The 68,385-nt window shown below is 38.1% G+C and overlaps 1 protein-coding gene and 1 pseudogene across 10 annotated transcripts; both read right to left on the reverse strand.

Moving 5' to 3' along the window:
* Positions 1 to 31,012: 31,012 nt before the first annotated feature.
* Positions 31,013 to 54,180, reverse strand: Mndal (myeloid nuclear differentiation antigen like). Of its 10 annotated transcripts, none has more exons than XM_011238733.3 (10): positions 53,949 to 54,170; positions 53,723 to 53,788; positions 49,374 to 49,686; positions 48,149 to 48,270; positions 46,650 to 46,817; positions 45,176 to 45,343; positions 39,197 to 39,355; positions 36,259 to 36,681; positions 33,974 to 34,162; positions 31,013 to 31,308 (listed from the first exon to the last, which is right to left on the reverse strand). In XM_011238733.3, exons 3-10 carry the CDS (start codon positions 49,633 to 49,635, stop codon positions 31,183 to 31,185), a joined length of 1,617 nt encoding a protein of 538 aa, XP_011237035.1. In that variant the 5' UTR covers positions 49,636 to 49,686; positions 53,723 to 53,788; positions 53,949 to 54,170; the 3' UTR covers positions 31,013 to 31,182. The 10 variants fall into 10 exon arrangements, with proteins under 10 accessions (XP_011237035.1, XP_011237034.1, XP_030110498.1 ...); NM_001170853.1 differs by having other exon boundaries at positions 31,018 to 31,308; positions 49,374 to 49,658; positions 53,949 to 53,985; XM_011238732.2 differs by having other exon boundaries at positions 49,374 to 49,658; positions 53,723 to 54,001.
* Positions 58,026 to 59,933, reverse strand: Gm21031 (predicted gene, 21031; annotated as a pseudogene).

Genomic DNA, 68,385 nt, shown 5'->3' on the forward strand with positions numbered 1-68,385 from the left:
TCCTGTGTAGCAAGCCTCAAGTCCTAACTGAAAACAGTTCCCACCCTAACCCCAAGGTCTTTGCCAATCAGAATTGCTTGGATTAGAAATTCTTCATCTGGCTAATAACAGGCAAAAAGGAGGATCCTGGAACTGGAAAATATGCAGAAAGGCAGTTTATTGATCAGCTGTCTCTACAGTAATCTGCACTTTTATTTCACCTCCCTTTATTCTTTTTCATCTTTATTTTGTTCCTCTAGTTGCCCCATCTCTCTTTCTTTCTTTGGAAATTAAGATCTCATTAATTGGTTTGGAATTTGCAATGTAGTCTATTCCAGGGGCCCATCTGCTTCAACCACCACAGTTTAAGAATTATACTTGTGTATTAGCACTTTCAAGCAGTGCATTCACAAATTAAACAAATTACACGTAGCACTTTGTAATGCTGTCCCTTTAAAATGTCATGTTTATTATTTTTACACTAGAGAAATTAAATCATGTGTTATTTTTATAGAAAAACAGACCAATAAGAAGGTGTGTACGTGAAAATACATAAGTAGGTATAAGATATGAAAATCTTTAAATGATTGAATGTCTTACTAAAGCTATTGTTTAGAAGAAATTGTTAGACGTCTCTACCTTAAAATCATTGGATTGATCCAGTGGAATTGAGCCATTTTCTTCTTGATTTGGGGGGCTTGAAAAGGCAGTGGAGGCATCCTCTTTTAACCCAGACTTGATGACCTTGAAAGAGACAATAAGAAAGTCAACAAGATCTAAGCAATTGAGATAAAACATTATTTATATTTCTTCAATCACCTACTCTTGCCTATTCTCTTCAAAGGCTGAATATGATGTTTTTCCTTCTCAAAGCCTTTTGATCGTCTCTGCTTCATCTCCTTCATTCTATTGCCTTATTTTGAGCCATCCTACCTGTCTATATGGTCCTTGAAGAGCTAGTTCTTCTCAATCAATTTGAGTTTATTTGAATAGGTTAGCTACTTCCCAGATATGATGAAGGGCATTATAGCTCAAAAGAAAAAAGGAATGATTTATCTTGTTTGAAATATAGTTTGGAATAGAAAAAATAAACAGAGCAAAACTACATGAAGATTTGGTTTTCTATTGGGCTGGGTTATTAGGAAAAGTTCTAACTTATAGATTCTTACATTGATGGATCTTGAAAATAGACCAACCAATGGGTATGCCCATGTGTCAAAATGCAGCAGCATTTGTATTTGGACTGCTTTATCCTTCCAAAAAGGATAGGTATACCTTCCATTAAAGCCACCTCTTATATTTTAACGTAGTTATTTCACAAAAGTCTCTTGATATGTCTGTCATAAACTTTGCTGACACTGACTTCCTTTTTATTTTAAGTGTCCTACATCTGTGTTCCATGTAGCTTTCAATTTAACTTGACCTCTCCATTTGTTTATCTTAGCTATTGCTCCAAAATCTTGAGATTCATAACTACCTTCCCTGATCTGTGTATTCGTCTTGTCTAAGAATCTGCATGCAGTACCAGGAAGCCTAGGTGGATCTCAGTTCCACTACTCATTTTCTTTGTCAGTGGCTATTCCTGAGCATTTGTAGCTACATCTATTAAATGGAAATAATTTCTACCTCTCTATTGCTGGTTAATGTCCCAGATCATAGTAAATATTTGGTGTGTGTTCTCTACTAGTATAAATGTAACATTTATCATACATTTTTTTTTAGATATAGTCCAAGTACAAGAATTGTTGGGTATTCTTAAATTTAAAAGTACACATAAAATTATTTTCTGCTTCAGATCTATTTGTATAGATCTCAAAGTCAAAGATTTATAGATATTGACTAAACTTCCTATAGGCAGTTGAAAAATTAACATCAACCTGAGCATTTTATCACCCCTGTAGATCATCTTCTTCTTTCCCAGTGTTAGTATAAGCATCATTTATCCAGTTTCATAATGTTATCTCTGAACTGCTTTGGATGTTCTTTGCATGTATTTTCCTCTCACACAACCTTTACCAAGCTAATATAAAACCATAGGGGTCTTTATTCTTAAACATTAGTCACCTCCATTGATCAAAGCCCCATTTATCTTTCCTCTGCTTAGTACAATTATGAAATAGCTTCTGTGATATCTTAGTAAGTTAGCTGCCTGATTTTTAAAGTCATAGCCTTTGCAAGTTTTAGTGGTATACATCTCTGATGATTTTCAACTGCCAAAGATTTCATAAGCAGCTTATAAAGTTCCTCAATATTTAATGTAAATATATAATACATAGCATATAATAGCTGGTAGTTGTATCTAATTAACATATCTGCCTCCAAATAAAGTTTCTCTGCAACACAATTTTTCAAGACAGCTACAAAATGATTTTAACTATTGTGTCAAGGTGTTTAAGCATTCATCCTCATAAAAACCTTCTTTTTAAAAATTGAATATTTTCTTTATTTACAATTCAAATGTTATCCATGTTCCTGGTTTCCCTCAGAAAACCCCTCCCCTTCTCCCCTCCGTACTCCCCCTGCTCACCAACCCACTCACTCCAGTTTCCTGGCCCTGGCATTCCCCCACACTGGGGCATAGAGCCTTCACAGGACCAAAGGCCACTCCTCTCATTGATGACCGACTAGGCCATCCTCTGCTAAATATGCAGCTGGAGCCATGAGTCCCACCATGTGTACTCTTTGGTTGGTGGTTTAGTCCCTGAGAGCTCTGGGGTACTGGTTGGTTCATATTGTTGCTCCTCCTATGGGGCTGCAAACCCCTTCAGCTCCTTAGGTCTTTTCACTAGCTCCTTCATTGGGGACCCTATGCTCATGTATATTCTACAATGAATGATCCATTTCCTTATTTCTGACAACGCTGCATTTATCTGACCTTTTAAAACAGTCAAACAGTAGTTTGACCCCATGTTCTCAGAGGTTTTTGCCTTCTATATGTATTGGAATTAATAGTGTTGATCCATACTTTGGTATATTTTAAATCATTTCTATTTGTTTGATCTCTGTCTCTGTCTCTCTCTCTTGTCTCTCAGTTTCTATCTCTCTGTGTCTCTGTCTCTGTCTCTCTGTCTCTGTCACTGTCTCTCTCTGTCTCTGTCTGTCTCTGTCTCTGTCTCTGTCTCTGTCTCTCTCTCTCTCTCTCTCTCTCTCACTCTGTCTCGTATCTTCACCTGGTTAAGAAAATAGAAACTTCTGCTTTCTCATAATGTGCTAGATACTGTGATAATTCATAAATATATAGGCATTACTTCTCTTAAGCTCCAGCTTTAAAGTTGGACTTTCCCCAGGTTCAGTCAACTCCTAATGATTAAAGCTGGCAATTCAAAACACATCTGACTTACTCAACATCTTTACTCTTAATCACATGGAAATCTATTTCCATGCCATTCTAGCTTCTTCATATATCTTGTTATTTAGCATATATTAAAAGGTTTTGGATTATTTCTTCAACACCCATTTATAAAAACCTTCCCCATTAGAAATGAGTATAAGGGCATCATCTGAATTAGTTCCTCCAGGTATAGAATTGTCTACGTGACATGTTGAAAACTTGATGTTCAGACTCTTAAAGCAAAAGTCAGTTTCCTCTTTGGCAAACCCATTTGCTGTCTACTTCCTACCTTGATGAAACTGTCCTCTTTACACACTAACTTCCATTTCTTCTCTTTTCTCCTCAGATAAAGACAGAAGAGTTGGAGTTTATCTCCTTCATTACAGTTGATCTTGTGCCATTTTTTGTTCCCCACAACTTGTATACTTCCTGAAGCATCTTTTATTTCGTAGATTGTGTTCTCTTTGTTTTCTTTTTTCTGGAAAAGTAAAATTAACATTCATTTTTCTGAAAGTTTTCTCATCTACAGTCATTATTATTCATCCAAAGAGATCATTTATAAGAAAAAATCATAAGAGAATATGAAACATGTTATTGACATGGGCAAACAGGGATCTATATTGAAGTCTTCCCAAGGGATATTTATTACTCTTGTCAACATCTAGTGTGTTCAGGTCCCAAGGATAGAGCAGCATTAAGGAGGACAGAGCTTATACACAGTTAAGTCAGACAACAAACAGTTTATTCAAAGTTTGAACTTCTTTTAAAGGCAAAGCAGAAGAAAGATTTTCCCATAGTTTCCAGTTTCCCACCAGATGCTGTTTTCCTAGCAATACCTTATCTTGGTTCAAAGTGACCCAAACCTCCTTGTAGCCTGAGACATCTGCCTTCAGTTCACCTCTGAGATGTGATGTCTAAGTAAATTATAAACAAAGTTACTTTTCCATGAAAGAAGAAACAAGAAGGCCATTTCCTCAGGACTGCTGCTTACTAGGCAGAACATCAGGATTCCCTCCTTGAGAAAGTATGCCTCCTCACTCAGTCTGCTGAGAGTGACAAAGATCCCAGGTTTCCTCACAGCTAGCAAGCTAGGAGCAGTCTCTTCATGCCATTTCTCTACAACTATAATGATTTGCTTTCTAGATTTGGGGATTTCTTACTGGAAGTGCTAGGACAAGAAATGTTCTTCCTCTTTCCACTGCTTCTTATTCCTCAACAGCCTGGATTCCCAGTAAATTACCTGATATCACAGAATCAGAACATTGGACAGGCATCTTTCTATCTTCTGCATGTAAAGGGATGAATGGATATTTGTTCCTTATATTCATTCATTCATCCATTCATTCATTCATTCATTCATTCATTCATTCAATGGGTTACAGGGAATCTTCAGATGTTAAGATTCCAGTAATTCACTCAGATCCTCTTCCTACCTTTCTACAGTATTACATCCAAGTAAGACAATGTCCCCAATGTACACCTTATTGAACATTACTTAAGGTATTGCTCATGAACTTTCCAACTGTGTTCATATGCATAGTCCGTAAAGGGTGTTCTATCAAGCAATGGAGTTTTAAAAGAGCAGCTTTAAAAATGGACAGACTAAAGAACCATGAAGCTGCCACATTTATAAACCACGTGTTGAGCTCAAAGAGGTTGTCCATTTTTTTATCTGAATTCTAACCCTATATTTGGTCACTAATGCATCAATGAGATGTCTATATATACTAGTAAATCTAGAAACCTAGTGAATCTAGAATAGTAGGTTAGATTATCTTCAAAATGTCCTTTCATATAATATTTGAGTTGGTAAACTAGTCAGAAATATTAAGTTAATTGTAAAAGATAGAATAGTCAACACTAAATGATTAAACCTACTATATGCAGAGATAGTTTATTAATTCTATTGAATGGTTTTAAGTTTAAGAGGATGACATCTACTCTATTTATGATTCCAAAACAAAGTCATAATAAATATTCACCCATGTTCAGGTAATCTTTTGCAACAAAGCCTAGAGAAATAAATGAATGCATGTTCTATAGTTGCAGTAGAGCTTAAAATAGAGTGTTAGCATGGCACCAACCTGTATCCTTCAACATTCTTGCTCATTGCACCTGAAAGTAGGTATTTGTAACTAGTAAAATAACATATCTTGGTAAAACATTTTTAGAGGTCTCTCTCAGAGATACCTTAGGAAATAGACTGTTAAAAGATGACCCACTGTTATTACGTAATCTATTTAATGATTTCAAATTTTATCCCCATCCAAGGTTGAATGTTTTGTTGCAATATTGTCATTAAGTAGTAAATGGAAAAATTAACATATTTAATTCCTGGTGTTGGTGGAGAAAAGTTGAAAAACAAGTTTTCACACATTACCTCGTGCAACACAAACAATCCAGAAATCAGTTTTCCGACAGTATTTTCTTGAATGGCACTGATTTGGGGAGTTTCACGTACATTTTTGGTAAGAGAGTTGGGGATTTCAATCTTTTCATCAGGAGTAACCTTGAACACAGAGGAATCTTTATCGATTATTAGGAACTCATTATTTTTTATATAATTGGAGATGAGGAGGAATTTATTTTTTGTGAACTTCTCTTTTAAGTCGATGTTGAAAACTTTCATATGGTAAAGGTTGTCCAGAGTAGCCCCCGTAGCATGAAACATTTTCTCTTTTCCAGTTTTGATGATTCATATTCAAATGTGTCTGTTGCATTGAGCACCATCGCTAACAGGGCATCCTTTTTGCGAGAAGAACTTCTGCCAGTGCTTTGGCTTTGGGTCTCTGAGTTTTGGCTCTGGATTAAACAAATACAAGGATATAAATACTTAAGTTAAGCATCAAATACAAATTAACCTTCACATAAGACAAATCTCATTTTCAACATAGTTCCTAACATTTTTTATGAATTTGTAAAACTAAAGGTAAGCTATACAGGAATTATTTAGTTGGCCAAAATGCCAACAAATTAAAGAAATGGGCTCTACCCAGTGATGCTTAAACAAACTCAATGAAAAGCAGTTATCTTTCTCTCTCTCTCTCTCTCTCTCTCTCTCTCTCTCTCTCTCTCTCTCACACACACACACACACACACACACATACACACACATTGAGCATAAGCACAGCACAACCTTTTGAGGGCAATTTTATGAAGTACTTAATTAAAATTATAATTACTTCAAACATAATCTTTACTCTTATGGACAAAGAATATAAAAGTTGAAAATTAAATGCTGTTGAAAATTGAGAATAATTATCATATACCATAAAGGTGTTAAAGGTCTTTTGTTACCACTGGACTCTCTGGGGGTTATTCTGAGGGTACAAATCATAATATAGCTCCATAAGAGATAACATTCTTCTATAATTAAATGATGAAAAAAATCTACTAGCTGGTTTACAGTCCCTTTTTAAAAACATGCTCGGGGAGGCGGCCTCAGCCTCAGCAGCAGCAGTCGCCATCTTGGTTCCGGGACTCAGCAGAACTTAGGAAATTAGTCTGAACAGGTTAGAGGGTGCGCCAGAGAACCGGACAGCTTCTGGGACGGGCAGAAGCACAGAGCCGCTGAGGCAGCAGCCTGGGCGGGCTGCAGACAACCGGCCACCATCCGGACCAGAGGACAGGTGTCCGCCTGGCTTGGGAGGCGGCCTCAGCCTCAGCAGCAGCGGTAGCCATCTTGGTTCCGGGACTCAGCAGAACTTAGGAAATTAGTCTGAACAGGTTAGAGGGTGCGCCAGAGAACCGGACAGCTTCTGGGACGGGCAGAAGCACAGAGCCGCTGAGGCAGCACTCTTGGCGGGCCGCAGACAGCCAGCCACCGTCCGGACCAGAGGACAGGTGTCCGCCTGGCTCGGGAGACGGCCTCAGCCTCAGGAGCAGCGGTCACCATCTTGGCTCCAGGACTCCCTGGAACTTAGGATTTTAGTCTGCACAGGTGAGAGTCTGCACCACAGAAGCTGACAGCTTCTGGGAACTGCCAAAGCAACACAGCTTCTGAGAGAGGCCCTGTTTTGGGCCTTCTTCTTCGACCAGGAGGAGGTCCAAAAACAAGATATCTGCGCACCTTCCCTGTAAGAGAGCTTGCCAGCAGAGAGTGCTCTGAGCACTGAAACTCAGAGGAGAGAATCTGTCTCCCAGGTCTGCTGAGAGACGGTAACAGAATCACCAGAATCACCAGAAGAACAATCTCTAAACAGAGTCAACTATAACTACTAACTCCAGAGATTACCAGATGGCGAAAGGTAAACGTAGGAATCCTACTAACAGGAACCAAGACCACTCACCATCATCAGAACCCAGCACTACCACTTCGCCCAGTCCAGGGCACCCCAGCACACCCGAAAACCTAGACCTAGATTTAAAAGCATATCTCATGATGATGGTAGAGGACATCAAGAAGGACTTTAATAAATCACTTAAAGAAATACAGGAGAACACTGCTAAAGAGTTACAAGTCCTTAAAGAAAAACAGGAAAACACAATCAAACAGGTAGAAGTCCTTACAGAAAAAGAGGAAAAAACATACAAACAGGTGGTGGAAATGAACAAAACCATACTAGACCTAAAAAGGGAAGTAGAAACAATAAAGAAAACTCAAAGTGAGGCAACACTGGAGATAGAAACCTAAGAAAGAAATCTGGAACCATAGATTTGAGCATCAGCAACAGAATACAAGAGATGGAAGAGAGAATCTCAGGTGCAGAAGATTCCATAGAGAACATCAGCACAACAATCAAAGAAAATGGAAAATGCAAAAAGATCCTAACTCAAAATATCCAGGAAATCCAGGACACAATGAGAAGACCAAACCTACGGATAATAGGAATGGATGAGAATGAAGATTTTCAACTCAAAGGACCAGCAAACATCTTCAACAAAATTATTGAAGAAAACTTCCCAAATATAAAGAAAGAGATACCTATGAACATACAAGAAGCCTACAGAACTCCAACTAGACTGTACCAGAAAAGAAATTCCTCCTGACACATAATAATCAGAACAACAAATGCACTAAATAAAGATAGAATACTAAAAGCGGTAAGGGAAAAAGGTCAAGTAACATACAAAGGCAAGCCTATCAGAATTACACCAGATTTTTCACCAGAGACTATGAAAGCCAGAAGAGCCTGGACAGATGTTATACAGACACTAAGAGAACACAAATTCCAGCCCAGGCTACTATACCCAGCCAAACTCTCAATTAACATAGATGGAGAAACCAAAGTATTCCAGGACAAAACCAAATTCACACATTATCTCTCCACGAATCCAGCCCTTCAAAGGTTAATAACAGAAAAAAATCCAATACAAGAACGGGAACAATGCCCAAGAAAAAACAAGAAGGTAATCCCTCAACAAACCTAAAAGAAGACATCCACAAGAACAGAATGCCAACTTTAACAACAAAAATAACAGGAAGCAACAATTACTTTTCCTTAATATCTTTTAACATCAATGGTCTCAACTCCCCAATAAAAAGACATAGACTAACAAACTGGCTACACAAACAAGACCCAACATTTTGCTGTTTACAGGAGACACATCTCAGAGAAAAAGATAGACACTACCTCAGAATAAAAGGCTGGAAAACAATTTTCCAAGCAAATGGTATGAAGAAACAAGCTGGAGTAGCCATCCTAATATCTGATAAGATTGACTTCCAACCCAAAGTCATCAAAAAAGACAAGGAGGGGCACTTTGTTCTCATCAAAGGTAAAATCCTCCAAGAGGAACTCTCAATTCTGAATATCTATGCGCCAAATACAAGGGCAGCCACATTCATTAAAGAAACTTTAGTAAAGCTCAAAGCACACATTGCACCTCACACAATAATAGTGGGAGACTTCAACACACCACTTTCACCAATGGACAGATCATGGAAACAGAAACTAAACAGGGACACACTGAAACTAACAGAAGTTATGAAACAAATGGATCTGACAGATATCTACAGAACATTTTATCCTAAAACAAAAGGATATACCTTCTTCTCAGCACCTCATGGTACCTTCTCCAAAATTGACCACATAATAGGTCACAAAACAGGCCTCAACAGATTCAAAAATATTGAAATTGTCCCATGTATCCTATCAGATCACCATGCACTAAGGCTGATCTTCAATAACAAAAAAAATAACAGACAGCCAACACTCACGTGGAAACTGAACAACACTCTTCTCAATGATACCTTGGTCAAGGAAGGAATAAAGAAAGAAATTAAAGACTTTTTAGAGTTTAATGAAAATGAAGCCACAACGTACCCAAACCTTTGGGACACAATGAAAGCATTTCTAAGAGGGAAACTCATAGCTCTGAGTGCCTCCATGAAGAAACGGGAGAGAGCACATACTAGCAGCTTGACAACACATCTAAAAGCTCTAGAAAAAAAGAAAGCAAATTCACCCAAGAGGAGTAGACGGCAGGAAATAATCAAACTCAGGGGTGAAATCAACCAAGTGGAAACAAGAAGAATTCAAAGAATTAACCAAACGAGGAGTTGGTTCTTTGAGAAAATCAACAAGATAGATAAACCCTTAGCTAGACTCACTAGAGGGCACAGAGACAAAATCCTAATTAACAAAATCAGAACTGAAAATGGAGACATAACAACAGATCCTGAAGAAATCCAAAACACCATCAGATCCTTCTACAAAAGGCTATACTCAACAAAACTGGAAAACCTGGACGAAATGGACAAATTTCTGGACAGATACCAGGTACCAAAGTTGAATCAGGATCAAGTTGACCTTCTAAACAGTCCCATATCCCCTAAAGAAATAGAAGCAGTTATAAATAGTCTCCCAGCCAAAAAAAGCCCAGGACCAGACGGGTTTAGTGCAGAGTTCTATCAGACCTTCAAAGAAGATCTAATTCCAGTTCTGCACAAACTATTCCACAAAATAGAAGTAGAGGGAACTCTACCCAACTCATTCTATGAAGCCACAATTACTCTGATACCTAAACCACAGAAAGATCCAACAAAGATAGAGAACTTCAGACCAATTTCTCTTATGAATATTGATGCAAAAATCCTCAATAAAATTCTCGCTAACCGAATCCAAGAACACATTAAAGCAATCATCCATCCTGACCAAGTAGGTTTTATTCCAGGAATGCAGGGATGGTTTAATATACGAAAATCCATCAATGTAATCCACTATATAAACAAACTCAAAGACAAAAACCACATGATCATCTCGTTGGATGCAGAAAAAGCATTTGACAAGATCCAACACCCATTCATGATAAAAGTTCTGGAAAGATCAGGAATTCAAGGCCCATACCTAAACATGATAAAAGCAATCTACAGCAAACCAGTAGCCAACATCAAAGTAAATGGAGAGAAGCTGGAAGCAATCCCACTAAAATCAGGGACTAGACAAGGCTGCCCACTTTCTCCCTACCTTTTCAACATAGTACTTGAAGTATTAGCCAGAGCAATTCGACAACAAAAGGAGATCAAGGGGATACAAATTGGAAAGGAGGAAGTCAAAATATCACTTTTTGCAGATGATATGATAGTATATATAAGTGACCCTAAAAATTCCACCAGAGAACTCCTAAACCTGATAAACAGCTTCGGTGAAGTAGCTGGATATAAAATTAACTCAAACAAGTCAATGGCCTTTCTCTACACAAAGAATAAACAGGCTGAGAAAGAAATTAGGGAAACAACACCCTTCTCAATAGTCACAAATAATATAAAATATCTCGGCGTGACTCTAACTAAGGAAGTGAAAGATCTGTATGATAAAAACTTCAAGTCTCTGAAGAAAGAAATTAAAGAAGATCTCAGAAGATGGAAAGATCTCCCATGCTCATGGATTGGCAGGATCAACATTGTAAAAATGGCTATCTTGCCAAAAGCAATCTACAGATTCAATGCAATCCCCATCAAAATTCCAACTCAATTCTTCAACGAATTAGAAGGAGCAATTTGCAAATTCATCTGGAATAACAAAAAACCTAGGATAGCAAAAACTCTTCTCAAGGATAAAAGAACCTCTGGTGGAATCACCATGCCTGACCTAAAGCTTTACTACAGAGCAATTGTGGTAAAAACTGCATGGTACTGGTATAGAGACAGACAAGTAGACCAATGGAATAGAATTGAAGACCCAGAAATGAACCCACACACCTATGGTCACTTGATCTTCGACATGGGAGCTAAAACCATCCAGTGGAAAAAAGACAGCATTTTCAACGAATGGTTCTGGCACAACTGGTTGTTATCATGTAGAAGAATGCGAATCGATCCATACTTATCTCCTTGTACTAAGGTCAAATCTAAATGGATCAAAGAACTTCACATAAAACCAGAGACACTGAAACTTATAGAGGAGAAAGTGGGGAAAAGCCTTGAAGATATGGGCACAGGGGAAAAATTCCTGAACAGAACAGCAATGGCTTGTGCTGTAAGATCGAGAATTGACAAATGGGACCTAATGAAACTCCAAAGTTTCTGCAAGGCAAAAGACACCGGCAATAAGACAAAGAGACCACCAACAGATTGGGAAAGGATCTTTACCTATCCTAAATCAGATAGGGGACTAATATCCAACATATATAAAGAACTCAAGAAGGTGGACTTCAGAAAATCAAACAACCCCATTAAAAAATGGGGCTCAGAACTGAACAAAGAATTCTCACCTGAGGAATACCGAATGGCAGAGAAGCACCTGAAAAAATGTTCAACATTTTTAATCATCAGGGAAATGCAAATCAAAACAACCCTGAGATTCCACCTCACACCAGTCAGAATGTCTAAGATCAAAAATTCAGGTGACAGCAGATGCTGGCGAGGATGTGGAGAAAGAGGAACACTCCTCCATTGTTGGTGGGATTGCAGGCTTGTACAACCACTCTGGAAATCAGTCTGGCGGTTCCTCAGAAAATTGGACATAGTACTACCGGAGGATCCAGCAATACCTCTCCTGGGCATATATCCAGTAGATGCCCCAACTGGTAAGAAGGACACATGCTCCACTATGTTCATAGCAGCCTTATTTATAATAGCCAGAAGCTGGAAAGAACCCAGATGCCCCTCAACAGAGGAATGGATACAGAAAATGTGGTACATTTACACAATGGAGTACTACTCAGCTATTAAAAAGAATGAATTTATGAAATTCCTAGCCAAATGGATGGACCTGGAGGGCATCATCCTGAGTGAGGTAACACATTCACAAAGGAACTCACACAATATGTACTCACTGATAAGTGGATATTAGCCCAAAACCTAGGATACCCAAGATATAAGATACAATTTCCTAAACACATGAAACTCAAGAAAAATGAAGACTGAAGTGTGGACACTATGCCCCTCCTTAGAAATGGGAACAAAACACCCTTGGAAGGAGTTACAGAGACAAAGTTTGGAGCTGAGATGAAAGGATGGACCATGTAGAGACTGCCTTATCCAGGGATCCACCTCATAATCAGCATCCAAACGCTGACACCATTGCATACACTAGCAAGATTTTATCGAAAGGACCCAGATGTAGCTGTCTCTTGTGAGACTATGCCGGGGTCTAGCAAACACAGAAGTGGATGCCCACAGTCAGCTAATGGATGGATCACAGGGCTCCCAATGGAGGAGCTAGAGAAAGTACCCAAGGAGCTAAAGGGATCTGCAACCCTATAGGTGGATCAACATTATGAACTAACCAGTACCCCGGAGCTCTTGACTCTAGCTGCATATGTATCAAAAGATGGCCTAGTCGGCCATCACTGGAAAGAGAGGCCCATTGGACACACAAACTTTATATGCCCCAGAACAGGGGAACGCCAGGGCCAAAAAGGGGGAGTGGGCGGGTAGGGGAGTGGGGGTGGGTGGGTATGGGGGACTTTTGGTATAGCATTGGAAATGTAAATGAGCTAAATACCTAATAAAAAATGGAAAAAAAAAACATGCTCAAGTAGTGTCTTTGGTAGAGTCAGGTCCTTAAAGATGGATAGTGAGTTTTCCTCAAAAGCAGTGATTTGTAAAACTTGAGAGATATTGATAGGATCTGATCTCTTTTCTGTTTAGTGTTCTGAGCTTAATGGATTTCAATGAAGTATTTTAATGGAGAGAAGATTGCCTAACTACAAGACAATATGTAAAGTAAGGAAAAACTATGAACTTCATAGATTTTGAATATATGGAGATAGTTTTGTGTCTCCACAGACTCAAAAGGATGGGAATAGTCTGATCTAACATACCACACACAGTCATCACATATAAGTGATTTGTGTTAAACAGGATCTAACTTTTTGATCAGTGCAGCCAAATTATATTACATAAAAAAACAAAAAACAATAGAGTCATTGGTGGTGACTATATATAAGTAAACAAGTAGCAATGTCTAGATTCAAATGAAAAGAAATGTATTGAATATGTATAAAATAAACTAGGGGCTCTCATGAAGACTACAAAATGAGTCTTAATGCACACACTTCAAGGATATTCATAGAGGGAGAAATTGAGTTTGTGGTAGTGTATAATCAATCAACCTTTAATCAATTATGTAATAAAGAAAGACAAATATGGACATAGCCCTTAAACATTTTATGAATTTTAACTTAGGAACTTGGAAAGTTCCGAGGCCCCATCCACCTCGATTCTGTGCTGTTTTAACATGTGCTGCTACAGTCTCTGAGTTTATATGTGCATTAGTCTTGTTTATCTGAAAGAAACTGTCTCTTTGGAGTCATACACCATCTCTGGCTCTTATACTATTTCATCCTTGTCTTCCATGTAGATCCATGATTTGGTGACAGATTTGGTAAAGACATCTTATAGATGTCAGAATGGTGAGTCCTTGTGTTAATTCCCACCTACTGCAACAGAAATTATACTGTCAATCACATAAAAGGTACAGACTAGTCAGTGTAGTGAGATACCTGTGAGCCAGCAGCAGTTTATATCATGCGTAAAACAGAGTTAGGACTCATTTCAGTATCTGTTTAGGTTAAAGTTTTTAAAAAATATCATAACTCTGTTTAAGTAAAGTGTACTATTCATGTACAAGAAATGTATACATCAGAAATACTAATTTTTGTCTTTAATACTCTTATAAATTTATAAGACATAAATCTTCAAATATTCTAAATTTTATTTTAAAAGTAAAGGTAAGCAGGTATATAAACAGTTTCTTATAACTGTAATATTGATTATTTCTAGTTGCTCTTTGTATTGATGATCATTCAAGGTACCAGTCTTCTAAATGCAAAGCCTCTTAGAAATTTTCTTACAAAGCTGACGTCATCCAAAGCAAAATAAATATTAAATCAGTTACACTCTCATGATCTTATGAATGTTTCTAATTATATAGCTACCATTACTCTTGACTACAAATAAGTAGGTGTGCCTAAGACCCTCATGTTCTAAATTCCACTCTGATATGCTATATGTAGAGTTCTGATGTCATGGTATAATACAACAAAAGGTACCAATGCAGTGAGTGTTTCAAAATATACAGCTGGTGAATGAAGGAACACATTAAAGAAATAAATTAGTGGAAAGCTAGAGACACTCTTTCAAGATTATGTCCATTGTGATTATATTCTGAAGATCTCATAAAGAATACATCAAATTATTATAGTTGATGAGGAATGGCTGGGAGACTAGTGAATTCCTTGCAGGGATCTGAGTTCACTTACAGGTCCTGGAGAGGCCTGAGGTTGATCCTCCACAAGGTTGGACATTGCCTGGGACAGATGTCTGTTTCTGTAGATACAGACTTTTTGATTGAGTTCTGCTGTGTAAAAAAAAAAAAAATTTCCTTTAGTTCTTTTCACAGATCTTTGCTCTCTAATATTTCGCTGAAATGACAGCATATTTTCAGATAACTTTACCATCTACATTCTGTATACCCTAACAAAGATCACAAGCATCAGTGTGTAAATATTTTTTAAATAATTTGCTCTCATATCGTCTTTGTGCCCTACTGCAAGTTCTTGCTAGGTTCCTTTTCCTTCTCAAGATTATCCCCACTTTTGCTTTCTAATCACATGTATTCACCCACTCCTACCCTTTCTACCCTCTTTTATGACTTCTTCCATCCAATTCATGATCTCTTTTCCACCTTCATGGCTTACTCACAACTGTGGATTCATGTTCTTTACCCCACACACATAATACACTGCTCTGTAACTACATTAGTTCAGAGAGTAAGTGCTCTTCTGGGATGGAATGTGTGTTATAATTGTATTGGACATTTACTACAGATAGCTTTTTCAATTACAAATTCTAGTTGTTTTTGTCTTTGCATTTAACATTCTCTCTGATTTAGATAATATTTTTAATAGCTGAGTAGTATCCCATTGTATATACTCAGTTATTAAAACAAGGACATCCTGACTTTTGCAGGCAAATGGATGGAACTAGAAAATATCATCCCAAGTGAGGTAACTCAGATACAAAAGGACATACATGGTATGTCCTCACTAATAAGTGGATATTAGACAAAACAAAAACAAAAACAAAAAAAAAACCCATACAGAACACACAAGATACAGTCCACAGAATTCAAAAAGTTCAACAAGCTGAAATGTTCAAGTGAGGACAATTCAGTCTCACTTGGGACAGAGAAGGAAGCGATCATAAGTGGGGAGGGAGGGAGGGACTTGAGAGGGAAAGTGGATGAGGGGAGGACCTGATCTGGTATTGGGTGAGGAAAAGGACTGAAGCCCTGAGGGCCTGCAGAAAAAATGTAAACAGGCATCCTCAAGAAATAGGAGATTGGGGGGACCTCCCAGAGTACACAAGAGATATAGGAGGTGAGAGACTCCCAGGATACACAGGGAGGGACCTTTGATGAAATGCCCAAAGTAGGGAGAGGGAACATATAGAGCCCAGCTCCAGCAGGAAGACAGGACATCAAGTGAGGGATGGGATTGCCATCCCTCAGTCACACCTCTGACCCATAATTGTCTCTATCTGAAAGAATTACAGAGATGGAAATGGAGAGGAGCCTGTGGAAAAGAAGGTCCAGTGACAGGCCCAATGTGGTATCCAGGTCAAGGGGAGGTCCCAAGACCTGACACTGTTACTTAGGCTATGGAGCACTCACAAAAAGGGATCTATCATGACTGCCCTCCGAAAGACCCAACAAGCCACTGAAAGAGTCAGATGCAGATATTTGCATCCACCCAACCAACAGACAGAAGCATCTGATCCCTGTTGTTGAAATAGGGAAGGCTGAAAGAAGCTGAGGAGAAGGGCAATCCTATAGGAGGACCAGCAGTCTTAATTAATCTGGATCTCCTAGATCTTTCAAACACTGGACCACCAAACAGATAGCATACACCAGCTGATATGAGGCCCCCAACACACATACAGTAGAGGACTTCCAGGTCTATGTTCATTCAGAGATGATGCACCTAACCCTCAAGAGACTGGAGGCCCTAGGGAGTTTAGAGGTCAGGTGGGGTGAAGGATGGGGGCATCCATGTGGAGACAGGGTGTGGTGGGGAGGAGGTATGGGATGTGGAACAGTCAGAGGATGGATGGGGAGGGGAAGCAATTGGGATATGAAGTGTAAAAAATGAATTACAAATAAAATTAAATTTAAAAGGATATTAATTTTCAAATTGTCAATATGATCTGAAATCCTCTCTTCTATGTCTTTTAATCTGTTGAAAGAGCCTACATCTGAGATGTTTGACTTCTGAAGATTTTTTTCATTTCCAGTTTTATTTAAGTTTGGGTTTTCATATCTTTGATAAATTATGCTTTCCTCTTTGAATTGCTTTTATTATGTCATCCAATTCTATGTCAAGGCCTATATAAATTTTTTTCATATCTTCAATCATACTAAAAATTGTTACTTCTTTTTTCTGGGCCTGTTCAGATTGCTGTGTGCAGAAAGAGTCATAGTCTTCTAGTTGTCCTTACCCGTATTTTTGTGCTGCAATCTATATACCTGGAGTTACAACATTTGAAGAGTTTGTGGATTATCTCTCTAATGTATGGAAAAGTGGAATGCAAGCTGACAAAGGAGAAAGGCAATTAATACTCCTTGCCAGCTGTAAGCCTATGAGTAACAACAATGGCCATCAGAGAAAGATATCCCCAATGGGGAATAGTGGCCCTTGTATTTTAGAGGTAGCTAACAACTGTTCTATTGTACCTAAGAAACCCTCAATTGGAAGAAATTTATGCATAGTACTGAAAACCTAGACAACTACTGACTCATGAGGTCATGCTCCTGAAAGGAAAGGAGATCGACTAATTTGATTTCCTAAACTAGTGTAATTGCCAGCTTCATTCCGTTCTAAATACTCATCCTTATTCCTAGAGATAAAAGTGACTTTCATCCTTTTACTATGGCAGCACATGAAAATATCACATAAATCCACAACTGAGAAAATTCAATAGGACAACTCACCATGTGCCCGTTTGTAATTGATAAATTTATAGTACAAACCCTGCACCCAAGGCTCAGGAACATAAAGAAAGTGGTAGAAGAGAGAATGTGAAAGCCAGATGGCCAGGTTATTTCTTGCAAAAGAGTGTCTTCTATATGGCAGACAGTTGCATACATGAAAACTGGATAATATGGCTGCCATAATAAGACATTCATAATGACAACAGTAGTTCACATGACAACCTAGTTGGTGGAAATCTCAAATATCTTGTCTCCAGATGAAGAGCTCCAGGAATTAATAGTTATTAAGAAATGTAGAATCAATCTTTAGGTGTTGAGCCAAGCCCCCTGCCAGGTTATATCAAATCCCAAGTGGTCATCCCTAATCATAGATACATACAAACAACACACACACACACACACACAGACACACACACACACACACACACACACACACACACAGACACACACATACACACATTAAAATTTAAAGAAGTCATGAATTGTAGAGGGAATGAGGGGGACACAGAATAGTTAAGGGGTAGAAATAATGGAAATGCAGAACTCATATATATCATCCTCAAAAAAGTATAAAGTACATTGCATTAAAGTTTTAATGTATTAATTAAATTATTTGTTTACTCCGAAATTTAAAGTCCTGATCACAGCAAAAGAAAAAGAAAATATTTTGACATTATTCAGGGACAAATGAGAGAGGACATAGCGATAATTAATATATACATGTAAGAAACACATATCATAAAGTGAAGTGAGATGAACAGAAGCATGAAAAATGTTATCAGCTTGTTCATTAATGACCCAGCCAGTCAAATAACAACTACTGTCAATTTTTATTTAAGACAGTTTTAACAAAATGTAGCCTCCCCCATCCTTGAGCAGGCTGGCTCAGATCTGTTCTGCCATTGTGAAAGAGACCACCTAGGGTTGAGTCTTCCTAACTAGATAGGTCTGCCACTGCACTCTTCTCCAAGACACATCTACCCTCTACCAGCTGAGAGGCTGAACTTGTCTTCCTGAGACATTCCTGAGATAAGCTAACAGCCTGGTGACCAAGTGCTATCAGCCTGGCACACCAAGTGCTGACAAGCTGGCTACAAAGCATCAAGAGCCTGGTGTGGTTGGGGATGGGCCTTCCCCCTTTATAAGTTCAGACTCTTGAGTAAACTTTGGGCCTTGATCAGTATATTGTCTTGGTCTCATTATTTAGCCCACCATTTTCTCCCATACAGCTCTAACCTCCCACTCAGGAACCCGGTTCATGTGGCTGTGGGTGGCTACAACAAAAGATCCCTTAGTCTGTGGAAAAAACAAAAACAAGCTACTTTGTACAATACCTAAAGGAAATAAATGTGTGTGTGAGTGTTCAATTACTTAAGAGTAAAAACTATTATTAAATAACACAAAATAACATGTTTTCATATTATAGCATATTTAGTAATGAATGTTTCGAATAGTAGTGTTGCATCATATTTTCTTAGAGCTTTTTGTCCTTCATGGCTCTATAAACAATATTATGGACTATGCTTCATTCATATTCACAGGCACTTCCTCATGTACAAATATAGAATACGTTCCATATGCATGTGTGAGCACACATATCTCTGATTTTGAAAAATAAACCACAGACTCCTCACATTATGGTACATTTAAGTATATTTAGAAATTTTGTAAACCTAACTAATAAATTTAGTAAGATTGATCTAATAGGAGTAGAATTCTCAAATCAAACTTTAAATTATGAAGTTCAACTATACTGAAGTCTTATACTGGGCTTTTTATCTATAGCCTTTAAAATACTCTAAAAAATGAATTTCTGATTAAATCTTCCTTTTGTCTCTTCCATTTTAACATCACAAAATGTAAATAAGCAAGAACTATCAAAGCAATAAATTTAAAAAATGTTGTAACACCTCATGGTGGGTCAAACACTGATTGATTATGAGATGTAGAAGAGAGTGAAGGGGAACATAAACTATCCACATAAAATCATTTAGACAGCATGTGTTAATGAATCTGAGAAATTATCTCCAGCACATGTTCATCACTGCACATGCTATTTGACATGGAAGTAATACAAATAACACGGTTTTAAACCCACCATGCTATTCTCTCAATATCATTTCACGAGAGCTCCTGTCTCTTCCTTTTCTTTCAGCCAGTCACTCGGCACAACCACCAGGTTTCCTATACACTCTTCAAACAGAATGATCAGGCTTCTATTTTTCTAACTGTTTAGAATTATATAGAGAATGTTTATTTTTACAATCTGCAAGAGTCAAAATTAATTTCTCTTTGCTCAGGACTCAACAATAGAGTAATACAATAAAAAGCCTATCATTTTGAGTGAAGAGTTCACTGCAGTGAGAACTACTGGAACGAGCCCTGCTCTTCTACTCTACATAGAAGAGCCAACACTGATCCTGGCATTCTTGTGGCTTTCACAGAGCCACCTGCTCTCTATAGAACAGGGGCAGGACTCACCAAGCCGGGAACTTCTTCAGTGACTCCTGTTCCGGGTCCTATATCTCCAACAAGGCAGAGTGTGTCTGCTTTGAGAAGGAAGATAAATGAAGGTGTTATCAGATGCACAGCAAATTAAGAATTTATAAAATTGGTAAGCAAATGACACTGGTTAAATACTCTTCTCGGTATGAGCTCAGAGTATCTCTGAGTGATCTCCTTGAGTTGGCAGTGACTAATCCGTGAGAACTATCCCCCTATCATTCACAGCTGTTTTGTCTTATTAGCCAGGAAAATAGTCACAAGGACGCTTAGCGATACTCAGTAGTTATTCTGAGAAATCATGACAGGTACAAGTTCAGACATGGACATCTTATTACCTAACAGACTTATAGGTAGATGACTAGAAGTCTAAATTCCATTAAAGTTACATAACATCTCATTGAAGCAAGGCAAGTCACTCATCCCCACCTCCCTCTCATGTTACACATAGTGAATTCCAGTGCATACAGAGTTACACAGTGAGATCCTGTCTCAAGAAAACAAAACCAAAACAAAGAAAACAAAACAAAGAAAACCAAACAAAATCCAAGAAAAAGGGAAAACCAAATAACACAAGGAAAAGGAAAAGGAGTAATCAACAAACTTTCTAGAGAAAGGATACAGTTTTATGGTCTTTGAGTCTGGAAAAGATTTCTCAGATATAACAGCAAAAATAAATAAATAAACAAACAATTAAATAAGCGAATTGCTTTGAAAATGTTTAAAGGAGCCTGTAACAAGCTATACAAGTTTGCATTCCCAGAGCAACGAATAACTGTTTCGCTCTCCACACCCTCCTAGAATGAGCTATCTCTTGTCTTAATGAAATTACTCATTTGGACAGGTACAGGTGAAATAAAGAAATGGAGTTGATTCTCATTTCCTGATGGCTAAGGACTTTGAATATTTAAGTGCTTCTCTGCCTTTTGAAATTCCTCTTTTTAGCATTCTTTGTCAGATCTTCAGCCCACTTTTTTTTTCCCATGATAGTTGGCAAAAATATTTTCCTCCTTTTCTCCTCATTAATTTGTTTATTTATTCACGACATCCTGATCGCTGCCACCCTCCGTAATTTCCTCCTTTTTTTTTTTTTATTGGATATATTCTTTCGGCCTCCCCTCCAGAAAACCCCATTCCATTCCCTCACTCTGCCTCTATGAGGGTGCGTCCCCATCCACACACTCACTCCTACCTGGCATTCACTTACACTGAGGCATCAAACCCCCACAGGATCAAGCACCGCTCCTCCCATTGATGTCCAACAAGGCCATCCTCTGCCACATACACTGCAAGAGCCATGAGTCGTTCTATGTGTACTGTTTGGTGGGTGGTCCAGTCCCCGCGAGCTTCAGCATCTGGATAGTTGACACTGTTGCTCCCCCCACCCATGGGGCTGTGGGCCCCCTCAGCTCCTTCATTCCCTTCTCCAACTCATCCCCTGGAGACCCTGTGCTCAGTCCAATGGTTGGCTGAGAGCATCTGGGCATCTGTCTCTGTATTTGTCAGGCTCTGCTAGAGCATTTCAGAATACACCATATCAGGCTCCTGTCAGCAAGAACTTCCCAGCATCCTAAATAGTGTCTAGGTTTGGTGACTGTATGTGGGTTGGATCCAGAGGTGGGACAGTCTCTGGATAGTCTTTCCTTAAGTCTCTGCTCCACACTTTGTCACCATATTTCCACCTGAGTATTTTGTTCACCATTCTAAGAGGGACCAAAGCATCCACACTTTGGTCTTCCTTCTTCTTGAGCTTCATGTGGTCTGTGAATATTATCTTGGGTATTCCAAGGTTTGGGGCTAATATCCACTTATCAGTGAGTGCATGCCGTGTGTGTTCTTTTGTGCTTGTGTTACTTCACTCAGGATGATAATTTCAAGTTCCATCCATTTGTCTAAGAATTTCACAATTTATATTTTAATAGCTGAGTAGTACTCCATTGTGTAAATGAACCACATTTTCTGTATCCATTCCTCTGTTGAGGGACAACTGTGTTTTTTCCAGCCTCTGGTTATTATAAATATGACTGCCATGAACATAGTGGAGCATGTGTCATTATTTTTTTTTAAACAAAGAGCTTTCTGCTTTTTATAGGAGTTTTTTTTATTAGATTTATTTATTTATTTCATATATGTGGGCACATTGTCTCTGTCTTCAGACACACCAGAAGAAGGCATCAGATCCCCATTACAGATGGTTGTGAACCACCATGTGATAGATGAGACTTGAACTAAAGATCTCTGGAAGAGCAGTCAGTGCTCTTAAACACTGAGCCATCTCTGCAACCCTTATTACATGTTGGAGCATCTTCTGGGTCCATACCCAGTAGAGGTATAGCTGGCTCCTCAGGTCCAATTTTTTGGGGAACCACCTGATTGATTTCCAGAGCTTGCAATCCCACCAGCAATGGATGGGTGTTCCTCTTTCTCCACATTCTCAGCAGCATCTGTTGTCATCTGAATTTTTGAACTTAGACATTCTAATTGGTGAGAGGTGGAATCTCAGGGTCGTTTTGATTTGCATTCCCCTGATGAATTTGCATTTCACTCATGAATTAAATAAATGACACATAGCAATTTATAAGGATGTCCCATTAAAGAAACGTGTTTATTAATTATACAACAGTGAAATTAAAGCAAGTGTTAATTTCATAGAAAACCAGAATAATAAGTAATCTTGCAAATGAGAATATAAAATCAGAAATTAAGTATGAAAACTATTAAATGATTGGATGTACTACTAAAGCTGTCATTTCAAAGTGATAGTTTGGCGTCTCTACATTAAAAGCATTGAATTCATCTTTTGGGTAGTCACTTTCTTCTTCATATTTTGTGCTTGAATGGGCAATGGTTCTTTTTTTCCTTGGCCTTGGTGACCTTGAAAGAAACAGGGAGGAATTCAATAAGATCCAAGCAATTGAGATAAAGCACTGCTTACATTTCTCCAGTCACCCATCCTTGCCTATTCCACTCAAGAGCCATATATGACCTATTGCCTTCTCAAAGGCTGCCGATCATCTCTGCTTCATCTCCTTAATTGTATTGCCTTATTTTGAGCCACCTCTTTCTGTCTATACGGTCCTTGAAGAGATGGATATTCTTGATCAACTTGAGTTTACTTGGGTAGATTAACTAATTCCCAGATATGGTGAGGTGTATTATAACAAAAAAATTTAAAAGAATTGATTTATTTTCTTTGAAACATTGTTTAGAATACAAAAAGATCCACAAAACAACTAAAAGCAAACAAACTAAGAAACTGGAACACCAACAACAAAACATGGCTGGAGAGATGGCTCAGTGGTTATGAGTACTGACTGCTCTTCCAGAGGTCCTGAGATCAATTCTCAGCAACCACATGGTGGTCACAACCATCTGTAATGGGATCTGATGCCCTTTTCTGGTATATCTGAAGACAGTAACAGTGAACTAATATACATTAAATAAATAGATAAATAAATAAATACATAAATAAAACTTTAAAGAAAACAAACAACAAGCAAAACAAACAAACAAATACCTAAGCAAAACTACATGAAGCCTTGGTTCTCTACTGCACTAAGTTATTAGGTTGATTGGAAACTCAGGGATTCTTGCATTGAAGGATCTTGAAAAAAGAACAATTAACATGTATGTACCTGTGTCAAAATGCAGCAGCACTTGTATTTGGACTGCTGTATCCGGGGTATACATCCTGCTAAAGCCATCTCATATTTTAACTAGTTATTTTACAAGAGTCCCTTGATAATTATGAATGTCATGAACTATGTTGACACTGACTCTCTTCCTCTTTTAAATGTTCTACATCTGTGTTTCATGTCGCTTCCAATTTATCTTGACCTCTCCATTTTTTTATCTTAATTTGTATTATACTTTACCTCAATTTATTGCTCCACAATCATGTGATCTATAACCTCCATCACTGATCTGTGTATTCATCTTGTCTAACAATCTGCATACAGTGACAGGAAGCCCAGGTGGATCTCAGTTCCACTACTCACTGTCTTTGTCAGTGACTATTCCTGCACATTTGTAGCTACATCTATGAAATGGAAATAATTCCTATCTCTCTATTGCTGGTTAACGTCCCAGATCATAGTAAATATTTGGAGGGTGTTCTCTTTAAAGGGGCAAAACTGAATTTTCATGCCACCTGTTGAATTTTTTACACAACTCCATCACTCAAGTTTTGGTAGAGTATTAAATGAAACTAATTTTAGGAAGACTATTATTTCCCTGAAGCACATACCTTCATGTAACTGTACCTCGTAGCTCTCAGAAACTTCTCATCTGCATTTGAGGTCAATTCAAAGCAAACAAGTCTAATTGTATTACCAGTCTCACAGTTGACACTAAGTGGTGTCCAGATACCACCACTTTCATTGCTCCTGTATCATCCCAAATTCCAAAAGCCAAAGTGTAGTCACAAAGCCTGTTCCTAGTTCTGAGTCATTGAAATTAAAAGGATCTCACCGTAAAAAGCAGCTTCTCTGATCAAGGCTGAGAGTAGCACTAATCTGTGGATAGAAATATGAATATTTTAAAGGAAACCTGACAATACATTATATGGTTTCTCTCTAGGACCTACTGACCTATAGGTTTTAGGTATTGACAAGGTGTATAATGCTACATATGAATCTTCTCCTGTGTAGCAAGCCTCGAGTCCTAACTGAAAACAGTTGGTTCCCACTGTTCCCACCCTAACAATCATGCCATCATTGTCCCGGGCATTCTACTTTTTCTTTTGCCCAAAAGTCATGGAAGAACTGATAACAATGTCACTGGTCTTTCTCTGTAATTTTAATGGCAAAACTTCAGGCAGTAGAGAAGTTGAATCCTTATGTAAACATCAGAGGGAGTGTTGTATACGTTTCCGCCCAAATCAATATCTTTCACCTTAGAGGAAAGCTTGTTAAGACACAGGATGTTAAAAAGTATGCAGAATAGCGGGGTATTCTAAGAATGGGTGAAACCTCCCATACTGCCTGGAAGATCACTAAAGTAAGAAGTGAATACATAGAGACTTCAAAGAGTCCCTGAAACAAGATGTAATAGTGTCCTCTCTCCCACAGAAATGTATAGTGTATAGGCTGTCAGGAGTGTTCATAGGAATCAGCTAAATACACCTGGAAATGTACAGATGAACCAAGCTGATTGGAAAAGGCTCAGAGCCAGTGAACTTCCCAAGGAGATTTCTCTCTAATGCTTTGGACTGTCTGCAGGCTGTGAAGGCTACTCCAGGTTTCTAGCTGTTTGTGATCTGTCACTCATTTTGTGGTGGACTAGTGACATTGCTGACTTTGGCTCATTTCTGCTTCATAATTAATGCCTCATCAATATTCTTCTAAGAACTACAATAAAAATGCATCCCAATGTTTCATCAAATTGAACTTTGATTGTATCTAAACTTTGGTCTGGGATAAGTAGACATTTATCCATATCTCCCCAGGAATATTGTCCCACAATGTATATATGTATATAGCTAGATTTGGCACTGCCATTCTTGTCTTCATTGCATAGCATTTGTAATATCTATCTATCTATCTATCTATCTATCTATCTATCTATCTATCTATCTATCTATCTATATACATACATATATATATATACATATATACATACATATATATATACATACATATATATATATATATATTTAGATAGATAGATAGATAGATAGATAGATAGATAGATAGATAGATAGATAGATAGATAGATAGATAGATAGATAGATGGATAGATATGGATTATGTAACATTCAAGTCTCGAGACAACCAGCCACCTTCCTGGTGAGAGCAAAGGGGTCCGCCCGGCCCGAGAGGTTTCTGCCTCAGGCTCCGTGGGAGCCACCTTGGTTCCGGGACTCCACAGAGGGCAGGCTGCACGGGTGAGGGTGTGGAATACAGAGGCCAGCAGAACAGGTCCCAGTGTGAGGACAAGGCAGGTTTAGTGTTATTAAAAGAAACAAAGCTTTTTTCTTACAAACAAGGGTTTAATTCAGTTAGCATTAGAAAGGAAAAAGCCTTTTCTCTCTCTATGTAATAAAGATTGGAAACATTTTTCATCCATAATGAGTGATTTTTTTTCTGCACCGGTGCTTGGTGTTTTGCTCCATATGCATATGTGAGTATGGATGTGTGTGTAAGTATGTAATTGTGAGAATGCATGCAAGCTGGGCCCAACTGGGTTTGAATGAAAATGAATAAATGAGCATGAATGAAGCTGAATATGAATTTATGTGAGGTTATGCATTTTTGCTTATGTAAAAGTTTTTCCTTCTGTGAGGGTTATTCTCTTCTCCTGGTTCAACAGAAGTGTATTCCTCCAAACTTCCCCCTAACCTGACAAATAAGAGGCATCTGGGCAATAGGGAAAAGTCTCTAGCAATGAATCCTTTACTTAATCTCCTGCTGTTTTAGGATGGGGTGCTAAGTGCCTGAGACTGCAGTCTCTGGCCTCAGAGGAAGACAGAAGGCAGGTCAGCTACAACAGCATAGTAACTTAGATAAGTAAAGCTTTTATTACATAGCAACCCTAAGTTTCTTGTAAGACAGTCTTACCCTCCATCTTACCCTCCGCCTATGCTCGTCCCCCTCCGCTGCCTCAAGAAGAACTGAAAAGAAGAACCTCACCCCAGGGCTGCCCCCCCCCATGTCAGTTTGACAGTTGCTAATGAGGGCAATACCCCTGTGTCCATGAGGTACATCCTGCATTGTTGATATGCATGAGAGCCTATAATGAGCATGTCAGATCCGACCTCATGTTCAGAGGAATGCTGCACTTGAGTTAATGCTCTGTTGCTGTCCCCTGTAAGTTCCCAATCATTTCAACTTAAGTGTGTGTGTGTGTGTGTGTGTGTGTGTGTGTGTGTGTGTGTGTGTGTGTGTGTGTGTGTGTTAACACAAATTCATTCATTAGGACAGTAGAGCATGCATTTTAGAGGAAAAAATATATGAAAGGTGTTGTCTCATTCACATTATACAGTATCCACCCCCTGTACACAGCATTCTAGTGGGTTCACAGTGTAAGGGAGTAAGTACATTTATGATCAAGTGAGGTTAAATCAACCCCATTCTAGAAACCACATGCCTTTATTGATTATTATGTATAAAGTGCAGTGGGCTTCGGGAGGTAGCAATTTGAGGGGCATTTCGTTTTGGTTTTGGTTAACATTTACAATTTTATTGTAAAACACAAATATATATGTAAACTAGAAAATATGAACCAGGTAATTTAAATGATTTCATGAATAAACTAGATGTTCTTCTGTTTACATTTAAAACCAGCATTATGATATACACAGTAAAATTTATGATAGATTTAAAATTTAATGTTTTATTGATACCTATATTAAGTAGGGAATGTAAAAATCTCTCAAGTATAAACTGCAGAATAAAAGGAACCTATTGTAATTTAGACTTTAAATGATACCTTTTCCCTGCATTTTAAACAAGAGGCTCACATTCTTATTTTGTATTGAGGATCAGAAATCCTGTATAGGATGAGACCAGGAGAGGGCAGGCAAGGGCTGATGCTTGTGATCTGGGCCATCTAAGGTACAAATCTACCTCAGATTTCCAAGATATTAGAATAGGTAGAGATATGAAGTGTCCCTCCTTGTCTTTTTTGATAACTGGGTTGGAAGTTGATTTTATTAGATATTAGAATGGCTACTCAACTTGTTTCTTCAGACTATTTGCTTAGAAAATTGTTTTCCAGCCTTTCACTCTGAGGTAGTGTCTGTCTTTTTCCCTGAGATGGGTTTCCTGTAAGCAGCAAAATGTTGGGTCCTGTTTTATGTAGCCAGTCTGTTAGTCTATGTCTTTTTATTGGGGAATTGAGTCCATTGATATTAAGAGATATTAAGGAAAAGTAATTGCTGCTTCCTATTATTTTTTTCCATTTTTTATTAGGTATTTATCTCATTTACATTTCCAATGTTATACCAAAAGTCCCCAATACCCACCCACCCCCACTCCCCTACCCACCCACTCCCCCTTTTTGGCCCTGGCATTCCCCTGTACTGGGGCATATAAAGTTTGCGTGTCCAATGAGCCTCTCTTTCCAGTGATGGCCCACTAGGCCATCTTTTGATACATATGCAGCTAGAGTCAAGAGCTCCGGGGTACTGGTTAGTTCATAATGTTGTTCCACCTATAGGGTTGCAAATCCCTTTAGCTCCTTGGGTTCTTTCTCTAGCTCCTCCATTGGGAGCCCTGTGATCCATCCATTAGCTGACTGTGAGCATCCACTTCTGTGTTTGCTAGGCCCTGGCATAGTCTCACAAGAGACAGCTACATCTGGGTCCTTTCGATAAAATCTTGCTAGTGTATGCAATGGTGTCAGCGTTTCGATGCTGATTATGAGGTGGATCCCTGGATATGGCAGTCTCTACATGGTCCATCCTTTCATCTCAGCTCCAAACTTTGTCTCTGTAACTCCTTCCATGGGTGTTTTGTTCCCAATTCTAAGGAGGGGCATAGTGTCCACACTTCAGTCTTCATTTTTCTTGAGTTTCATGTGTTTAGCAAATTGTATCTTATATTTTGGGTATCCTAGGTTTGGGGCTAATATCCACTTATCAGTGAGTACATATTGTGTGAGTTCCTTTGTGAATGTGTTACCTCACTCAGGATGATGCCCTCCAGGTTCATCCATTTGGCTAGGAATTTCATAAAATCATTCTTTTTAATAGCTGAGTAGTACTCCATTGTGTAGATGTACCACATTTTCTGTATCCATTCCTCTGTTGAGGCGCATCTGGGTTCTTTCCAGCTTCTGGCTTTTATAAATAAGGCTGCTATGAACATAGTGGAGCATGTGTCCTTCTTACCGGTTGGGTCATCTTCTGGATATATGCCCAGGAGAGGTATTGCTGGATCCTCCGGTAGTACTATGTCCAATTTTCTGAGGAACCGCCAGACTGATTTCCAGAGTGGTTGTACAAGCCTGCAATCCCACCAACAATGGAGGAGTGTTCCTCTTTCTCCACATCCACGCCAGCATCTGCTGTCACCTGAATTTTTCATCTTAGCCATTCTGACTGGTGTGAGGTGGAATCTCAGGGTTGTTTTGATTTGCATTTCCCTGATGATTAAGGATGTTGACACCTATGGTCACTTGATCTTCAAAAAGGGAGCTAAAACTATCCAGTGGAAGAAAGACAGCATTTTCAATAATTGGTGCTGGCACAACTGGTTGTTATCATGTAGAAGAATGCGAATCAATCCATAATTATCTCCTTGTACTGAGGTCAAATCTAAGTGGATCATGGAACTTCACATAAAACCAGAGACACTGAAACTTATTGAGGAGAAAGTGGGGAAAAGCTTTGAAGATATGGGTACAGGGGAAAATTCCTGAACAGAACAGCAATGGCTTGTGCTGTAAGATTGAGAATTGACAAATGGGACCTAATGAAACTCCAAAGTTTCTGCAAGGCAAAAGACACCGTCAATAAGACAAAAAGACCACCAACAGATTGGGAAAGGATCTTTACCTATCCTAAATCAGATAGGGGACTAATATCCAACATATATAAAGAACTCAAGAAGGTGGACTTCAGAAAATCGAATAACCCCATTAAAAAATGGGGCTCAGAACTGAACAAAGAATTCTCACCTGAGGAATACCGAATGGCAGAGAAGCACCTGAAAAAATGTTCAGCTTCCTATTATTTTTGTTGTTAGAGTTGGCATTCTGTTCTTGTTGCTGTCTTCCTCTTGGTTTGTTGAAGGATTACATTCTTGCTTTTTCTAGGACTTGGTTTCCATCCTTGTATTGGTTTTTTTCTGTTATTATCCTTTGAAGGGCTGGATTCGTAGAAAGATAATGTGTGAATTTGGTTTTGTCGTGGAATACTTTGGTTTCTCCATCTATGGTAATTGAAAGTTTGGCTGGGTATAGTAAGTAGCCTGGGCTTGCATTTTTGTTCTCTTAGTGTCTGTATAACATCTGTCCAGGATCTTCTGGCTTTCATAGTCTCTGGTGAAAAGTCTGGTGTAATTCTGATAGGCCTTCCTTTATATGTTACTTGACCTTTTTCCTTTACTGCTTTTAATATTCTATCTTTATTTAGTGCATTTGTTGTTCTGATTATTATGTGTCGGGAGGAATTTCGTTTCTGGTCCAGTGTATTTGGAGTTCTGTAGGCTTCTTGTATGTTCATGGGCATGTCTTTCTTTAGGTTTGGGAAGTTTTCTTCTATAATTTTGTTGAAGATATTTGCTGGCCCTTTAAGTTGAAAATCTTCATTCTCATCTACTCCTATTATCCTTAGGTTTGATCTTTTCATTGTGTCCTAGATTTCCTGGATGTTTTGAGTTAGGATCTTTTTGCATTTTGTATTTTCTTTGATTGTTGTGCCGATGTTCTCTATGGAATCTTCTTTACCTGATATTCTCTTTTCCAACTCTTGTATCCTGTTACTGATGCTTCCATCTATGGTTCCAGATTTCTTTCCTAGGTTTTCTATCTCCAGCGTTGCCTCACTTTGGGTATTCTTTATTGTGTCTACTTCCCTTTTTAGGTCTTGGATGGTTTTATTCAATTCCATCACCTGTTTGGTTCTGTTTTTCTGCAATTCTTTAAGGGATTTTTGTGCTTCCTCTTTAAGGTCTTCTACCTGTTTAGCTGTATTCTCTGTGGTCTGAGATAAAACAGACCACACAGTGGGAGAAAATCTTAATAGACTATACTCTGAAAGTCCAACTGGAATTTAAAAATGATGAAATCTGATGCATTCTGACAGATTTGTCCACAGAGCATCCACCACTTTCAAACAGTTCACTTATGAATTAAACAAATGACACACAGCACTATATAATGATGTCCCTTTAAAAAGACATGTTTATTATTTTTACAGTAGAGAAATTAAATCAAATTTTATTTTCATAGAAAAACAGAACAATAAGAAATTTTTTCAAATGAAAATACAAAATCAGAAATCAGGTATGAAGGTTATTAAATGCTTGGATATACTACTAAAGCTGTCATTTAGACGTGATAGTCTGGCATCTCTACCTTAATTCCATCTTTTGGGTAATTATTTTCTTCTTCATTTTTTGTGCTTGACAGGACAGTTGATGCTTCCTTTTTTTTCCCAGCCTTGGTGACCTTGATCTACATAGGAAGAGAGATTCAATAAGATCCAAGCAATTGAGATAAAGCACTGCTTATTTTTCTCCAGTCACCCATCCTTGCCTATTCCACTCAAGGGCCATATAAAACATTTTCCTTTCTGAAAGGCTGTTGATCCTCTTTGCTTTATCTCCTTCATTGTATTGCCTTATTTTGAGCCACCCATTTCTGACTATGTGGTCCTTGAAGAGACAGATCTTTTCGTTTAACTTGAGTTAACTTGAATTTATTTGGGTAGTTTAACTAGTTCCCAGATATGGTGAGGGGAATTATAACAAAAAGAAAAAGGATTGATTTATCTTGTTTGAAGCATTGGTTAGATTACAAAAAAAAAAAAAAACCCACAAAAACAAAAACAAACAAACAAACAAAAAAACCAAAGAAAACAAAATAGGGCTGGAGAAATGGCTCAGTAATTATGAACACTGACTGCTCTTCTAGAGGTCCTGAGTTCAATTCCCAGCAACCTCATGGTGGCTCACAACCATTTGTAATAAGATCTGATACCCTCTTCTGCGGTGTCTGAAGACAATGACAGTGTACTAGTTAATACATAAAATAAATAAATAAATCTTTAAAGAAAAACAAAACTCAACAACAAACAAGCAAAACAAAATACCAAAGCAAAAACTACATGAAGCTTTGGTTTTCTATTGGGCTGAGTTATTAGGTTTATTGGGAACTGATGGATTCTTGCATTGATGAATCTTGAAAATAGAACAACTAATGCATATGTCCCTGTGTCAAAATGCAGCAGCATTTGTATATGGACTGCTGTATCTAGGTTATACATTTTGTTAAAGCCAATTCTTATATTTCAACGTATTTATTTCACAATAGCTCCTTGATAATTATGTCTGTCATGAACTATGTGGACATTGACCCCCTTCTTCTTTTAAATGTTCTATACCTGGGTTTCATGCAGCTTTCAATGTATCTTAGGTGCTCCATTTGTTTATCTTACTTTGGAGTACACTTTACCTCTAGCTATTGCTCCTCAATCTTGGGGTCTATAACTGCCTTCACTCATCTGCATACTCATCTTGTCTAAGTATCTCTACAAGGTTTCCGATAGCCTTGGTGGATCTCAGTTCCACTACTCATTGTCTTTGTCAGTGACTATTTCTGAGTACTTGTAGCTACATCTATGAAATGGAAATACTGTCTCTATTGCTGTTTAAAGTCCCAAATCATAGTAAATATTTGGTGGGTGTTCTCTCTTAGTATAAAGTAACATCTATCATACACTTTTTGAATATAGTACAAGTACAAGATTTGTCAAGTATCTCTAAATTTAAAAATACACATAAAATTTGTTTCTATTTCAGATCTATTTCTATAGATTTCTAAGTCTCTATAAAGATTTAGAGATATTTACTAAATTTCTTATAGGCAGCTGGGAATGAACATCAATCTGAACATATTTCTGCCCGCCATAGGTCATTTTCTTCTTTCCCAGTTTTATTATCATCATCATTTATCCAGTTTTATAATGTTATCTCTCAATTGTTTTCGATGTTCTTTGAATGTATTTTATTTCTCACTACCATTCCCAAGCTGTAATAAAACCACAGGGGCCTTTTATTCTTAAGCATTAGATACCTTCATTGATCAAAGGCCCATTTATTTTTCCTCTGCTTATACAATTGTGAAATAACTTCTTTAATGTATTGGTAAGTAGCTGCCTGGTTTTTAAAGTGATAGTCTTTGCAAGTTTTAATGGTGTACATCTATGGTGATTTTCATACTGCCTAATATTTCATAAGCAGTTTACAAAGTTCCTAAATATATAATATTAATATATAATATATTACATAAAATAACTGATAGTTGTGTCTAACTAATATTTCTCCCTCCAAATGTTTCTCTGTAAGACAAATTTTCAAGACAGGCACAAAATTCTTTTTACTATTGTGTCAAAATATTTAAGCTTTTATCCTCATAAAACCTTTCAACATTTACCTATTTGACAATGAATAATCCATTTACTTATTTCTGACGATGCAACATTTCTCCAACCTTTTAAGCAATCCTTTGGCCTCATGTTCTCAAAGTCTTTCTCTTCCATATGTAGTTGAATTAATAGTGGTAATCCAAACTTTGGTATATTTTCAAACTATTTATATTTCTTAGCACCTCTCTCTCTCTCTCTCTCTCTCTCTCTCTCTCTCTCTCTCTCTCTCTCTCTCATGTCTTCTTCACAGAGTTAAGAAAATAGAACCACAAATTTCTCATGATGTGCTAGAGACCATGATAACTTACGAATAGACAGTCATTTCCTCTCTTAATGTTGAGATTTAATGTTCAACTTTCCCCAGGATCAGCCAACTCCTAATGATTAAAGCTGACATTCAAACATATTTGACTTATTGAACGTCCTTGCTCTTAATCCATGGAAATCTATTTGCATGCCACTCTAACTTCTTCATACTTCTTGTTATTTAGCAAATATAGAAAAGTTTTGGATTATTTCTCCAATATCTGTTTATAAAACTCTTACCCTTAGAAATGAGTATAAGGGCATCATCTGAATTTGTTTCTCCAGACACAGAACTGTCTATGTAACATATTAAATACTTCATGTTCAGAATCTTAAAGCAAAAGTCAAGTTCCTTTTTGGAAAATCCATTTGCTGTCTACATCCTACCTTGACGAAACTGTGGTCTCCACACACTAACTTTGGTTGTCCTCTTTCTCTTTTCAGGTGAAAGCAGAAGAGGTGGAGCTTATCTCCTTCCTTACAGTTGATGTTGTGCCATTGTCCACTCCCCTCCACTTCTATACTTCCTGAACCATCTTTTATTTCATAGCTTGTGTTCTGTGTTTTCACTTTTTTCTGGAAAAGTAAAATTAGCATTCATTTTCTGAAAAGTTATCTTATCTACATTCACTATTATACATTCAAAAAGATCATTTACTAGAAAAAATAATAGGAAAATATGAAGCCTGTTATAGACATAGGAAACATGTATATTCAGTGAAGTCTTACCCAGGAAGTTTTATTACTATTGGCATCATCTAGTGTGTTTGTATCCCAAGGGTAGAGCATCATTAATGAGGACATAGCTGGTATACAATCAAGTCAGCCAATGCACAGTTACTCAAAGTTCCAACTTCTTTTAAAGGCAAAGCAGAAGAAAGATTTTCCCACAGTTTCCAGTTTCCCACCAGATGCTGTTTTCTTAGCAATAGCTTATCTTGGTTTAAAGTGACCCAAACCTCCTTGCAGCCTGAGACATCTGCCTGAAGTCCACCTCTGAGGTATGATGTTCAGTTAATCTATAAACACAGTTACTTTCTCATGAGAGAAGGAAAAACAAGGCCATTTCCTCAGGATTGCAGTTACTTGGCAGAACAGCAGGATTCCCTCCTTGAGAAAGTATATCTCCTCACTCATTCTTCTGAGAGTGACAAAGATCCCAGGTTTCCTCACAGCTAGCAAGCTGGGAGCAGTCTCCTCATGCCAGTTCTCTACAACTGTAATGATTTGCTTTCTTGATCTGGAGATTTCTTCCTGGAAGTGCTAGGACAATAAATGTTCTACCTGTTTTCCACCACTTCTTATTCCTCAACATCCTGGATTCCCAGTAAATTACCTGAGGTCACGGGAATCAGAACTTTGAGCAGCCTTCTTTCTATCTTCTGCTTGTAAAGGGATGAATTGACATTTGTTTCTTATGTTTGTTCATTCAATAGGTTACAGGGAATCTTCAAAACAGGTTAAGATTCCAGTAACTTACTCATTTAGATCCTCTTCCTACCTTTCTACAATATCATGCCCAATTAAGCCAATGTCCCCAATTACTCAAACTATTACTCATAATCTTTTCAAGTGTGTCCATATGCATAGTCGGTAAATAGTATGCTATAAAGCAATGGAGGTTTTAAAAAGGAATTTAAAAAATGACAGACTAAAAAGCCATAATCCTATAAAATTTTTAGGACATTTGTTGAGTTCACCAAGGTTATCCATTTCTATCTGAATTTTGAAAGCCTGAATTTTGCCATTGATGCACAAATGAGATGTCTGTATATATCTAGTAAATTTATAAATCTAGTGAATCTAGAAAAGTATATTGATTTGCCTTCAAAATGTCATTTCATATGATAGTTGTCAGTTGCCAAGCTAATCAGAATACATTAATTGATCAAGTTTAAATGATAAAACCTGCTATATTTAGAGATAGTCAATTTGTTTTTTTGAATGGTTATGAGTTTAAGAAGATGCACTTATCCATCTAATATACTTATGACTACAAAGTTGTCACAATCAATATGCATACTTGTTCAGGTAATTTTTTGAAACAGTCTCCAATTTATACTGCATTGAACATTACTCAAGCTATTACCCATAAACTTTTAAACTATGTTCATATTCATAGTCTCTGAAGAGTATGCTATAAAACTATGGATTTTTTCCATTTCTTTTTTTTAAATTTTATTATTTTTTTATTTTTTATTTTATTAGGTATTTATTTCATTTACATTTCCAATGCTATCCCAAAAGTCCCCCACAAGGAGTTTTTAAAAAAAAGACAGACTAAAGAACCATAAAGCTGACAAAAATAAGAAATGAATAAGTGTTATATATTTGCATAGAGCTTCAAATACAAACTGTTAGCATGACTCTAACCTGTGCCCTGTCACATTCCTGCTCACTGTGGCTGAGGGTAAGTATTTGTAAGTAGCAAAATGAAGTATCATGTACATCATTTCCTGAGGTTTCTCTCAGATCTATCTTAGGGAGTTGAGTGTTAAAAGATCACCCAATCTTATTCCCTAATCTATTTGATGATTTCTCTTTTTATCCCTAGCCAAGGTAGAATCTTGTGTTGCAATACTGTCATTAAGCACTAAATGGAAATTATTATGGAAATTATTTGTTTCCAGGCGTTGGTATAGAAGGTTAAAAGACAAGTTTTCACACCTTACCTTGTGTAATGTAAACACTCCATAGAACACTGCTCCAGAAGTACCCTTTTGAATATCACAGATCTTAGGACTGGCATTTGCATTTCTGATAATATTGTTGGGCACTTCAATCATTTGGTCAGGATCAGCCTTTAACACAGAGGAAGTCTCATTGATCTCCAGGATGCCTTTGCTCTCAAAGTAATTGGATATGATGATAAAATTCTTTTTTGTGAACTTCTCTTTCAAGTTGATGTTGAAAACTTTCACATGGAAATACTGGCTCACTGTAGCCACTGTAGCATGAAACATGTTCTTTACTTCATGTTCTGGTGATTCATATTCAAACGGGTCTGTTGCAGTGAGCACCATCACTGTCAGGGGCTCTGAGTGGAGAACAGCACCTCTGGGAATGTTCTGGTTCTGGGGTTGTGGTTTTTGGTTCTGTGTTGAACAAATACAGGGATATAAACATATGAGTTTAGCAGAAATACAAATTAACCTTTACATGAGACAAATCTCAATCTCAACATTGTTCCTAACAATTTTTATGAATTTGTAAACCTGAAGATAAGCTAAACAGGAATTCTTTAGTTGACCAATGAATTAAAGCAAGGGGCTCCATCCACTGACATTTAAACACTTTCACTGAAAAGAATATTTACTTTCTAACATGAAGAATAGTTTTGAACATAAACAGAGCACATGCTGTTGAGAGCAATTTTATGATGTGCTTAAGTAAAAATATAACTAATTCAAATGCTATCTTTACAATATGGCCAAAGCAGATAAAAGTGGAAAATTAAATGTTGTTGAAAATAGAGAATAATTATCATATACCATAAAGGTATCACAGGTCTTTAGTTACCATTGGACTCACTGTGGGTAATTTTGAGGATACAAATCACAATATATCTTCACAAGATATAACAATCTTCTATTAGTAAATGATCAAAAATACTAGCTGGCTCACAGTCCTTTCTTTTAAGTAGGCTCAAGTAGAGTTACTTTGGTTAGAGTCATGTCCTTAAACATGGATATAGTAACATTCTTCAACAGCAATGATTTCTGGAACCTGGGAGATATTGGTTGGATCCGATCTCTTTTCTGTATAGTGGCCTGAGCTTCCTGGATTTCAATGGAGTATTTTAATGGAGAGAAGATTGTCTACTTATAAGACAATATGCAAAGTAATGAAAAGCTATGAACTTCGTAGATTTTGAGTATATGGAGATAGTATTGCTGTCTCCACAAACTGAAGGAGATGTAAATAATCTGATCTAGCATGCCACACACAGTCACCACTTAAGAATAATTTGTGTATAATTGCATCTAATTTTTTGATCGGTGCAACCAATTAGTATAACATAAAAAAGCAATACAATTACTGGTGGTGATTATATATAAGTAAAGAAATAGCAATGACTTGATTCAAATTGAAAGAAATTTATTAGATATGTATAGAATAAATTAGTGGGCTATCATGAAAACTACAAAATGGGCTTTAAGACACACAGTTCAAGGATATTCACTGAAGGAGAAATTGAATTTGAAGTAGCGGTTAACCAGTTTATAGAGAAACACAAATAATGATGTAGTCCTTGAATTTTATATTCATTATAATTTAGGGACTTGGAAAGACAGTCCTGATATGTAAAATTGGAAAAACTAGTAAGAGACTAGTAACTATTGTAACATGTTACACTAGAAACTTATTCTACACAATTATAAGAAATATGAAAAAATACAAAGAATAGTTGTTCCCTTGGAGTCATCCTTCCGTTTCATGTAGATCCCTGGATCTTGAGGAGACAGATTTGATAAAGATATACCATTGAAGAATGACTGCTCTAAAATCTCTCACTGTATGCACATAGGCTAGTTGTGGGTCTTTATGACAATTGCCACCTATGCCAAGAAGCATCTTTGAAGAGAGGTGAATGAGGCACGGCTCTATAAGTATGGCAACATATCATTAGGATTCATTTTATTGCCATGTTCCTTTAGTAGAATAATAGTCGTAGATTTTCTCCTAGGCACATGACCTATTTAGTCTCAGATTCCTGACGTCTTTAGCAATGTCTAGTATGGGTTCCATCTCTTGGAGTGGGCCTTAATTCCAATCAAAAAGTAGTTAGATACTCCCATTTCAGCTGTATTATTTCTTTGTTTTGTGACCTCTAAGCCTCACAAGATTTCTATCAGAGCCTTAACTGGACAAGACAGCCCTCATCTATCCTTCTCAGCTGTGCTGATCCTTTTGTTTTTCTTGGACTCAAAAAATCTCATGTTTATAGGAAAAACAGGGAAGCCATGATCTTAAAAATAAACAGCAAATTTGAAAACAAATATTAGTTCTGTGTCATAACTGGTAATAATACAACAGTATATTATCCAGTTAAGCACAATCCATTTCCAACCCAGTGTGGATAGGACTTCTGCAGGGACATATTAAAGCTAGAGCAAGATACCAACACTTGAATTCAGTGGATAGATTTAGACACTTACAGTTCCTTAAGATGGAATGGCTATACAATGTGTCAACTGTTCTGAAGAAGTGAGTACCCTAATATGCATTTTAAAATGTTAACAGGTTAGTTGTATAAAAGAAAGATATGTGAGAGTACAGAGAGGAGAATGGAGTCCATTGCTTCTGACTCTTTGCTTGCCTCTTCCTACCTGGGATCAAAATAAGCAGACAAACTCCTCATTGACAGAGGTAACAAGTTCATTAAACAGTCTATCTAAATGAAAGGTTGTGTATGAGTCAGCTAATTCTATATTTGTATTACATATTTTTTGCATCTGTTTCTGTCCTTGTGTGATGATCTATTGCATATTCAGTATCTGTGTGTTTGATTAATTAAATCTCAGGGAGAAGTGGGGGACATGGTCAGAATTTCAAGACTTGTTCCTGATATTTGGATTGAAGAAATGAAAGGGAACAGAAAGCTTGTACCGTAGCTGAAGGAATGTTAGATGAAGCTGAAGATGAGCTGTGGAGTATTGGTGACTGGCACCTGGCTGTGGGTTCTTCACAACAGGGAGGCTGATCTGGTTCCTTAGCCGCCTTGCTCTTTTTCACTCCAGTCTCTTCTTCTCTCCTACTTTTTCTTTTCTGAAAGTATATCCACTGCCCTGTTAATGGATCTAATCAATTGAGCAGAGTGTGTCTTCATTATTAGGTAGTAGACTTATTATGACTGAATATGTTGGGAAGTTGAAGGAGTAGAACCCACCCTCTGGCAATATCTAAAATATGATCATTAATAGTGATAAAGAGGTGTGTATATGTGGTTTTGTCAAAAAAATGGAGAAGAAAAGTTTCATGAACAATTATTTTTTCTATCTTTACTTCTATGGGAGGACACAATTTAATTTGAATTAGAAAACTAGATATGTGTAATTATGCAACAACCATGTCTCAACCTGATTTTCAAGTTCATGTGATCCCTAGTAGGAATAAACACATATTAATACCACATGATCAGTTATCCTGTGCTTCAACAAAAACTTGAAGAGAAACTGATACAACAGTTTTACATACATAAGATCTTACAAAATTCACCAGATCTTACTTGATCTGGTTCGACTATGTTTTATTTTTAGAGAAGCTAGGCTTGTAGTAAAATTAGTTCATAGTTCTGGGCTTTCCTTCATGTAGAATTTCTAATCCATTAATTCTGTCTTATATATGTCTCTATAGCACACAGAGAACACAGTTCCCACACTTTTTGCTGATGTAAATGGAATGGTGTGACAGGTACCAAAAAATAATGGACTACATAGATGAATTCTGGTAGATGTGGATGTAGCTCAGTTGTTGGAGTGCTGGAGTATGCCTGAATCCCATCCAGACTCATTTAAACATTTATTTTTTTTTTAGATCTTTAAAATGACCATAAGTCCAGTTAAGTAAAACTATGTATGTGGAAACACTTTTACTTCAGACAGCAGAGTTTGGGTCTTCATTACACCTTTCTAGTCTTAGAGTAGACGCCACCTTTATTGGCTTCTTTGTATATTTTTGATCCTTTAAATTACAGGGAACTTAGGAGAGGGCCCTGCTCACCTTTGCCCCATGAGCCCCGAGCCTCCACGTGTCCCTACCAGAATAGCCATATTTTCAGAGTAGTCATATTTTTCCCGCTAAGGCCCGGGGTGCTCCGCCACCCTTGTTTGAGTTTTCTAGCCTGAAAAAAAGACCAAGGTGGCAGCAGCGATAACAAAAGCGGCTGTGGCAACAGGGCCAGCTCCGCCCCAGTGCCAGGACCGGAGCTGCTGCTTGACATAGTGGTGCGTCAGGCGCACACTGCCTTCTCTGCTTTAGAGATACAGGGCTCAGCAGCTGGTTATAATACAGAGCCCTTTTCAGAGTGACTCTGAATGCCAGGGTATAAAGCAGCCAGGGCTAAAGAGGACTTAGGGCAAACGCCCCCCCTCCCCAAGTACCCTGTGGGTGTCAGGCCCTAGACCACAGAGCCACGACAAGGCAGGTGGGCGAGACCAAGATAGCACTCACCTCAAAATACAGTTTCAACATCCTACTTAAACCACTGTGGTACTAATAAAAAATTGTAAAGTATATTCATATATTTTAAAAAACCTATACAAAGGTTCCTTGTTCTATACAGCAATTTATTTGGTTATTACAAAATATTAATAATTGACCTATTATGCACCATCATTTTAAATAGATTAACAATCAATATCCCAAAGATGAGTTAATTGTTTTTATACATGCTTTTATATCTTCTATAATTTCATGCATGCATACATCCCAATTATTATGTTTAATAACAACCCCTATATGAGACGTAAGTACATGTGAATTAGATCACATGCTTATTCTCTTAAATTTCCCCCTGTTTCAACACAAATAATCTAGTTGTGTGCTATAGATGATGTTTTAAAATGCTAAACAATCAAACCTTAATTTACATATTAATAGTCAATGTTTTATCTCAGAGCTCACAATTGCTTAAGATTGCTCGTCCCTCAGATGCTATTAATTCTCAAATTTACAATTACTTATGTATATACAACTCATAGAAAAAATGCTGTCCTTTTAAGAAGGTGGTGTTTGGACACTTATTAAATTGTTCTAATTGCCTGGACATTTTTAAAACAATGCCAGGATAGATTTATATCTCAGACAGTCTATAGGTCGCACATATAAGGTAGGTTAGATATATAACCTCGTTCTTTGTATATTCATAACAGCTATGGTTTAAAATAATATTTTAATATTCTTAAAAATTGTGCTTGTATAATTCTTTCCTTCTAGTGTCCTCAGTTGGTACTTGTTTCCACATAATAGTGTTAATTCTTGAGGACATTTACTTAATAATTTGCTACAAATAAATGCTCTTATTTCTAGTTAATAAATAAATAAATTATGCACATGTGACTCTTAATAACTTTTCAAGCTTTCTAGTTACAACCGCTCCTTAAGAGAAATGATTGAGAGTGCAATTAGTCACTGCCCCTTTACAGTCAAGTATTTAAAATGTTTTGTTAACAAGTTATTAAGTCAAAGGATTAAATATTGTGAACTTTAAAACTTTAACTTCTTAAAAAGACAAAGAAGGGGAAAACTGTATCCCCATACATACTATTTAGTGCATTCCCATGCACACTATTTAAATCATACCTTTATTTTCAAATCTTAAAATTTAAACGTCAAAGAATTTAATAAATGCTTTATAGTATCTTAAAAGGGTCTACTTATTGGCTTATAGATTGATCCTAAACAGCTACCTTATTAGAGAAGGGAAAAACAGGTTCTCTCCACAGAACGCTGCAGAATCTTGATGGTTAATTCGTGTGATGAGCTGGCAGGTAAGTTGACTCAGTGACCTGATTGAAATGACTAGGAAACTAAATTAGATTCATGTTTTAGAACTATGCTTGCTTGCCATTTTTCCAGTTTAGACTAGCTTCAAGCCTTTAACTTTATGGCAAAAGAACATCAAAGACTGTATATTCTGACTTAATAAGATCAGTCATTTAATAGAGTCATAATAATTTTTCTCTTTTCTTCAGTGTGACTAGTCATTCTAACTCAATCTTAGACTGCTCTAGTATTTAGTCTTATATTACATATTCATTTTGTAGATAACTAGTATTCTTAATTACCTCGCAAAGTTAATTCTGAGCACAGCCCCCACTTCCAGAGAATCTCTGGCCTTTTCACTAATTCTAAAACCAGCCCAGAGACTGAGCTGAGCCTTGCTAATTTGCAACTGAATAAAGTACCTGGACTTCCCAAAAAGAAGCTTTGTGATGTTACTCTTCACTGTCTAAGATTTTGTCTTTCAAGCAGGTCAATCAACACCTTCAGCCTGACTCCAGTGGGCGTACATCCCTGCCCCCAAGAGCATACAGGTGGCAGCTGCTATTTTCATTCTAAAGACATTCCAGCACATATTGTAGCTTCAGATCTGATTTGAGATTAGGTTTACTATGAGGGCTAAAAAGGCAGAAATTTCTAATATTAAAAGAGATTGGTTTTTATTTAGTCCCTTAGCTGGTCTCTGGTTTTCCACCCTTGCTGTTATTGCAAGGTCCCCTTAGTTCCTCTGAAAGAGTAGTAAACTCAGTGCTCCAAGGTATGCTAATCATAAAACAGATAGCAACATTCCTTCCTCCACCCACCTGCTTCCTGGGTTCAAAGAGTGTTCATTCAAAGAAAGTCACCCTGACCCACCCTGACCATTGCTGGAACCTGCAATGCAAATGTGCTATCATTAGGGGCTCTTAGAAACTGTCTTGAGAGTTAACAATTACCAGGTATTCCTTGTGACACTTGTGACTTTGTATTTCCTTGTGACTCTTAACTGGTATTTTTGGTATTTTCTAACAACGCCCTTCCCACCTCCTTGAGTTGTGGTTCCTTCCTTTAAATACCCCCTTACTCAGCTACTCGGGGCGCCACGGTCCTCTACCCCTGCGTGGTGTATGACTGTGGGCCCGAGAGCGCTCTTGAATAAAAATCCTCTTGCAATTTGCAGCAAGACCGTTTCTCGTTGGTGATTTTGGGGTGTCGCCTCTCCTGAGTCAGAACGTGGGGGAGTCCTCACGTTGTGGGTCTTTCACCTTAAGCTGTGGGAATAACAGAGATGAGGAGGGTGACCTCCAGCTCCTAATGTAGCTTAAGAGCCACAAATTGTGGTGTTACTAGTGATATAATTCTTGTTGAGGCCTTGCTAAATCTGAGGTTGACAATTCTCCTTTAGGAGCTGCACAGTACTCAGAACTGTGCATACTGATTCGTGATCATACGAATACATTACGGGTACGACTTGGGTGCAGAAATTTACTGCAGGGGAAGGTCCAGCTTGACCATTTCTGGGTTCCCTGTGAGATACACCCGGTTTGGAGGGAGGTTGGTATCTAGTTCCAGTTACAACCAAAAATATCTTTCTAGGGCTCTGCCTCCCCTCCCCAAAAGATACCAAGAGCCACAAGTGTGGGTCGTGATAGCACCCACGGGAGGAATTGGGTCAATATCCCCCCAAGCCATGGTTAAAGCCCACTCATCTAGGATGAGAAAATCATTTGATCACCTCAGTTAAGCGTGGCCTTATTAAACTTAATTAATAGGGGTGGGTGGGGCGGTTGGAGACCTTACCTTTAGAAGGGCAAGCCCTTCACAGCCTCCCATCCTAAAAAGCCAATTGGCCTTGTACTACGGAGCCGGTCGTCACCCCTCCTCCCTGTTTCCCGCCTGTCATCCAAGAATGCAGAGGAGAATCCATGTACTCTCCTTCAGTGTTATCATAATAAAGTGTCTTTCAAAATCGTACAGTCAGCCTTCGCCAGGGTTCCAAAGCCGTGTAGCTGACTACTTGGTATTCAGATAAAAATTTCTACAAGGGAGTTACCTATTCAGTACTAATTAGCATTATAAAAGTCGGAGCCAACAGCTCAGGGCCACTCTGCTAGTTGTTTACTAGGACAGAAAAGACAGTCTTATCCAGATATGGTTTACCATAAGAAAAGTTAGGAAATCCCACGGAGAAGGGTTTCTTCATTAAGCCCTAAGAATTCAGGCAGAACTATTGAGCATAAATAAATTTTATGCCTCATCCCAGCCTTTTCTTTTTTATATTAACAACAGGGAGGAGATGTAACCTCCCCTCCCCAGCCTGAAACCTGTTTGCTCAGGTTTCAATGTTAGAGAGCATCAGGGCAGAGCTTGCTGCCCTATTGTCCTGTCACTCCCACTGCTGCTGCCTGCCACCTAGCTGTTCCGGAGCTATCATGTGGTCACCTGCAACCTTACTCCGAGATGATTTGATGGGAATTGGGCCCCTCCCCCTGCTTCATAACTAAGTGTCAGAAAAAGTAAAATCGAACCTTGAACAGAACATTGTCTTGGTTCCATCTTTCTCTCACGCCGCCTAGTAACCCACTCTTCTCTTCCAGGTTTCCAAGATGCCTTTCCAGACTAGAACCCAGACATGTCAGTCGCTGGCCAGCCACAACACTCAGCAAAAGTGACTAATACAGTTATAGGAAATTGGTCAGCAGTGAACAGCCATCAAGATTTCCAAAAAAGGATAATATTTCATGTCAAAATACCTCCTGAGTAGAGCACAGAATGAGGAACACAGCCTCAGTGATGGGTCACCAGCAAAGGGAAACAGACTTAGAAGAAACAGGCAATGGCAGATTGATACACTCTGGTGTCCCCTATACTTTCTTCGGAACCTAAAGCAGAGAGCTGGTTGATAACAACAGACATCCTTTTGTAAATACTTACCTTTTCAGTACCAACTGAGGCTGTGTTGCATAATAAGATAACTTAATTTGTTATTTAATAAAATGAGGAAAGTCTTTGCAGTAGGGGATTAGTGAGAAGGTTATCCAAGATTGTGGTGAGCCCAGTGATGTGCTTTGGGAAGAGGCAATCATTGAAATAGGAAAGTGGTACCTTGTTTAAGGAACTGCTGGGTGGTGTTGGTGGAGGCTTAGGAGGAGTCTGGAGGCAATCTTCATCCTTTTTTATATCAGTTCCTAAAGGTTCTGGAAGCTGAGCCTGCTCCTGGGTGAGCTTCTTTTTCTTTCCACCTTCAGTTTTTGTGATCTCTTTTCTCTTTTTCTGAAGAAGCAACATTGTCTTTATCTCTTGATTCTCTCATGTGTTGGAAATTGAACCCTGAGCTTTGCACACACGAAGGTGTGAATTTTTATAGCTTTATCATCAGCCCTTGGGGACATTTTTTAAGTTAAATAATGCACAATATTTTAAACTGCAAGAAGCTTTATAGTTATTACTGAATTTGAATAGTATTTGTTTCATTGTGCATATACCTTATTCTTAACAGATGAACTGTATTGTGCAGTGGGTTGAATAAGAATATCTCCCATGGACTCATAGATTTGAATGTTTGCCAACCGTTTATGAAACAGGAAATTAAGCTAGTAGGCAAATAAATACATAGAAATGTAATCGCACATTTACTGTTTCCTTGAGTGCTTTTGCTACTTCAAGGTCCAAGTTTTCTCAAATGCAACCATTGCTATGTTGCTGATGCCACTAAAGCCATAACTGCCTTTAACTGTAGCCTATTTTCTTGGACTTTATACATTTTTAATTGTATTTCTGTCATCATTTATGAGCACTGATAATTAGATGTGCCCAAGGACTTTATTCCATGGTATATCACAGGACTCTATCATATAAAAGAATTGAACATTGATCACATAGATTGTTAAATAGAATTGTAACATGTATCAAAATGAGGTTTGTATAAATTGCAACCAGGGTCTCAAAATAAACACCTGATAAATGATGAAAACATTAAATAGTACATTAGTAAGGGAAGTACTGCCACTGTTATAATCATTGTAATTATATTAAGAATTCTTTGGGTGGTTAAGAGGGAGCTGTTTCCTTTAATGATGAATGGCAGGGAGAGTTTGCGATATACCTCGAACCTGTTTGAGGCTGACTCTCAGCAAAAGTGACTATTACAGTTCTAGAACATTTGGTCAGTAGTGGACAGTGATCAAGATTTCCCAAACAGGGAAATATCACATGTCAAAATACCTCCTGAGTAGAACACATAATGAGGAACATAGCCTCAGAAAATGGGTCACCAGTAAAGGGAAACAGGCTGAGAAGAAACTAGGCAATGGCAGGTTAATACCCTCTGGTGTCCCCTATACTTACTTCTGAACCCAAAGCAGAGAGATGGTTAACAACACCAGAAATTTTTTCATAAATACTTACCTTTTCAGTACCAACCGAGGCTGTGTTACATGATAAGATAACTTAATGTGTTATTTAACAAAATGAGGAAAGTCTTTGCAGTAGGGGATTAGTGAGGAGGTTATCCAAGATTGTGGGGAGCCAAGTCATGGTCTTTGGGAAGGGGCAATCATTGGGGATAGGAAAGTGATACCTTGTTTGAGGAACTGCTGGGTGATGTTGGTGGAGGCTTAGGAGAATTCTGGAGACAATCTTCCTCTGTTTTTATATCGGTTCCTGAAGTTTCTGGAAGATGATCCTGATCCTGGGTGAGCTTATTTTTTTTTTCACCTTCAGTTTTTGCGATCGCTTTTCCCTTTTTCTGAAGAAGCAACATTGTCTTTATCTCTAGATTCTCTCATGTGTTGGAAATTGAACCCTGAAACTTGTTACATAATAAGTTGTGTTTTTCTATAGTTTTATCTTCAGCCCTTGGGAATGTCTTTAAAATTAAATGAAGCACAATATTTTCAAGACCATAAAAATCTTTGCTTTTATCACTAAATTTTATATTTGTGTCATTGCGCACACACCTCATTTTCTCAAGGCAGGGTTTCTCTGTATAGTCCTGGCTGTCCTGGAACTCACTCTGTAGACCAGCATGGCCTTGAACTCAGAAATACCCCTGCCTCTGCCTCCCAATTGCTGAGATTAAAGTTATGAGCAACCACTGCTTGCTACATACCTCATTCTTTACAGATGAATTGCATTGTGTAGTAGTTTGAATAAGAATGACTCCTATGGGCTGTAGAGATGGCTCAGTGGTTAAGAGCACTGACTGCTCTTCCAGAGGACCTGAGTTCAATTCCCAGCAACCACATGGTGGCTCACAGCCATCTGTAATGGAATCTAACTTCCTCTTCTGAAGACAGCAATGGTTTACTCATAGATAAAATTAGTAAATCTGATTTTTTAATGGCTCCTACAAACTCATAGATTTGAATGGTTGCCCACCACAGAGTGGCACTCTTAGGAAGTGTGGCCTGGTTGGATTGTTGTGCTTTTATGAAGTGGGTCACTGGGAGTTAGCTTAAAGGTTTCACATGTTCAAGGCAAGCCCAGTGTTACTTCGTTCTTCCTGCTGCTTGTGGATATATAGAACTCTCATCTCCTCTCCAGCATTATGCCTGCACTCTGCCATGCTCCCCACCATGACAATAATGGACTAAAGCTCTGTATGTAAGCCAGTCCCAATGAAATGTGTTCTTTTATAAGTGTGGACCTAGACATGGTGTTTCTTCACGGCAATAGAAACCCTAATCAAGAGATAGAGAATTGCCTTATAGAGTAGTAGAAACAATGCATTAATGTCACTCAACTTATCCCCAGCAGAACAGCATCAGATGTAGAATGACAACTTCCATATTTAGGTTTTGTCATTTTAGAAACCACATCCCAAACAGACACTTTACAGTAATTGTCTTTGAAAATCTGTGTAAAGATTTGATGTCTGCATCACTGAGGCTTAAACTGCACAAATTAGACCACATAGTAAATCTGAAACCAAATGAGTGACAGGTTACTATATATGTATTGACTTGAACCCTGTTCTCACTAGGGTCTCAGACTAGATAGAGTATTAAATCTTCTTAAAGAATTAACAAGGAGAAGAACATGAGTAGCAAACTATTGGTGGGAGAGTAGCCACTTTACCTTTGAAGACGGTACACTCTTGTATGATTCTTTATTGATGAAAAGAGATTCGGAGGAACTGAGTTCATCTTGACCTTTTTTTTTCACAGCCGTTTTGCATTTTCCTTGCTTTTTCTTTTGAACTGTAGGGGTAAAGAAAACACACCAAACCCAGGGAAATGGGGATGATAGCTGCAGCTCATTCAGAATTACTTATTTTCTTTCTTTTCCTAAAACAAAAGGAAATTGATATTCCATTCCATGTTCATTAATAATTTTATAGAAAGACAAGGATTTCAAGAATCATTTGGTCTCTTCATATGTCTGTGTGTTTATTTTCTTCTACTGCATGACCCTTCCTGGCCATAAGGCAGCTCAGAGAACCAAGTGAGGCATGCAGTTTGCCTGAGGTGAGTCTTTGCTCTTCCCAGATATAGCAGACCTAGTCTCTCCATCCTGGGAACTTCTTTTTATATCAACTGAACCCTCGTATACCACAGACTGATTTTAAGAACCTGAAATTTTTATGATAATAACAGTAGGTAACCTTCTGAGGAAAATGATTCAAAGCCATATTCAAAGAGAAAGAAATTATGACTTGATATTTGATGTATCAAAGTGGTGACATTGGATTTAGATTTCTTATATGCTGGATATACATTTTTCTGTGTACCTTGAGGTGTTCTCAAAATGCGGGTCTCCCTGCCTGATCATCTTTATGCTAACTGCTATGGTCCAGAGTTATATATCAGTATATTTATTATATTTTAAACCCAGTGACTTTCTAGTGAGAAACTTCTTAACTAAGATCTAACCTAATATCTCTAAGATGCAGGCTTCTACATAAATATTAGATCATATTTCTTATCAGAAAAGATATTAGTGAAAGTGTAAGATTGTTAACTGAGTATTACATTTATTTCATTTAAATAAATTTTTTCAAATTTTACCTTATTTTCTAGTTTTCCTACCATGTTCTAATCTATCTCAAAACTGATTCTTGTTTTATTTACCTCCAATACAAAGGATGTCTATTCTGAAATATGTCAAATTTATTTATAAGAAATGATTTCTTAAAATCAGCAAATTTTATATCAAATTTGTATATATTCCAAATGTTTCAACCCCTATTGTTCCCAAGGTACACAATGGAATTGGGGCATATCAGCTGTGATCACACAGGGAGTTAGCAAGTTTGGGAAGTCTGGAGAAAGGGTGAGTGCTCACTCAGGGTGTTGCCTATTACCTTTTGCCTTCTCGGTTTTAAGTTTTTTAGCAAGGTCTTTAAGATCTTTTATGTGCTCACACACTTTTATCAGTTTGTCTAGTCCAGCATATTTGGGGAACTTGTCCTCCATCCAGTCCGCCAGCTGAATCCTATCATAATCTTCTTGCAATTTTTTAGTAAGTTTTAGTTCTTTTCTTAGTAAGGACTTGACTGTCCTAAACTGATAGTCCTCCATGCTTTCTAATCCTTTTAGAAGAACAATTTTCTTGTATTCAGCCATCGTCTCTCAAATTATAGATTAACCTAAAAAAAAAAAAAACAAAGACAAAACCTAAAAAAAAATAAAAATTAAAGACACAGGATTACAAACATTTTCACACATATTCAAGACAGGATATTCTCATGTGAGTGAACAACCATTAATAATGTAGTGTATAATTGTGTGTGATAAAGAGAGTTAAAGACAAGGTGCACCATTGTACAAAATATATGTAGAACTTCTGTATTAATAAACAAGTCTAGGAAAAATCTCCCCCTTAACTATTAAGTGATTTAGGTCACTGGCAGTTGTGGTAGGGGAAAGGGTTGAATCAGAAATTGTAGTGTTTAAAGTACAGGTTATAAGTGCTAAAATACTTTTCTCATTCTTTATTGGTGTTGAAGCACCTGAATGAACAATGGCTGAAGTCTCATGGCCTATGCTATGCTAAGGCACTGACCCTTGTCTATTAGGCTTTGCCCCAAACACCTCTCTTTAGAATTCTGTTTTCCATGGAGTTGGATTGTATTTGATGGATCATTTCTGCTCATAGAACTATCAATTTCCCAACCATCTACATACTTTTCAGAGTCTCGCTGTAGAGTTCACTTGATGGAATTATGTCAACAGTTTCTTTTTTATTTCCTCTTTTTCTTTCTTTCTTTCTTTCTTTTTTTTTGAGACAGGGTTTCTCTGTGTAGCCCTGGCTGTCCTGGAACTCACTCTGTAGACTAGGCTGGCCTTTAACTCAGAAATCTGCCTGTGTCTGCCTCCCAAGTGCTGGGATTAAAGGCATGCTCTACCACTGCCCAGCGTCAATAGTTTCTTGATTGTATCCTTTCAATCTTTGCCTTAGTGAGTCTTACTTGTACATAGTCACTATTTTCTACCTACTATCTTTAAATCCTCTCAAAATGTTTAATAATTTCTTAATTTATTAAAAATATCCCTTCATCCTGAAATATATTGGAAGCCCTTCAATAATCTATTTATGTTTATTTTTATTCCTGAGATCATATGTTTCAAAATATACAGCATTCCTTCCACTATCAATATTTATGATGTAGTTGATTTCTTTTTCATTGCTTGGAAAGCCATTCTCACATTTCTTTCTCTGGCTACATTCATAACCTTTAAAAACCTAAGAGTTAAATCAGGTGGAGAATGGAAGAGCAGGGTAGTGGAAGGAGTGGACGGAGGGGTACCTAACACTATTTACATTTCAAAAAAGTTCATACCAAAATCTACTACTGTAGAAGATTCCTTATATATTTATTTACACATTAATGTATATATACATACATGTATATATGTGTATATATGTATATACACATATAAGTATGTATACACACACACACATCAGAAGCCATGCTGCAAACCCTGGGAATGGTGCAATGGTGCAATGGTTTTGTTTTGTGACTAGAGCTTCTTATGTCAAGGCCCGGATAGATTCAGTCCCATTGACAAGGACCTTTGGATTTACTGGACCTACTGTGGACTCCTGCTCCAATCCTAGGGAGCTCCTATGCTTCAGTTCCTCCTGGCTTTGGCAGTATGGTAAGTTTTAGTTTCACTTTGTTAGTCATGGTTACAGCTGAATTTATGATGAGCCTGGAACTTTTTCTTAAAACAAAAAACTGTTTCCCCTGGCTCTCTCTTGCTGCCTCTACAGTCATCCTGAGCAAGCATCAGGAATTCAATAAAGTTAATGACCCTGGCTTACTGAACTGTTCTACAAAAGATATAACTATATTCCAAGAACTTAGGAGACAGTTTCTTTTAAAAAATGACAGTACCAATTTATAGAACAAATAACAAAGAAATAAAGGGCATAAAAGGTCAGACTTTCCCCCAATGCCAGAAAATCAACAAAGGAATCTAAATCTCCCATTCCCTTGGAGGTAAAAGTACGTGTAGAAACTGCCAGAGAGAATAGAAACTTTTTTCCAAGAGTTAAGGGTTAGGGATTAATCACTATCCTTCTGAGAATGTATCAAGAATAGGACCACAACTATTTCACACAAAAATGATATGTAAGCAATAGAAATTAAATTTATACTTTTATCTATATAGGTTACTGTATATATATATACCCCCAAATCTTCCATAACGATATAGACGCCACATCCTTGAGTCATAGAATACAGGAAAATCAGGTTATACTGACCCAGAAGCTACATTCTAACTATGCACACTTTGTTGTGCACACTATGCAGAGAAACACAATCAGAAATCTTATCCTTCTGCTCAGAAATACTTTATAAAAAGGGGGAAGAAAAATTCTAGTAGTCGGGGTGGCAGATGACTACAGGGGCACAGTGTTTGCCAAACTCCGCTGGGAAGTAGCACATGTGAGCTCAAAACAGTTGTGAAGCATCCTGAGCCTTGTGCACGTTTATGCCAGACAAAATTCACAGAAGGAAGTTAGGAGGGGAGCGGGCATTGGACACTAAGTTTAGCGGGTAGGGTAGACAGTATGTCCCTGGAAGGGATTATGGAAGGGGGTAGAGGGTGAATATAAGCAAAATGCACTTATCAAAGAAAATACGGTTCTTCTATAATGAAAATTTCAAACTTGAGTAGGTGCACCTATGCTTTAAAATGAAAACTTGATCAGAAAAAAAAAAGCGAAAAAGGAAGTACATCACCAAGGCTGACAGACAGACGGAAGAGAACATAAAGAACATCCCGGGTGAAATAACAGTAGTAGAAGCAAAACAAAACTCTGCTGATTGCCACTCTACCCGGGGGGACCTAACCAGTCCAATGACAAGGTCTGCCAATTGTTATTTAAGAAATTTACCTATAGGTTGTTCATAAAAGATTCCCCAACAGTGGAGAAATCTAAAATTAAATTCTCTAGAAACTAAAGAACATCCTATTTATCTACATTAGTGGAGCTTTAATAGAACGGAAGGCAAAACTATTATTAAATACCACAGAAAGTTAAACCCTCCCATCTTAGAAGGAGGTAGTTTTAACTATGGATTTATCAGTTAATAATAGCGCAATTCTTTGTCCTTATTTCACAGCTCTATCGAAACATGGAATATATCTTCACACAAGTACACGTATCCATACACATACATATACATCACATCCATTCAATATCTGTGAGAGCACACAAATCTGTACTTTTTTTAAAAAGATAAAAAGGAGAACCCACAGGTTTACAGTTAATATGACAGTGTAGTCACTACTGAGTAGGGTAAAAAGATCTGGAAAAATTTGGAAAGTTTGAGTAGTATAACTGAGAAACTTAGCAACACAGGTCTAATTCAGGTACAAATCTCAAATTGACATTTGAATTACAAAGTTTGAGTACACACGGAGTCCTATGCCAGAGGATACAGAAAGCCTTTAAAATATCCTAAAAGTAAACCAAGTGGACAACAGAAATGATTGTATGTAACTGACCTTCATACTCCCTATATTTTATGACAACAAAATAAAAACAAAAATAAATAAAATTTAGCCTATAAAAAGAATAACTTTCATGATGACAAAAAGTTTCTATCAGTGACTAAATACTATTCTTACTCCCTTTTTTGAAGGGGAGAGAAAGAAAGAGTTACATATGCATATTGAAACAGGAAGTATTTGAATAACTGTATTTGTGATTCTTAGGAACGTTGTACTGCACATGTCCACTAGTTCTCATGCTGTCTAATGTTAAAATAAGACCAGATGATGAAGCTACTTGTTCAAATGCATTTTTCACTGAATATTATATCACAGTAATTTTTTATATCACTAACCTGTCTTTTACTCAGTCCAGCCACCAGATTCCCCTGCACCGCCCAGCCCAGGCTACTGAAGCCTTCTTGTTTTCCATTTATTGACACTTATACTTAGAAAGCTAATTTTATAACCTGCACTAATCAAAGCTCATGTTTTCTTACCTCAAGCTCGAGGAATGGAGAAAGAAAGATGCTGTCATCATCCTGAATGCGGTATCAGAACCTGTTGCAGCAGGTTCACTGCCCTGCTGGCAGTTGAACAATCTGTGCTCTCCCCACCAGCCACTGGGAAGAACCACACTGATCCCCTATGTTCTTGTGGGTTTCATGGAGCTATCTCTTCTATATATAAAAGGGGAGAGACTTACCTCCGTGGAAATTTCTCAGCAATGTTCAGATGATAAATCTTCAGCAAGTCAGGAAATGGGGTTTCTCTGTTTTGAGTAGAAAGAGAAATGACTCAAAAAAGTACACCAGAATGCATTGCAATCTCATTAAATGCTGAGAAAATGTAGTATTTACAAAATAACAGGGAGGGGGGCAAGAGAACTGGTTAAAGTAAGTTTCTAGCTTTAGCAGGGCTGGATGCCTTACAGTGTGCTGTCTTCCTGGGGAGACTTAAGATGAAATTGGGCTCCTCCCAGCACTGTTCATAGCTTTCGATTTCCCCAGCTCTTAAAATAGAGCACTTTATTTCCTGTTATTAATGTAATTTCTAGAAAGAAGCACACACACACACACACACAAACACACACAGGAGAGAGAGAAATTGCAACACTGCATGTTTTATGTCCAGTAGACTTAAGGGTGGGTCACTAGGAATCACTCTCATCTGAAAGAAGATGAATCACAAGGAGATACAAGCAAGTCACTCAGCCACCTCACCCTTCTTTGTTTGCTCAGTATGAAAGTGGTCAGAGGGGAGCGCCTGAGAGTCTGTTGTTCCTTGGATTTGATGAAGCCTGCTAGCTCAGCTGTAATACTTTTGTTTCATGCCTGCCAGCTTGTTTGACACAAAAGCAGCTTGACTGTAGGCACAGCCAATATTGGGGAATGCCAGGGCCAGGAAGCCAGTGTGGGTTGGTTCGTGAGCAGATGGAGGGAGGAGGGGATAGGGAGTCTTCAGTGGGGAAACCAGGAAAGGGGATAACATCCTAAATGTAAATAAAGAAAACATCTAATAAAAAGAAAAAGAAAAAAAAGAAGATAAAAACATTTTAAAAATTAAAAGAAAAAGTTTGACTGAAAGAAAGGTCAATTTGACCATATTCTGAGGCTTCAACAGTCATCATCATCATCAGAAATTCCCAACCCATAGCCTTCACTCAGAGCAAAGAAAGATAGAGGACAGCTTGAAAAAAAAAAGACTTGGAAAAAGGTTGACCACCCTACAGCCCTCCCCTCACCCGCTTATGAGCTCATTATGATTTTCTGCCTATATTAACTGACCCTGGAAAATAGCTCTTGTATCTGAATTGAGCCCCTGTTCAATCAGTCTTGGGGTGTGTGTTCAATAAACCAGCCCTGTTTAACTGAGATCCGTTTCTGGGTGCTTTGTGCTGTGATCTGCAGACCACAACAGTACTTGCTTGAGCATTTCCTGAATAGGGAAATATGTGTGATGGATCACTTTTGGTTTAAGCACTTTCCAAAGCATCCATTCATTAATTCATTAGTGGTTCCTAGGCCATATTTTCCCAGAGCATAGTGTTATAAGAAACATACAACTTCAACCTCAGCTTAAAAAAAAAAAGTAATTGGGCGTAACTGCCCTCTATACTATAGCTTCACTGTCCTCTATAACTGATTAAGAAAATGACCCCTGAGATATTTTTAATGGGAAAAGACAGCAGATTGTGGGCTATGTAGTGCTAGCAGATGAAGCCTTGGAAACTCAAGGAAAAAAGCTGAACATCTGGTAGCTTCAGAGCTTAAAGCAGTGTTTGACTGACTGTTTCTTCCTTTGTAGGATAGTGGATGGTGTCTGTACTATTGTTATAGTGAGACATGGGGAAAAAGGACACCAACTACTACTGGATGCTTTATAGGAAGCTTTAAAATCAATATAGAAGCAGTGCAATTCCAGGGATACCATCACTCATCTGGCAGGGTCCACAGATTTACCTGGGTAGAAAATCATCGAGGTTTGCTTTCCAAGTGCTGGTGTTTGGCAGCTCTTGGAAACCCATGAAATTGGAAAGTGTCTTGTCTTCTTTTAACTTCTTCAAGTTCTTTTATTGTTTTAAAGTTTTCATTGTGCAAATCTTTTCCTTCTTTGGTCACTTTCATTCCAAGATATTGTATGTTTTTAGGATTTTAAAAATAGGATTGTTTACTTATTTTTATTCTTTATTTTTATTAGGTATTTTCTTCATTTACATTTCCAATGCTATTCCAAAAGCCCCCCATACCCTCCCCCCTCCCCACTCCTCTACCCACCTACTCCCACTTCTTGGCCCTGCCATTCCCCTGTACTGAGGCATATGAAGTTAAATTGGATTTTTATTTATTTACATTTCAAATATTATCCCCTTTTCCAGTTTCCCCTTGAGAAACTCCCTATCTACCCCTGACTTGACTCTCTCTGCTTCTATGAGGGCGCTCTCACCCACACACTCCTGCCTCCTCGCCCTGGCATTCCCCTACACTGGGGCATGTCAGTGAGATGGCTCAGTGGGTGAGGGTGCTTGTGGTCAAGCCTGATGACCTGGCTTAATTATCAGGATTCATAATAGAAGACGAGAACTCATTCCTGAAACTTGCCTTCCAACCTCAGTACTAGTTTCCTGACCTTTGTGATTCTTCTCAACACTCACAGACAAAATAAAATAAATACTGAAAAAGTAAAATTACTGAAACTAAATAGTTTAGACTGTTCCAGTGAACAAGTCTTTTCTTGGAAATCATCCTGGGATTTTATAGTGAGCCTAGCCTTTAATGACTGAACCATCTCTCCAGCCTTGGAAACCCCTCTGAATCTTTACCTGCATGTGGTCTTTATCTGCAGGGTATCTCTAGGAAAAATCAGTATCTTCCTAAGCACTAGTAGTAAGATAGCAGAATAGCTGAGATTTCTTAAGGTTCTCATACAAAGTATCAAAAAGGAAAAAAAAAACACAACAAAAGTAAACAGAACAGTCTGATTTCCATTGCAGGTTATGTAGGTACATCCAAGAGGCCTGAGACGAAAGGTTACCTGTGCTTCACTGTGACATTGGGGAACATTATTATAAGCCCACTCTATTTCACTTAATTTAACTTGTATTGAAAAATAAAGTTATTTTCATACAATATATTCTGATCAAAGTATATCTTCACCTATCTCCTCTCAGATAATTCTAACCTACCCACCCTGATATCTCTACATCTTTCACTTGATCAAAAAAACCAAAAAACAAAAAACAAAAAAACAAAACAAAACAAAACAAAAACCAGGCAATTTAAAAAGACAAAGCAACAAGAATAAAACAAAATAAACTAACAGTCAAAAAAGAAACAAAGAAATAGCAGAAGAAATAGATACACAGATATATAGACACATGTGTACACACCTGCACAAAAATGCACACACATGTACATAGACATATACACACATGCATACACACATGCACACATACATGTATATAATACACACACAGGTGCACAAATATATAAACACATGCCCACACACATACACACACATTCACGCACACATACATGTATATAATGCACACATATATACACCCATGTACACACATGTGCACACCTACATGCATACAAACACAACTCCTTTAAAAATGGCTCACATTGGCTCAGTGCACACCTCGATTCACTCTACTCCAAATCTCACAAAGGTTAAGCCACTACAGCATTTAGTTCTGGTGTGCTAGTTTGTATCCCACTGAGTTTACTTGTTGTGTAACCTAGTACACCAGCACAGCCAAAGACAGAAAAGATAACAAGTAAAAAGCCGTGACTGTATCCATGTACATGAAATTCTAAAATTATACATTGAACAGTCAAACAAATGAATTGGTATATTGGCACTTAAAGAAACACTCCAAAGTTATAGAATTCTTTAAATTTCCCCACTTTCACTGTGTCCAAGTATAAACTCTGAAATTAAGCTTTTCTGTTAAACTCCTCTTTCACTATTTAAGACAATATTCTCTTTATCAAAAGATCTTGAAAAAGAAGAAAGCATATGAGAATGAGAACGCATTAGAGATATAATCCAGGCTTGTTAGACATGGCTTCATTCTAGGGCAGAATAATCTATTTGGTATCTTCTACTCCTCATTTCAAACTGTATCAAGGCTAGGAGTTTGGCTCTTTATTCACAACTGAGTTGCCCCTAATACAAGTAAGGAAGATATCAAAGAGATAAAATCTAAAACATGAATGTGCTGTAAACTGAACAATGTCTGGGATTAGAGTGGCTATTAATGAATGTCCTAGTCACGAAAATGCCAAAGGTTATTGATGAATCTCTTTCTAAAGAATATCCTAGTGGAGCCAGGAGAAGAATGGTAAGAGACTACAGAAATCCCAAAAGTGAGGAAGCCTTGCCTGGTCATTTTCTGTTTTGGAAGGCAATGATTTCCTATATTAAGTAAGTTGAGCAAATCCCTCTTGAGCTAAATAAACCTTAAAATCTCAGATTGCAGAAGAAATTTTACAAATAATGCAATGGCTTACCTCAATTACTAAAATATTCCATTCACAAATCTCCCCATTGTTTGTGAGAAAAGATAAGAAATTTTGGGAGTTGCTTTAGCTTTTTGCTTCAGTGTATCTGAGACAACCATTGGTGGGTTTTCGTTCACATCAGACACAGAGGAATCGCTGTGTATCTCCAGAAACCCATTGAGCCCAAAAATAATCTGATATGGCAATGATATTTTCTGGGATGAACTTGCTCTTTAGAGCTGTGTCAAAAACCTTCACTCTGAAGAACTCAGTTTCAGTAGCCACTGTAGCATGAAACATCATTTTCTTTTCTTCCAGGTCATATGTAAATGGTTCTGTTACTTTCAACACCATCACTTGTTTGGGACCTTGATGGTGACCTTCTTCCCTAGAAGGCTCCTTTGGTACAGTTCCTCTCCTTGGTGTCTACATAAAACACACATTGGGATAAGACAATATAGTTCAGACAGATCATAAGGAACAATCCCACTGAATAGAATGGAGAACATATAAACAATGGTTGGCATACTAAAAGCTACCTAAAGGAAGAAATGTATATTTACTTAAATATTTACTTAAAATTTACCTATATCACAATCTAGTGATTCCAGTTAATAGAAATTATACCTGGTAGATAAAGGTATTATACTTGTGGGGAATGAATTCAAAGCCTTCAATGCTCTAGTCAAGTTTTCTATCTAGGAGCATTTTGAAGATTTCAATTAAAAAAGTTTTCTAAAAAATAAAAAAATAGAGTTCCTTTCCAAAAGGGTTAGGTAGGCAGGCACAGGAAGATCATCTCAATCTCTGTTAAGCACTGTTAAGTGATTCAGGCTGTTGGTGAAGTTGCATTTGGAGCCAGAAGACTGCAGGGTGTTGTTGCTGAAGACACATGAGGTGCTTAGACTTTTATGAATGCTTTTACTTTAGGCAGTGGAAGGGCATTTCCGGTAACGAATACTGATCCTTGCATCAACTGAGTGATGAACATACTTCTGGACACTGTTGTTGGAGGAGCATGAAGAGCCTGGACACAATTGGATCCTGTTCCTGGATGAATTTGAGTAGTCTGGGCTCTGCGTGTGGCTACTGTCATAGGTAACTGAGGAGTTGTAAGACTGCTGGGTGTTACTGAAAAAGGTGCCTGAGAAGCCTGGAAATAATTTGGTACTATTGGTAAAGATACTGGAGGGTCCAGAACGTTATGGATGCTTTATGCTACTGGATTTTGTTGTTTGAGGTACCTGTGCGACTGTAATGCTTCTGGACATAGCTGCTAGAGTATGAAGAACCTGAGCATAGTTAGATGCTGTTGCTGGAGGAGACATCTTTAGGAGCTGGGCTTCCCTATTCAATGTTGCTGAAGGTACCGTAGTAGTTTGGACATTTCTGAATGCTATTGCTTGAGTGTGAGGGGTCTTTGTGCTATTGAATGATGCCGGTGTAGGAAGATGCAGGTCCTGGATACTTCTGGGCACCATTATTGGAGACATCTGAGGAGCACTGGAAGAATGGAACACTGTGTCTGAAGGCATAAGAGGGACCCTGACATTACTGAATGCTCTTGCTAATGGTACACGAGGAATCTGGGCACCACTGAACAGGGTGGAAGGTACAATAGAGTTCAAATGAATGTTGGAGTCTGAGGCTAGAGATGCTGGAAAATTCTGGCAAGGAGATGTTGAATATCCTAGAGATATCTTCAAATCCCAATGTGCTTCTAGACACTTCTGAGAAGACTGAAGGCTGCTAGAAGCAATTGCTGCAAGTCCTTCAAAAGTTAAAATTTCAATTCCAGCTGGGAAGTTGCTGGTTATTAAAAATTCTACAAGCTGGTACTTTTCCTTGGGACCCTCTGTCTTTATGAGACTGTTTTTGGATGATTGTGTTTTTCTGTTTTTAAAGGAAAGTAGAATGATATTTTTGATTATTCCTGCATAGTGGCTTTTGAGAATACCAGAAAGATTTTGCTGACAGGACCCTGATACAGCTCTCTCTTGTTAGGCTATACCAGTGCCTGGCAAATACAGATGTGGATGCTCACAGTCATCTATTGGATGGAACACAGGGACCCCAATGGAGGAGCTAGAGAAGTACCCAAGGAGCTAAAGGGGTCTGCAACCCTATAGGTGGAACAACAATATGAACTAACCAGTATCCCCCAGAGCTGTGTCTCTAGTTGTATATGTAGCAGAGGATGGCCTAGTTGGCCATCAATGGGAGGAGAGGCCCTTGGTCTTATGAAGATCATATGCCCCAGTACAGGGGAAAGCAAGGCCAAGAAGTGGGAGTGGGTGGGTTGGGGATCAGGGCGGGGGAGGACATAGGGGGCTTTGGGGATAACATTTGAAATGTAAATGAAGAAAATATCTAATATAAAATATTTACAAAGAAGAGTCAGAACAAAAACATCTTTTCATTTTCCCTTCTGAAAAGCAGACCTTTATCCTGTCAGTTTTCTCATGAGCTGAAGGAAGTACTTCAGAGAAAACTGACAAAACTGACAGGATGAAGCACACACTTAGGGATTTGTAACACTCAGCAAAATAATTATTGAATCACGTTACACTTTCTTGTGCTGATGCATGTTTTAAATTTTATTGCTATCATTCCTTATGACTACGAATAAGTAGACATGCCTAAAGATCTCATGTTCCAAATTCCACTCTGATATGCTACATGCAGAGTTCTGATGTCATGATACAATGCAACATAAGGTACCAATGCAGTGAGTGTTTCCAAATATACACCTTGCGAACGAAGGAACACATTAAAGAAAAAATTAGTGGGAAGTTTTCAAGATTATGACCATTGTTGTTATATTATGAAGATTTCATAAAGGACACAGGAAATTATTATAGCTGATGAGAAATGGCTGGGAGACTGTAGTGAATTCCTGTCAGGGGTCTGAGTTGACTTACAGATGCTGGAGAGGCCTGAGGTTGATCCTCCACAAGGTCAAGGTTGGACATTGCCTGGGACAGCATGTCTGTTTGTGTAGACTTATTGTTTGAGTTCTCCTATTTAAAATGAAAAAAAAAAAAAGGTTGTTCTCCTTTATACCTTGATAGTTACTTTCAAAGTCACAGACATTATTGGCACTTTTTCCTTTAGTTTTGTTCACAGAATATCTTTGCTCTCTAATTTTTTCCCTGGAATGACAGCACATCTTTAGATAACTTTACATTCCAGATACCTTAACAAAGATTACAAACTACAGTGTGCAAATATGTTTTAAATATTAGTTTGCTCTCAGTTTTTCTGCCCTCCACTCCATGACTTCTTCTTTGTGCCTGCTTGCCGGTTCTTGCTGGGTTCCCCTTTTCTATGCAAGATTGTCCCAACTTCTGCTTTCTAATTGCATCTATTCACCCACCCTTTCCATTTCTACCCTCTCTGATGACTTCTTCCTTCCTGCTCATGATCTCTTTTCTACCTTTGTGGCTTACTCACAACTTCACATCCGTGTCCCCCACCCCACACACATAATGTGTAAGTACAATATTTCACATTACAAGTGCTCTTCTGTGATGGAATGTGTGGCATAATTGTATTGGACACTGACCACAGATAGATTGGTCAATTACAACTTTTACTTGTGTTTTTCTTTGCATTCCACATTCTCTCTAATTAAGATATTAATTTTTCTACTTGTCTTCAAGATCTGAAATCCTCTCGTCTATAATCTGTTGGAGGAGCCTATATCTGAGATGTTTGACTTCCTAAGTTTTTTTTTCATTTCCAGTTATATTTAAGTTTGGGTTTCCTTAGTGATTCCTTATCTTCATAAAATGCTATTTTCATGTTTGAATTGTTATAATCATGTCATTCAATTCTATGTATTTTCAAAACCTTTATAAAGCCTTGTCATATCTTCAAGCGTATGTAAAATTGCTATTTCAAAGTCTTTGCCTCATGATTCAGATAAATTTCTTTTCTCTGAGCCTGTTACAGATTGCTGTTTGCAGGAAGAGTCATATTCTCCTGGTTGCTCTTATTTGTATTTTTGTTCTGGAATCTATATCCAAGGAGTTACAATATTTGAAGAGGTTGTGGATTTGCTTTAAAATGTATTGAAAAGTGGAATGCAAGCTGCCAAACAGGAAATTCAATTAATACTCCTTTCTAGTTATAAGCCTATGAACAACAACAATGGCCATCACAGAAAGATATATCCAATGGGACATAGTGGCCCTTGTATTTTGGAGGTAACCAACAACTCTCCAATTGGACCTAAGAAACCCTCGACTGCAAGGACTTTATACATAATCCTGAAAACCTAGACAGATACTGGCTGGTGAGGTCATGGTCCCTAGAGAAAAGGAGAACGGCCAATTTGATTTCCTAAACCAGTAAAATTGCCAGCTGCATTTCATTCTAAAAATTCATCCTTAAACCTACAGATAAGAATAGCTCTCACCATTCTTCAAAGAAGCTACTTTTTGAAGCAAGTGAAAATATCACATGAATCCTCAACTGATAAAAATCAACAGAGTAACAGGCTATGATCCCATCCCTAGTTGACACATCTATAATATTCTATGCCCAAGGCTCAGGGAAGAGATAAAAGAAGGTAAAAAAAACTAGATGACCAGGTTGTTTATTGCAAGAGAGAGAATGTATTCTATATATGGCAGAAGCAGCATCCATGAAAATTTAATAATATGGCTGCCTTAATAAGTCATTCACAATGACAACAGGAGTACACATGCCAACCTGAATTGATGAAATCTCAAATACCTTGTCTCTAGATGAAGATCTACAGGAATTAAAGGCTATTAAGATAGGTAGAATCAATCTTTTCCGTGTTGAGCCAAGCCTCCTGCCAGGTTATATCTAATCCCTAGCGGCCATCCCTAATCATGGATACATACAAACAACACACATACATGGAAGAACCAACACTGATCTTGGCTTCCACACAGCCACCTGCTCTCTTTAGAACAGGGGCAGGACTCACCATGCTGGAAATTTCTCCCGTGATTCTTTATCTTGATCCTAGTTGTTCAACAAGGCAAGAAACTGAGCTTGTCTTCTTTGAGTAGGAAGATAAATGAATTTGCTATCAGATGGACAGCAAATTAAGTATTTATAAAAATGTAAGGGAAATGACACTGGTTAAATACTCTTCTCTGTATGAGCTCTTCTGGGTGTCTCTGAGTGATCTCCTTGAGTTGGCAGTGACTAATCAGTGAGAAACATCCCCCTAATATTCACAGATTTTGACTTATTGCACAGGAAAACAGTCACAAGGACACTCATCTATACTCAGTAGTTATTCTGACAAATCATAACAGGTACAAGTTCAGACATGGACAGGTTCTTATCGAACACACTTATAGGTAGATGTCTAGGAGTCAACATACCATTCAAGTTGCATAACATCTCATTTAAAAGAGGTAAGATTTTCATCCCCTCCTCCCTCTTATGACATGGAACCTGAGAGGTGACAGAAATACAATTAGTAAGATATCTATTACCACTAGTATTTGAATGCATCTACTAGAAAGAGGATGGTCTGAGTTGGAATTGCTTTTCTTTAAAACACTTTCTGATGGACTTATTTATTCACTGCTGCAAGCTGTGGATTTCAGAGTATGAGGTTGCTATAATATACAAGTCCAATCTCAAGTAAAAATACAGCAGTCTGTCATTGGCTGTCTTCTGGATGGCAGAAGTGAAAATAGTGCCTTAGTGTTTCTGCATTATTTGTGGATAGGTAGGTCAGCTTGAGGCCTATTTAATAAAGGTTTCAATTCCCTGAAAAGCATGTAAGATCTCTTAGCTTCTAGAAGCATCAGGGCTTAAAAGCACTTCTCTAATTGTGTTTTTTCAAGTTTACTAGTGGATGGTTTCTGGAATAATATTTTTAAACTACTACAATCATGTGACATGGAGCCAGAATATATGAGATGCGTTTTAAGATCTGGTTCTTGGCAGGTTTTGAGCTCTTTTGTGTATGACAGCAGTGGGTGACAGGAGCCAGTAGTAAGGGGCAGCATCAAGTATACATTCAAGGTCACAGCTCTTCCTCAGGGTCTGAATATAAAGACTCCTAGATCTTGTATAAACCTAGGAATCTTAGTTCTCTTGATATGTGCTATATATGAAAAGGTTTAAAGACTAATATTGGAACCATCTAAAGACAGTTGAATAAAGAACAAGTTAAATAAAATATAATATAATATATGCATACATATATGTGTGGGTGTATGTATGTACATATATACATATTTTGCCTTAAATCCAAAAATTCAATGGCTGATTTCTCCCATGATATTAATGCCACTACTATACCCCTGGGCATATCTTGCCAAGCTTATAATGGTTGTGATCTGCATCCTATGATGAATACCAACATCACCTTGTATGTAAGTTTCCCATGACTAAGTCTTTAATTCCTAACCTATCCTTGTCTGCTTAGTTTTGGCCTGAGAAATCTGTATGAGAGGACAAATTTCCAAATATTTAGCTAATCCATAAAAATCAAGAAAAATGCCTGTTTAGCATTCTCTTGCTTCATCTTCTGCATAAAGTGGATTTAGGAGCTCTGACCTACCTAGTCCAGTGAGAGAGATTTGTGTGCTGCATACTAAATGATTTGATGCGAAAGCAAAGGATCCAGTTTTATGGTCTTGAGTTCTCAGATATAACAGCAAAAACATATGAATTGTACTAAAAATGTTTAAATTAGCCCGAAATAAGCTATATAGTTGATCATCATTGGAAAGAGAGGCCCCTTGGTCTTGCAAACTTTATATGGCCCAGTACAGGGAAAACACCAGGGCCAAGAAGTGGGAGTGGGTGGGTAGGGGAACAGGTAGGGGGATGGTATAGAGGACTTTCGGGATAGCATTTGAAATGTGAATGAAGTAAATACCTAATAAAAAATTGGAAAAAAATTGTGCTACTACCAGCAATGGATAATTGATTCCCCTCCTCTACACCATCATAGCATAAGCTGTCACTTGTTTCATTGGACTTAGTCATTATGACAGGTATGAGATGAAATATGGATTGGGGACCTGGGAGGGAAGGTGGACAGGGAAGGAGGATTGTTGTGGGGGGAGTGTGGGGGGAACTGATCTGGTATTGGATGAGGGAGAAGGACTTAAGCTGCGAGGGTCAGCAGAAAGAATGGAAACAGGCAACTTCAGGAAATAGGAGGTTGGGGTACCCTCCAGAATGCACCAGAGTTCTGGGAGGTGAGACACTCTCAGGATGCAAAGGGAGGGACCTTAGATGAAATGCCAGACAGTAGGAGGAGGGAACATATAGAGTGTACCTCCAGCAGGGAGACAGTACATCAAGTGAGGAATGGGATTGCCATCCCACAGTCACAACTCTGACCCATAATTGTTCCTGTTTGAAAGAACTGCAGGGATGGAAATGGAGAGGAGCCTGATGACAAGAAGGTCCATCAACAGGTCCAAAGTGGGATCCAGCTCAAGGGGAGGCCTGAAACCTGACACTATTAATGAGGTTATAGAGCACTCACAAAAATGGACCTAGCAGAATAGCATTCCAGAAGTCCCAACAAGCACCTGAATGAGTCAGATTCAGATATTTGCACCCAACTAATGGACAGAAGCAGCTGGTCCCCATTGTTGTATTATGGAAGGCTGAAAGAAGCTGGGGAGAAGGGCAGTCCTGTAGGAGAACCAGCAGTCTCAATTAATCTGGACCCCCAAGATTTCTCAAACACTGGACCACCAAACAGGCAGCATACACCAGCTGATATGAGGCAACCAACACACATTCAATAGAGGAATTCCAGGTCTGTGTTCATTCAGAGATGATGCACCTAACCCTCAAGAGACTTGAAGCCCCAGGGAGTTTAGAGGTCAGGTATGGTGGGGGGTGGGGGGACATCCATATGGAGACAGGGGAATGGGGAGGAGGTATGGTATGTGGAATAGTCAAGGGTTGATGGGGGTGAGAATAAAATACGGAGTGTAAAACAATGGATTAAATTTAAAAATAGAATCAAGAGAAAAGATAAAATATGGCAATAGTTTTGAATTGCATTTCCCTGATGGCTAAGGATTTTGAATAGTTAAGTGCTTCTCGGTCATTTGTGTTTCCTCTTTTGAGAATTCTATTTTCAGATCTGTACCCTACTTTTCAATTGAGTTATTTGTTTCTTGATTATCTAGTTTTTTGAGTTCTTTATGCATTTTGGATAGTAGCCCTCTATGAGAAGTGCAGTTTGTAAAGATCTTGTCCCAGCAGTGTGTAGACTGTTGCTTTGTTTGAGTGATGCCATCTTTGCCATGAAGAAGCTTTCCAACTTCCCATGGTCCCATTCATTAATTGTTTGGTGGTCTTGGTGCCTGTGCTAATGATGTTCTGTTTAGAAGGACTTTCTTTTTTCTTTTTTCTTTTCCCTTCTTGTTCTTGTTTTTCTTCTTGTTCTTGTTCTTCTTTTTTTTTTCCATTTTTTTTCCATTTTTTATTAGGTATTTATCTCATTTACATTTCCAATGCTATACCAAAAGTCCCCCATATCCACCCACCCCCACTCCCCTGCCCACCCACTCCCCCTTTTTGGCCCTGGTGTTCCCCTGTACTGGGGCATATAAAGTTTGCAAGTCCAATGGGCCTCTCTTTCCAGTGATGGCCGACTAGGCCATCTTTTGATATATATGCAGCTAGAGTCAAGAGCTCCGGGGTACTGGTTAGCTCATAATGTTGTTCCACCTATAGGGTTGCAGATCCCTTTAGCTCCTTGGCTACTTTCTCTAGCTCCTCCATTGGGAGCCCTATGATCCATCCATTAGCTGACTGTGAGCATCCACTTCTGTGTTTGCTGGGCCCCGGCATAGTCTCACAAGAGACAGCTACATCTGCGTCCTTTCAATAAAATCTTGCTAGTGTATGCAATGGTGTCAGCGTTTGGATGCTGATTATGGGGTGGATCCCTGGATATGGCAGTCTCTACATGGTCCATCCTTTCATCTCAGCTCCAAACTCCGTCTCTGTAACTCCTTCCATGGGTGTTTTGTTCCCAAATCTAAGGAGGGGCATAGTGTCCACACTTCAGTCTTCATTCTTCTTGAGTTTCATGTGTTTAGCAAATTATATCTTATATCTTGGGTATCCTAGGTTTGGGGCTAAAATCCACTTATCAGTGAATACATATTGTGTGAGTTTCTTTGTGAATGTGTTACCTCACTCAGGATGATGCCCTCCAGGTCCATCCATTTGGCTAGGAATTTCATAAATTCATTCTTTTTAATAGCTGAGTAGTACTCCATTGTGTAGATGTACCACATTTTCTGTATCCATTCCTCTGTTGAGGGGCATCTAGGTTCTTTCCAGCTTCTGGCTATTATAAATAAGGCTGCTATGAACATAGTGGAGCATGTGTCCTTCTTACCAGTTGGGGCATCTTCTGGATATATGCCCAGGAGAGGTATTGCTGGATCCTCCGGTAGTACTATGTCCAGTTTTCTGAGGAACCGCCAGACTGATTTCCAGAGTGGTTGTACAAGCCTGCACTCCCACCAACAATGGAGGAGTGTTCCTCTTTCTCCACATCCTCGCCAGCATCTGCTGTCACCTGAATTTTTGATCTTAGCCATTCTGACTGGTGTGAGGTGGAATCTCAGGGTTGTTTTGATTTGCATTTCCCTGATGATTAAGGATGTTGAACATTTTTTCAAGTGCTTCTCTGCCATTCGGTATTCCTCAGGTGAGAATTCTTTGTTCAGTTCTGAGCCCCATTTTTTAATGGGGTTATTTGATTTTCTGAAGTCCACCTTCTTGAGTTCTTTATATATGTTGGATATTAGTCCCCTATCTGATTTAGGATAGGTAAAGATCCTTTCCCAATCTGTTGGTGGTCTTTTTGTCTTATTGACGGTGTCTTTTGCCTTGCAGAAACTTTGGAGTTTCATTAGGTCCCATTTGTCAATTCTCGATCTTACAGCACAAGCCATTGCTGTTCTGTTCAGGAATTTTTCCCCTGTGCCCATATCTTCAAGGCTTTTCCCCACTTTCTCCTCTATAAGTTTCAGTGTCTCTGGTTTTATGTGAAGTACCTTGATCCACTTAGATTTGACCTTAGTACCTTAGACCCTTGGATTGGGGCAGGCACTGTGGTCCACTCACTAGAGGTCTGTTCTTCTTCTTATTCTTGTTCTTGTTCTTGTTCTTCTTCTTGTTCTTGTTCTTGTTCTTCTTCTTCTCCTTGTTCTTCTTGTTGTTCTTGTTCTTCTTCTTGTTCTTGTTCTTGTTCTTCTTCTTGTTCTTGTTCTTGTTCTTGTTCTTCTTCTTCTTCTTCTTCTTCTTCTTCTTGTTCTTGTTCTTCTTCTTGTTCTTCTTCTTCTTCTTGTTCTTGTTCTTCTTCTTGTTCTTCTTC

This window comes from Mus musculus, chromosome 1, assembly GCF_000001635.26.
Source record: "Mus musculus strain C57BL/6J chromosome 1, GRCm38.p6 C57BL/6J".
Taxonomy (NCBI): Eukaryota; Metazoa; Chordata; class Mammalia; order Rodentia; family Muridae; genus Mus; species Mus musculus.

Excerpts from the sequence above, each read along its gene's own strand:
- Mndal (XM_011238733.3), bottom strand. The coding sequence starts at position 49,635 with ATGGCTGAATACAAGAAAATTGTTCTTCTAAAAGGATTAGAAAGCATG. Across the intron at positions 45,344-46,649 it reads CCAGCAGTTCCTCAAACAAG|AAAAAGAGAAAAGAGATCAC; the intron begins GTATCACTTTCC and ends TTGCTTCTTCAG. Across the intron at positions 36,682-39,196 it reads CTAACATTCCTTCAGCTACG|AACCAAAAACCACAACCCCA; the intron begins GTACAAGCTTTC and ends TGTTCAACACAG.